The sequence below is a fragment of the Erinaceus europaeus genome, chromosome 17, assembly GCF_950295315.1.
Source record: "Erinaceus europaeus chromosome 17, mEriEur2.1, whole genome shotgun sequence".
NCBI classification, from domain to species: domain Eukaryota; kingdom Metazoa; phylum Chordata; class Mammalia; order Eulipotyphla; family Erinaceidae; genus Erinaceus; species Erinaceus europaeus.
Genome location: NC_080178.1, coordinates 13,368,680 through 13,423,935, shown reverse-complemented (window position 1 = coordinate 13,423,935; position 55,256 = coordinate 13,368,680). Strand labels below are relative to the sequence as shown.

The 55,256-nt window shown below is 37.1% G+C and overlaps 5 protein-coding genes across 5 annotated transcripts; all 5 read left to right on the top strand.

Moving 5' to 3' along the window:
• Positions 1-7,160: 7,160 nt before the first annotated feature.
• LOC103109990 (olfactory receptor 4A47-like) lies at positions 7,161-8,090 on the top strand. Its single transcript, XM_007519130.3, has one exon. The coding sequence runs from the start codon at positions 7,161-7,163 to the stop codon at positions 8,088-8,090; it is 930 nt and encodes a 309-aa protein (XP_007519192.1).
• Positions 8,091-18,397: 10,307 nt separating this feature from the next.
• LOC103109901 (olfactory receptor 4A47-like) lies at positions 18,398-19,330 on the top strand. Its single transcript, XM_007519020.1, has one exon. It carries the CDS (start codon positions 18,398-18,400, stop codon positions 19,328-19,330), a length of 933 nt encoding a protein of 310 aa, XP_007519082.1.
• Positions 19,331-27,691: 8,361 nt separating this feature from the next.
• On the top strand, positions 27,692-28,633 carry LOC103109989 (olfactory receptor 4A47-like). Its single transcript, XM_007519129.2, has one exon. It carries the CDS (start codon positions 27,692-27,694, stop codon positions 28,631-28,633), a length of 942 nt encoding a protein of 313 aa, XP_007519191.1.
• Positions 28,634-35,418: 6,785 nt separating this feature from the next.
• LOC103109988 (olfactory receptor 4A47-like) lies at positions 35,419-36,351 on the top strand. The gene has a single exon (XM_060177466.1). The coding sequence runs from the start codon at positions 35,422-35,424 to the stop codon at positions 36,349-36,351; it is 930 nt and encodes a 309-aa protein (XP_060033449.1). The 5' UTR covers positions 35,419-35,421.
• A 6,453-nt stretch (positions 36,352-42,804) lies between these two features.
• Positions 42,805-43,746, top strand: LOC103109987 (olfactory receptor 4A47-like). Its single transcript, XM_007519126.2, has one exon. The coding sequence runs from the start codon at positions 42,817-42,819 to the stop codon at positions 43,744-43,746; it is 930 nt and encodes a 309-aa protein (XP_007519188.1). The 5' UTR covers positions 42,805-42,816.
• The last annotated feature ends 11,510 nt before the right edge of the window (positions 43,747-55,256 follow it).

The following is a 55,256-nucleotide window of genomic DNA, read 5'->3' as shown; positions in this document are numbered from 1 at the left end:
ATAGCACATTATTTTAATACTGTATGACACTCATTTCTGAATGTGCTGGAGTTTATTCATTCACCTACTGAAACCAGCAGGCTTACTTTTATGTTTTGATCATTAGGAAAAAGAAAAGCTCATAGAAACATCCATGCATTTTCCTCAACTTTATTGAAATATAATTGACATAAATGTTCTTTAAGTTCAAGGTGTACAATTTGATGATGATTTGATCCATGTATATTTTGTGAAATGATTACCTATAATAAACTTAGTTAAAATATTCATCTCATATTACTTCGTTTCTCTCTTGTTGAGAACATTGAAAGTTTTTAAGCACAAGTGTAAATTTCACAGTGAGCTTTTAAAAACAAAGCTGTAATTGTACTGTATGTATTTGTTGATTAAATCTATTGTATGGCTCCCCATACTTGGTATTGAAATCTTTAAGCACTCTCTATCGTTTGTAGCACTGATAGTAAATTTGAAAATTTATTTTCCAAGTCAAAGTCCAGATACAAATAAGTTCAGTGGAGATACTGTCCAAAAGAATGCATTGAACAAGGTATAATAATATATTTAGTCAGTGTCTTATGCTTGTAAGATTTACTGACACACTGTCTTCACAGGGACATAGACCCAGTGTTTTCTCCAATTTTTATTAATGTCGGTACATAGAAGCACTTCTTTTCTCTTACTGATTAGAGAAAATTTGGGAAAGAGAAGAAACAGTCACTAGCACAAGCAGGGTGACTGCTCTGAGGTAGTTTTCACTTGGATTGAATCCCATCCTCCTCAGTGTGATTCTCTTCAAGCCTGGATCCAGGACTGCCAAAGGGGATTAGGGAGAGTAGAGCAAAAGTAGAAAAAATGATTGTTGTTTAGTTATTTGTTCAAGTATATAGGAAATTCTGCTCAATATGTGAAAGCATGATTATAGGTTTTTTTTTGTTGTTGTTGTTTATTTTGGTATTTATCTTGCGCACTTTGGGATCCAGGAGATGTATATTTTATGATTTTAATTTTGAGTGAAATTCTAAGCCATCATTACTTTAAGTATTACTACTATTTCTTTATCTTTTTAAGGATTATTTATTGGGGCCCGGCGGTGGTGCACCTGGTTAAGCACACACACTACAGTGTGTAAGGACCTGGATTCAAGCCCCTGGTCCCACCTGCAAGGGGAAATCTTCATGAGTGCTGAGGTAGGGCTGCATGTGTCTCTCTGTTGCTATCCCTTTATAGCTCCCCTCCACTCTCACTTTCGCTCTGTATATCCAATAATACAAATAAATTAAAAAATTTAAAAAAATATTTATTGTGGACTGAGAAAAAGTGAGAGTGAAGTGGGAGGAAGAAGCGGGGAGAGAGACACCTGCAGTATGTTTCACATTTCATGAAGCTTTCCCCCTTGCAGGTACGAAGCTGGGGCTTGAACCCAGGTAATTCACACTGTAACATGTGCCCCAACTAGGTGTACCACCACCCCAAGCTCCTTATCATTTCTTTTTTTTTTTAAAGTTTTTTAATTATCTTTATTTATTAGATAGAGACATTCAGAAATCAAGAGGGAGGAGGAGACAGAGAGGGAAAGAGACAGAAACACACCTGCAACCTTGCTTTACCACTGGCAAAGCTTTCCCCCTGCAGGTGTGGAACAGGGGCTCGAACCTGGGTGCTTGCACGTTGCAACATGTGCGCTCAACCAGGTGCACCACCACTCGGCCCTCCTTATCATTTCTTTATTACATTTCTCTTTAAAGGAATAATAGCCGGGAGTTGGGTGGTAGTGCAGCGGGTTAAGCGCAGGTGGTGCAAAGCGTTAATGGACTGGTGTAAGGATCCCGGTTCGAGACCCCGGCTCCCCACCTGCAGGGGAGTCGCTTCACAAGTGGTAAAGTAAGTCTGCAGGTGTCTGTCTTTCTCTCCCCATCTCTGTCTTCCCCTCCTCTCTCCATTTCTCTCGGTCCTATCCAACAACGGCGACATCAACAACAACAACAATGAAACAACAAGGGCAACAAAAGGGAATAAATAAATAAAATAAATATTTAAAAAAAGGAATAATAGCCAAAGTACATAAGAACTCCATAGACACAGCAACAAAATAAAAACAAAACAAAACAAACAAAGAAAACCCCCAAATAATCCAATAAAAAATGGGAATGAGGACATGGACAGAAACTTCAGGAAGGAAGAGATTCAGAAGACCAGTGCTCAAAGTCACCATCTATTGTAGGCATGCTAGTAACGACAGTAATGAGATACCACTTTGCATCCATGGGAATGTTAGGACAATACCTGGAGAGGATATGAGTAAAAAGGGACACATCTGTACCACTGATGCAAGTGTAAGTGGTCCAACTCTTGCGGAAAAATAGTCTGGACATTTCTCAGGACTCTAGAAATGGATCTGCCGTCGGATCTAGCAATTTCTCTAAATTTGTCAAAAGGAAAAAACAAAAATGCCTATCAGAAGATACTGATGTATACCTATATTCATAGTAGCACTATTTGTAATAGCTTGATCTTGGAAGCAACCCAGATGTCCAATGACAGATGAGCTACTAAAAAAATTGTGGTATATCTACACAATGAAATATGACTCAATTGTTAAACATGGTGAAGCCATCTCCTATGTGTCATCTTAGATGGAGATTACGAACATCATGGTAAGTGAGATAAAGCAAAAATAGAAGCACAAATATTAAATGATCTCACTTGTAAGTGGAACTTCAGTGACACAGAGAGTGAACACTGGGCATGGTATATTGCGCTAAGGCAAAGGCTTTGGGGAAGGAGGTGGAGAGAGAGGCTTACGAGAACTTGGGGGTCTTGGTGCATGAAGATATAGTGGGGGTAAGAGTGTTTTGGAGAGTTTCATGGGGAGATGAAAAATTGTACTCATGCTGTACTGCGAACCATTAACCCTCAATAAAAATGATAAAGAATATTCAGTTCTAGAAATTTCTTTTTGTTGTTGTTTTTACCAGAGCACGGATCAGCTGTGGTTTATTGCGGTGCTGGGGATTGAACTTGGAACCTTTGGTGCCTCAGGCATGAAAGTCTTTTTCTAAACCTTTATGATATTTTTCCAGCCCTAGAAGTTTCTTTTACATATTTTATTTATTTAACTGGATATAGACAGAGAGAAATAAAGAGGGAAGGGGGAGATAGAGAGGGAGAGAGAAAGAAAGACACCTGCAGCCCTGCATTATAGCTTGTGTAGCTTCCCAGGGGAAGAACTTGAATCCAAGTTCTTTTTCATGGTAATGTGTGTACTTAACTAGGTGCACCATTGCCTGGGCCCCAGTTTTAGAAATCTCTGTTATCATATTCTCAAACTTTAGATTCTTTCCTAAGCCAGATTTATTCTACTATTGATCCAATCAAAGGCAGTATTGATTTCAAATATATTGAGTAGAATTTTTGATAAGCATTGTTTATTTTTAAAATTTCTATCTCTATTTTAGATATCTAAGTTTTATTCTTAACTTAATGTTTTCCCCTATTACATCTCCCTTACCCTAGTTATGTGATTGATCTAATGAGTATATTAATATATATATTGATGCCCTTTTAAAATTCTGTGCAAATTCCCAGTGGATTTAATTAAGTACCAATAATTTTTTGGACATATTCCAGCTTTGGACTTCATGAATACTATCTTTAGAAGGTATAAAGCCTTCCTGGTCTTGTCTATATAGGATAGAAGATGCTATCCTCAAGAACTGATGCAGTTAGTGCAAGAGTAGAACTGGTCAAGTTAAAAGCATGATATAAGAAAGGTGCATAACAGGTTTTCTCCTAACTTCAAAGTACAGTGATTTGACCTTCCTAATACTGCGTGAAAGATGGCATAGATTTGTTGACGGTAGTTGTAATTCATTAAAATTGCAAAAAAAAGACATTACTAGATAAAACATGCTAAACTGACTAATAGTTACCTTCTTGAAACACATATGAACTGTTGCATATGTGATAAATTATTCAAACATGGAAGGATTTTTTTAACTTTTCTGTTTTTACCATGTAATTCTTGTGAAACATATTTCCAAGACAATTAAGTGTTTAGAAAACTTTGTGGAGAAACTGGACAGATAGATATAAAATATCTCAAGGAAAAATGCATTTTTTGTCTTTCATGGAGAAAATAGAAGGATTTCTAGGTTATATGATTGAACTTAAAATTCTTTCAAATTGTGAATCCACTTCCTAAAGGTAGGATCTCAGATCTTACTGAAAACTTGGTTTTTCAGTTGTATATTTGAGTTCATATGAATTAAAAAATATATTATTTTCCTAGCAGTAGATTTGCCTTTGAAATACATTCAATTAGAATTCAGTTTTAATTAAATTAAATTAGACTTTACTATGCTACATAAAAGTGTGTAATTTTGGAAAACTAATACTATAATATGATTAGTACTTTGCAACTATAAAAAGGGGGTAATAATTATGACTATTGCAGACATACAATGTTATATTACAACTTAATTGTGTATATTTATGTGTTAATGAACATGCATAATATACAATTATACATTTATCTTTACATGTTAGTATTGTATTTGTAAACACAGATATAACCTTAGCTGTAATCTAACAAGGAATATTTGCACAACAAATGAAAGAATAGGCTTTCATGTGGTGTTAGTGTTTCCTTTCATTGACTTTTCTACGTCAATGGCATAATCGACTGAAACTATTGTTGTGTTGTCACCCTGCTGTTTTGTATTTCAGAAGGATATAAACTTATGATCTGTGCTGATGTGCTTAAATTGAAGCTTCAGATAATTTATAAAACCGTGAAAACTGTTTTAACTGTCACCCAAGAACTGACTTGTATGTACTTTCATAAAATTCAGTTTATTGTTCACAAAAGTTGAGTAAGTACTTATGAGAATTTTATTTAAAATTATAGTGTAAATGATAACTAAGAGAATTTTATTTTAAATTATAGTGTAAAGTATAACTAAGAGTGATGACTATCACATCTTAAAATAATAAAGCTAAGTTTAGAAAGCAATATATGATTTTAAAATGATCTTTCACAGTCTGAGTTGAAATTTCACTATCTTAAAACATGAATGCAGTAGACATTTGCACAACATCAAACCATTTTAAAAAGAAACACAAATTCATTAATGAAAGGAGGGTTAGAGAGATGTAAGTAAATAAGAGTATCAGTCTTAAAAAATGTTTGCTGAAATGGAAATCTTACATTCATACTTAAAAAAAAGTATCACTAATACATGTGATGCCAGGGACAGAACTCAAGATCACATGCTTGAGAGTCCAAAGTTTCATGCATTTGTATGACTACAAATAATATACAAATATATATTATATATTTATTTATTTTTATTTTTTTATTACTTATTTTCCCTTTTGTTGCCCTTGTTTTACTGTTGTAGTTATTATTGTTGTTGTTGATGATGTCATCATTGTTGGATAGGACAGAGAGAAATGGAGAGAGGAGGAGAAGACAGAGAGGGGGAGAAAAAGAGAGACACCTGCAAACCTGCTTCACAGCTTGTGAAGCGATCCCCCGGCAGGTGGGGAGCCAAAGGCTCGAACTGAGATCCTTACGCCAGTCCTTGAGCTTTGTGCCACCTGCGCTTAACCCACGGCGCTACTGCCCAACCCCCTTACATGTTTATTATAATATATATTACATATATATATATATATATATATATGTATATATCCCATTACAATAAGGCTTCTTTTCCTTGTATAACTCATACTACACCTTTTGTGCAGAAAGAGACATAAGCATATATAATAGTTGGTAAAGTGCAGGCTTCCTTAAGGCAAGTAAATGTCACTTAGAAATAAATGAAAAGGGAGTCGGGCTGTAGCGCAGCGGGTTAAGCACAGGTGGCGCAAAGCACAAGGACCGGCATAAGGATCCCGGTTCGAACCCCGGCTCCCCACCTGCAGGGGAGTCGCTTCACAGGCGGTGAAGCAGGTCTGCAGGTGTCTATCTTTCTCTCCTCCTCTCTGTCTTCCCCTCCTCTCTCCATTTCTCTCTGTCCTATCCAACGACAACAACAATAATAACTACAACAATAAAACAACAAGGGCAACAAAAGGGAATAAATAAATAAAATAAATATTAAAAAAAGAAATAAATGAAGAAAAAGATATTCCTGGTCAAAATTTATACAGTACTTATCATGAGTAAATTCAGGCAATTTAAATGAAGGCAGAAGCATTTTATAAGCTCAAGAGGCAGACTTAGTAATATATGGGATGTGGTTGGTGACAAGGTGACACTTTGGTCACTAACAGCCTTTTTTTCTCCTGACATGTGACCCCTGACATTGACTGTGAAACTCAGCTGATGCTTGGTGAAGCTGAAAATCTACTGTAATTGAATGAAATTACACAATGAGAAATATTCTGCAAACATCTGTCAATGGAATGAGTCAATACAGTTTAAATTTACAGTGTACCCCCTAATCTTTAAAATATCAAGACATGAGTTGGTCAAGGAAATTTGATTAGATTGGAAATTTTTGACCTTCTGAGTCTTTTTTATTCTTTTACTTCATTAAGTCTCTGATAAAGTATTGATTCTTCTGGGAAGCAGTCTCAGATTCCAATTTGCTTGTTTTGGATGTTTTCCAATTTGGATGTTCCTTAGTACAATATGAAAACATTTAGAGTGTTATTTACTAAGTCAGTCTTTCATTGGTCCTATCATAGTATATCAAACTACCAACATCTAGGAACTATACTTACAGGACATGATAGTTAAAAAAATTATTTATAAAGTAAAAAATGTCACCAAGACCACAAGATAAGAGGGGTACAATTCTACACAATTCCCACTACCAGAATTCCATATCCAACCCTCTCCCTTGAAAGTTTCCCTATTCTTTCTCTCTGGTGGGAGCATGGACCCAGGATCATATTGGGGTGCAGAAGATGGAAAGTCTGGCTTCTGTAATTGCTTCTTTGCTGAACATGGGTGTTGGCAGGTCAATCAATACTCCCAACCTGAGGACATGATAATTTTAATTCCCACAAGTTGTGACAGAGAGGACCCTCCATAGACATTTCAGTTGATGAGAAAATAGTAAATTAAACTTAACAATATTTTAAACTTTTTCTTACTTTATAGGTAAACTTTTTCTAATATCTGAAAACCAACACCAATACAAGACTACATGGAACCATGGAACAATGTGACATACTTTGTCCTCTTGGGCTTCACACAGAACCCAAATGAACAGAAAGTTCTTTTTGTTCTGTTCTTACTCATCTACATTTTCACCATGGTGGGAAACATGCTCATTGTGGTGACTATAACATTCAGTAAGACCCTCGGTTCACCCATGTACTTCTTTCTTGCTAGCTTATCATTTATGGATGCAATTTATTCCTCAGTAATTTCTCCCAAATTGATTTCAGACTTGCTATTTGGTGGAAATATAATATCCTTCAAATTTTGTATGACCCAACTCTTTACAGAACACTTCTTTGGTGGATCAGAGGTTTTTCTGTTACTGGTCATGGCCTATGACCGTTATGTGGCCATCTGTAAGCCCTTGCATTATTTGGTAATCATGAGGCAGTGGGTGTGCATTGTTTTTCTTTTGGTGTCTTGGGTTGGGGGTTTCCTGCACTCAGTAATTCAACTTAGCACTATATATGGTCTCCCATTCTGCGGCCCAAATATCATTGATCACTTTCTCTGTGACATGTATCCCTTACTGAAACTTGTCTGTACCGACACCTATGCCGTTAGTCTCTTAGTGGTGGCTAATGGAGGATTGATCTGCACTACTATATTTCTGCTCTTACTCATCTCTTATGTTGTCATCTTGCGCTCCCTAAAGAACCTGAGTCAGGAAGGGAGGAGGAAAGCCCTCCAGACCTGTGGCTCCCACATCACTGTGGTTGTCTTATTCTTTGTTCCCTGTATTTTCATGTATGTGAGACCTGCAAAGACCTTCCCGATTGACAAATCATTGAGTGTGTTTTATACAGTCATAACCCCCATGTTGAACCCATTAATCTATACTCTGAGAAATTCAGAGATGACTAATGCTATGAAGAGACTCTGGAGGAGAAATATCATATCTCATGGTAAATAATTCCGGAATTAACCAGAAGGAGATATGTTTGACTTGGGCTTGATTCTTTGGAACTAAAACTATATATATACATATATACATATACATTTGGATATGATTCAGGTATTCTGCTCTACTGATATCTTCAAATGTCTCCTATTTAACATGTTTTATATTTTTATTTTATCAGTTACATATTATGTTACATTATCCAATAAATCTTTATTACCATATTTTCAGCATTATGTATTTACCTAAATATTCATCCTGTCAAATTAAATTTATAATAAAGTACACTAGCCATACCACGTTATTCTAAATGCGTTTGATTTAAGAAGACAAAATATATCTTTAGACTTGAGAATAGACATGTGTTTTTATTTGACCAATTGTTTTTATGCTGTTCAGTAGTCTTTCTTTCTTTCTTTCTTTTTTTCTTTCTTTCTTTCTTTCTTATTATTTCTTCAGGTTTATCACTGGGGCTCTGTCCAGGCACTATGATTCCACTGATCCTGACTGTTTTATTGGATAGTACAGAGAGAAATTGAGAGAGGAGGGGAGACAGAGAGGGAGAGAGGAAGACACCTTCTTCTTCTTCTAGCATTTGCCCTTCTTCTCATTTTTCTACTTTTGTTATTGCTGGGCCTTTACCACTCTGGGTTGACTTTTTCAGAAAAGAGAAGGAAAGTGGAGACTCCAGAGCACCAAAGCTTCCTCCAGTGATATGGTAGCTGGATTCGAACCTGGGTTGCATTCATGTCAAAGTAGTTACACTATCCAAATGATATATATTTTTAATTTTAAATTATCTTTATTGATTTATTGGATAGAGACAACCAGAAATCAAGAGGGAGTGGGGTGATAGAGAAGGAGAGAGACACCTGCAACACTGCTTCACCACTTGCAAAGCTTTCTCCCTGCAGGTAGGTAGCAGGGACTCGAACCCAGGTCTTTGTGAGTTGTGACATGTGTGCTCAACCAGGGGTGCCACCACCTGCCCCCTCAATTAAGATATTTGCTAGCCTCTTATTCCTTTTTTAAAAAAGTACATTCCCCATTTTCCCAGTACCACTTATTGAGAGGACTCTCCTTTCCATAATGTGTGTACTTGTCATGCCAGTGAAAAAGTTATTTGCTGATATGTATACAGTTATTTGGGGGCTCTCTGTTCTGCTCCAGTAATAAAATTCATTCTTTTTTTTTTTTTTTTTTTTTTGCTAACATCATACCTTTTGGTCTCTATAACTTTGTTTATACTTGAAATCGAGAACTGATACCTCTGGATTCATTCTTATTTCTGTTTTTTAACTAGTGATTTAATATTGATTTACAAAATTATGAGACAACAGGGGTATAATTCCACACTGTTTCCACCACCAGAATTCTGTGTCCCCATTCCTTGCATTGGGAACTGCAATATTGTAGATATGGGTTGACTATTATTTCTATAACTATCTGTCTACTATCTATCTATCTATCCATTTTTTTTCCTATGGCCCTGTCCTCCTTTCCTTTCTAAGTCACACCTACACCTATTGCTACTTCTGAATGTCCTTCCTTTTCTCCTCTTTGCTCTCTGGGTCTTGATGGAATTGGAGTTCAGAGTTCATTCTGTTCATCCTCCCATAACATTGCTCCCCCTCTGGGGGTATGGACCAAAATTTTTTTAGGGCTGCCAGAGGTGAAAGGTCTGGCATTTGTAATTGCTTCTCCACTAGTCATGGGTGTTGACAGGTCTATCCATACCCTCAGTCTGTTTCTGTCTTTCCCTAATGGAGTCGCGCCCTGGGGAGGTGAGACTTCAGGACACATTGGTGAGGTCATCTGCCCAAGGATGTCAGGATGGAATCATAGTAGTATCTGTAACTTGATGGCTTAAAGGCAGCAAGATACAAAGTAAGCAAAACAATAAAATTGTACAGAATTTAAAATTCTCTGTCAACTGTTAACCATTAATCCCTCAATAAAGACAAATAATTGAACAATAAATAGGACCCACCCCATAAAAAAGTAGGGATAGAGCATATTAGAATAGGGCTTTTAGGGTAGAGAGAAGCTAGGAAGTTTATTTTAGGTATGTTCCTAGGGGCCCATGATTTTTGTAATTATTGTTTGAGCTTGATAGCTAACATGCAGTTGGACTGAAAACTGTCTGGGATGATGTAGTCAGAGTTGAGAATAGAGCTAGAAAACTGTATTAGGGCAGAGTGTATCCCCCCCAAACTTGAAGAAAATAGATAAATACAATTAATTAAAAACATATAATTACAATTAATTAATTAATTACGCCATTGATCAAGATCCATATATTCACATTTAGCACAGGAGCCTGTTTAACCTCTGAGTCCCATTCAGTCTGAGCTGACAGTCCATGGTCACAGCTAGGAACATTCTAGGCTACACTCATTTCAGGACCAGTTTTTCTCTGGTGGCAGAGTTGGCTGAGCCAGCCTCCCTTTGGAGAGCAGAGCAGTCCCTACCATTGCTGCTCTACAGTCAGGGTAAGGTCCTGGAGAGGCCCACAAGCACGCATATGAGAATGTTCCTGATGGACTTGGCTTTCTTATCTTTTGAAAAGGCACTTGCTCTTTGGTCTTTTATGGTTTTATATGAATTTCAGAACAGTGCTTTCTATTTCTGTCATTAGTGCCATTGGAATGTGAAGAGGACTGCACTGAATCTGTATATCACTTTGGGGGGGTATGGGTACTTTAAAAGTTCTAATTTATACAAAACCTGAACATGGACTAACTTCCTATTGGTCTGTCCTGTTTAATTTCCTGCTTTGTAATTTTCTTGTATGAATCCTTAACTATTTATTTAAATGTATCCCTAGATATTTTGGTATTTTACTCATATTGTGAGATGTATTATTTCATAATTTGTAGTTCATGATTTATTGTTGATTTTCCTAATTATTTTTTAACTTTTAGATTTGTCCAATTTCTTTATGGTTTTCAGCAAGTTTTTTGGTGTCATCTTTAGGATTTTCAGTATAAGAGGTTCGCCATCCTCAGTTAGAAACAATCTTATTTCTTCCTTTCCAATTTGAGTGCAATTGAAATTCATTTCTTTTTCTGTTTCTCCAGAGTGTATGTTATTGAAAAGAACAGATTTTCTGGTATATTTTGGATAGTTTTTTTCTCTTTTCTTTTTTTGCTTCCAGTGTTATCACTGGGGCTTGGTTCTGGCACTATGAATCCATGCTCCTGGAGGCCTATTTATTTTAATCAGGATCCTTGGGTGGGTCCTTGCCCTTCATATTATGTGTGTTTAACCTTGTGTGCCACTGCCCAACCCTGATAGTGCCGGGGACCGGCCCTGGCCACAGTTATTAGGGTACTTTCTGAAGGAAAGGGGAGTCGGCAGAATGAAGAATTGAGAAACATGTCAGCTGCTTCAAGTGCAGGAGAGAGGCACCTCTGCCCTCTGTCTGTATAGGTTTATTATTTAAACACTTTTTACCTGGATACATTTGACATCATACCAAGACTATTTTTATTAACATCAAAAATAACTCCAGACATTATTGTCATTATAGGCATGTTCTCCTTGAAAATTCCCTTGGTCAGAGACAGCCTGGCCTCCCCCTAAGTTTTGACCATCTGTGTGGCCTTAGTTTGGCTAAAATAACTTCAAACATTACTCATTGTTTCGGCTGTCTGTGTTGGGTTAGAATATCTTTTCTGGAGCTCAATCTTAAGTTTTTCTTCTTAACCCATTCTTGGATGGGTCTAACCAATTAACATTTTTCTAGTATCTAATAAACTACCTAAAGAAATTTTCTGTAAAGTAAGCACACACCATGGGGATTCTCTACTGGCTAATCTTTGTATATATGAGAGTTTACTAACTTTTGCCTATATGAAAGTTTACTAACTTCTACCCATTAACCATTATGTTAGCTATTTAACTACACAACCTCTATATAGATCATAGATACCTGTAAGTGGAAGCAGGGGTCTGTGGGTGAGGGCAAGCAATAGGGCCTCTTAATAATTAGGTGGAGACCACAGTCTGTCACTCATACTATAAGCCACCCATAGTTCTGGCTTTTGGTCTGCGTCCAAATAATAGAGAAGCCGTCATGGTGACAAATAGCTTTTTCTCTGAAAGCCTCCGAATACAGCAGTTTCTGCTCCTAGGCCATTTTTAGTTTTGTCACACTCACTGTCATAATTGCTGTCACTATGTACTTCCCCTGGGGATCTCTTCAGTTTAGTCTAGGACTTCCGCTTTGCAGTTGGTCCTGGCCTGCCCTGTACTTTGTCAGCTGGCAGGCTTGATTTTACCTCTGCCATTAAACAAAAAGGATGAATAGCTTCAGTTTGGTCCAGGACTTCCCACTTTGCTGTTAGTCCAGGCCTGCTCTCTATTTTGTCAGCCAGCAGGCTTGACTTTGTCTCCGCCACTATAGTTCTTTTTCCTATTGATGACTGTCCTCTCTCTCTCTTTTTCTCTCATATTCCCTGTGAAGATATGGCAGAATATCTCAAGGTAAAACTCACAAAAATATTAGGCCCTACTTGATCCTGGGTCCATACTCCCAGAGAGATAAAAATATGAAAACTTCTAGTGAAGGGGATGGGATATGGAACTCTGGTGGTGGGAAATGTGTGGAAATTTACCCCTCTTATCCTATCGTTGCTATTTTCTGTTTTGTATTTTTTAATTTTTATTTATTTATTTCCTTTTGTTGTTCTTTTTATTGTTGTAGTTATTGATGTCATCGTTGTTGGATAGGACAGAGAGAAGTGTAGAGAGGAGAGGAAGACAGAGAGGGGGAGAGAAAGATAGACACCTGCAGACCTGCTTCACCGCTTGTGAAGTGACTCCCCTGCAGGTGGCGAGCTGGGAGCTCGAACCAGGATCCTTGAGCTGGTCCTTGTGCTTTGCTCCACATGCACTTAACCCGCTGCGCTACCGCCCGACTCCCTCTGTTTTCTATTTTATAAATAAATTAAATTAAAAAAATTAGGTCCTATAATTACTAGGTTTTCTTGGTGCATTTCATCTTATTGCCTGCACTCTTTGAGTCTCTAGTAGTTTATTGAATATATAGCTGGCACTCCTGACTCAGCACTGACACTTTGCTGTAGTTTTTGCTTCTGGGAAATTTGGATTCTCTTTATCTACTTGTGTATCTGTGCATTTACCAGTGACATGGTTTGTGTTGCTTCACAGATGTAAGATTTGCTGATCTTTTTTTAATTTTTTGCTCTTTTTCTCTGTTTATTTTCTCCTTTTTATTAAGATGGAGTTGTGACTCTAAGCTCTATAACACACTGAATCTAGAATCTTAGTATCAAGAAGCCCTCACCTATCATGAATTAAAGATATGAAAAGACGGGCAGTAAATGTAATTCAAATTCCTACAGACCTTGGAAATAGCATAATAGTTATGCAAAATACTTTCCTGCCTGAGGCTCTGAGGTCACAAGTTCAATCTAGACACCACCATTAATTAGAACTGAGTAATATTCTGAGTAGCATTGTCTTTTTAAAAAAAAAAACTATTTATTTTCCCTTTTGTTGCCCTTGTTTTATTGTTGTAGTTATTATTGTTGCTATTGATGTCCTCATTGTTAGATAGGACAGAGAGAAATGGAGAGATGAGGGGAAGATAGGGAGGGGGAGAGAAAGATAGACACCTACAGACCTGTTTCGCTGCCTGTGAAGCGGCCCCCTTGCAGGTGGGGAGCCAGGGGCTTGAACTGGGATCCTCACACTGGCTTTTGTGCTTTGCAGTCACGTGTGCTTAACCCACTGCACTTCTGCCTGACTCCCCTGAGTAATATTCTGGTTAAAAGGTAAAAAAAAAGGATAAAACAAAAGATTAATATGCCACCAGTAAATTAAATAAACAAATACCTCACCAAACCAAGATCAACAGAATTTGGTTACCACCTGCCTCTTTAGCTTTATCTTGCTCTGTGATGTTTCCTGTTGCTTTTAAAACACCATAAACTGGGTAAGTGCACACATTATCATGCACAGTAACCCAGGTTCAAGCCCCCACGCCCCACCTGCAGGGGGAAAGCTTCAGGAACAGTCAAACAGTGCAGCCGGTCTTTGTCTCTCTATTTCTCTCAATTTCTCTCTGTTCTAACTGATATTAGGTTTATTGGTAATAATTCTGTAATGTTTCTGAGACAGTATATTTCTCTGTTCTAACAAATAAAATAAAGTTTAAAAAATATAAAAAAAAACACAATGACCCCTAGGGCTGCCTTGAATTTTGCAATACCTTTGCAATATTGAAACTTACATATAACAACGTTCTGTTTTTTTTTTTTTTCTTCAGTGTTTCAAAACATACATTAGTGACTGGGGGCTGCCTGGTCCTGAAGGAGGGGTATGTTTCTGGGGTGTATGTGTCCACATGCATAATAATTGTATGCAGGTCACAAGAAAATTAGCTATGATCTGTAAATATGTATTAAATAAAAGGAAAAAATCTTGCTGTACAAATATATTTCTCTTTGTTACATCTTCCTTAGGCATGTGATTAGTTAAATTGGTGTTGTTTTACATATAAACATTCTCATATAGTTTTGTGGAAAATCCCAGCGAATGTAATTAAGCAAGCATTTAGTCTTGGACATATTCCAGTTGTAGTATTCTCGAATTAATATCATTAGAAAATGGAAAATTGTCAGTGTTTGCCTCTATCAGGTAGATGATATCCTCTGACGAACAGATACAGTTATTTGAGGAAATGCTTTCTTAGGTTTAAAGGATGAAATAAAAAGGGCACAAGTAAATTTTCTTTTAATCTCGGGTAGAACTAGTTGATTACAGCCATAGTATAAAGTGAGTCAGGCTAAATACTTAAATTTTATTTTTCTGTTTGTACCATGGAGTTCCATTAAAATTGATCTGCAAGGCAAGCAATGTTTTCTAAATTGTTTAGAAGATTCCATGGATAAAATGAATAGACACAGCCATTGGACATCAAGTCTAGCCTCAAGAAATAATAGTTTTCTCCCTGTGGGGCTAGGGAATGGGAGAGGAATCTGGTTCCTTATGAAAAGGTTAAAAATCCTCTTTCAAAGCGTAAACAAGCTTTCAATAGGTAAGATTCTAATAATCACTAATAAAAGTGCTTTGTAATTGTGTGAACCTTTTTTTTTTAAGGTAGACTGTTCTTTTATTGATGATAATTGTAAAGTTCTCCTATTGGCAAAGTGGTGATTTTGACATCAGTTAATTCAGATGTTAACCTGATTTTTGACATTTAAAAGTATGTAACTTTAGAGAACATATTCTATGACTCTTTTTTTCCCAGTAGTAATACTAGGTTCACAATATTTGTTTATATAAATACGTAGCTATTGGAAATGTTCACATGTATCTGTATTTGTTTTAAGACTTATATGCCATACATAAAGTAAAACTTTCTCTTTTTCCCCCATTTTATTCAATAAGACAGAAAACTTGAAAGGGGAGGGGAGATAGAGAGACACCTGCAGACCTGCTTCATCGCATGGGGAGCTGGGACTCCAACCCATATTCTTGCATCGGATCCTTGTGCATAGCACTATGTACGCTTAACCAGGTGCAGCACCGCTGGCCCTGTAAACAGGACTTTATGTGCACACCTAGGATGTGTTTTACTTTAAAATCTAGTACAGTAAGACTTTTTGTCATTCATGGTCTTAGTTTATAATCAGATCAGACGGTCAATTAACCAAATAGAGACCTCTCCGAGGGAATTTTAATATAAGTTAGACATAAGTATAAAGTTTTAAAAAAACAGCTGAGTGTACCTGATTATGTACACATATTATCATGCAAAAGGACACAGGTTCAAGGCCCTAGTCCCCACCTGCAAGGGTAAAGCTTCACAAATGGTGAAGAAGTGCTGCAGGTGTCTGTCTCCCTCTCTCTTCCCCTGCCTTCTCATTTTCTACCTTTCCTATTAAATTAAATAAGTAAAGTTAAAAATTTCAAAAAATTGTGATCGCCACTTCTATGATACCTTTAAAATAGATTAAAATATTCAAATAAAGCATGTAGTAATAAAACCTCAAGAGGCTTACTTAATCTGTGAAAATACTAGACAAGGCAGAGTCTCAGTCATTACCACTACCTTCCTGCCATAGACCCTGAGGCTCAATGAATTGGTGGATGCTCTCTGAGGCTGCGTGTCTGCCTTGCCTGAAGGACATGGTACAGTGTCAGTATTTTATAATATTTGCCACTTGAATAAATCAGATAAATTTAAGTGTATAATATCCCTTTTACATGATTTTTATATTATTTTAGAGGTAAAGGAATTCTGAAGTCTGAATTTAGTGTCTACAAAAAGAATTAACAGAACTAAAGATATGGAAAAACATTTGGGGATATTTCAGGGATGGTATAAAGATTAAAATAGAATATACATGAACATTTTAAGATCTAGAATTGGGGAGGTATTCTGTGTTCAAGTTATACTCCTTATGACAATATAGGGAGAATGGATTCTAGAATGTGTGACAGAAATACTTCAGGGATTTGAACAGGGGAATAACATGATCTGAGTAAACAGAAAAAGGATCCACTGGGTTACTCCAGAAAAGAAGACTGTATTGTACAGTGAAATCAAAGAGGTTGCTTCTGCCATTATTGCAATAGAACATGCACAGAAACTTGAGTTCAAGCCCCCATCTATATGTAGAAAGAAAGCTTCCTGGTCAGTGAAGCACTGCTACAGGTCTCTCTCTCTCTCTCTCTCTCTCTCTCTCTCTCTCTCTCTCTCTCCCCCTTTCTGTCTCCCCTTCCCTCTTGATATCCCTCTGGCTACATTCAATACATAAATATAAATTATTTTTAAAAAGTAAGAAAAACAAAAGCATACACTATTTTAAAATGACTTCTGGTAGAAATATGAACATTGGAAGGAAATTTGAATATAATCTCAAGAAGCAATAAGAGATACCATAGAGAATGTGTCTATCATCAGAGAATAAATATATCATCATGAACAAGTGGTGAGAAACATAAATATGAAGATGCTTTTGCTGAGGCATGAGTACCCTCTGCAAGATGGAGGAGAAAAACTTGCTTCTGTGCTGGGGATGGTGTGCAGTCACTTACCACTAGGAGGTAAGGGGTTGTACTTGTGTATCTACAGTTGTCCTGTAGACCATTATTTCCCCCCAATACAATTATTTTTTAATATCTTTAATTTTTTTTAAATTATCTTTTTTATTTATTGGTTAGAGACAGGTAGAAATTGAGAGGGAAGGGGGTGATAGGGAGGGAGAGAGACAGAGAGACACCTGCAGCCGTGCTTCACCACTTGTGAAGCTTTCCCTCTGCAGGTGGGAACCAGGGGATCGAACCTAGGTCCTTGTGCATTTTAACATGTGCGCTCAACCAGGTGTGCCACCACCTGGCCCTCAAGTATTTTAAAATATAATAATAATAATAATAATATAATATAATATAATATAATATAATATAATATAATATAATATAATATAATATAATATATATAATAATATAATAAATAATAAGTATTTTAAAATAGAAAAATATGAACAAGTTATTGGAAACTGGAGGAAGATTGTCCTCTGTCTAATTAAGTGGCACCTGTAGCAACCATTAGTGACCTTTGTCTATTGCCAAACATTTCAAATTAGTGAAGCTCATTTGAATATAAGTCATCTATAGTGAATCCTAATGATTATAGTTTTCTGACTAGTATGTCTTTTATAGAATTTGCTTCCTAATTTTCCCTTATTTTCTTCCTTCCTTTTCTCTTTTTTAATTAAATATTTTCCTTTTATAATTTTTTATGTTATCTTTATTCATTTATTTAATAGAGACAGCCAGAAATCGAGAAGGGAGGGGAAGATAGAGAGGGAGACAGAGAGACACCCGCAGCCCTGCTTCACCACTCGTGAAGCTTTCCCCCTGCAGGCGGGGGCCGGGGGCTCGAAGCAGGGCCCTTTTGCACTGAAACATGTGCGCTCAACCAGGTGCGCCTCCACCTGGCCGATTCTTTTCTCTTTCTCTTCTTCATTTTTTTCTTTCCTTTCTTTTCTTTTGGCTCCCCCCCCCACCATTAGCTATTCTTGCATGCATTCATAATGACATTTTTAAATAGTCAGATAATTGTCTTGGTCCATCATTATATATTGATTGAAAGCAGATATCACATCTTCTTAAGCTTAGTTATCTTATTAATGTATGAGAAAGAATTTTGACACATTCTAGAGGAGCTTTTTGATTATTGAAATAGTATAGATTATGACAATTTAAAAGTTCTTTTTCTTTGTTTTATAGGTAAAAAACCCCAAAAACTCTCATCTAGGAAATCAGCATCTTTTACAGTCTAGATGGATTCAAAAAACAATGTGACTTACTTTGTCCTGTTGGGCCTCACACAAAATCCAAAGGGTCAGAAAGTTCTTTTTGTTTTGTTCTTGCTCGTCTACATTTCGTGCATGGCAGGCAACATGCTCATTGTCCTGACTGTATCTGTGAGTAAGACCTTGAACTCTCCCATGTATTTCTTTCTTGCTAGCCTATCGTTGATGGATATTATTTATCCTTCTGCTGTTTCCCCCAGGCTGATTTTAAGCTTGTTATCTGGGCAAAATTCTATATCCTTCCGATTTTGCATGACCCAGCTTTTTATAGGGCATTTTTTTGGTGGAGCAGAGGTTTTTCTGCTGTTGGTGATGGCTTATGACCGCTATGTGGCCATCTGCAAGCCCCTGCATTATTTGTTTATCATGAAGCAATGGGTGTGTGTTGTATTTCTGGTCGTGTGCTTGGCTGCAGGCTTCCTCCACTCAGTAATTCAACTCAGCACTGTCTACGGTCTGCCATTCTGTGGCCCCAATGTTATTGATCACTTTGTCTGTGACATGTACCCCCTGTTGAAACTTGTCTGTACTGACACCTATGTCGTGGGTCTCCTAGTTGCCGTTAATGGAGGAGTGGTCTGTTCTTCTGTGTTTCTGCTCTTGCTTGTCTCTTACACTGTCCTCTTGCGCTCTCTGAAGAACCTGAGTCAGGCAGGGAGGAGGAAGGCCCTCCAGACCTGTAGCTCCCACATCACTGTGGTTGTTCTCTTCTTTGTTCCCTGTATTTTCACATATGCAAGACCTGCAAAGACCTTTCCCATTGACAAATCACTGAGTGTGTTTTATATAATCATCACCCCCATGCTGAACCCACTGATCTACACCCTGAGAAATTCAGAGATGACAAATGCTATGAAAAAGCTCTGGAGAAGCTTGAGGAAAATATGTTTGACAGGATGAGTGTTTCTTTGACTTCACGGCTCATTTCTGTAATTCAAGTCTTCTTGAAACTGGTTTACCCTACCGTTTTCTTTTAAGTACATTTCATATTTATCACTTGGAATTAACTGCATGATTGATTTCTTTTAGACTACCTTCATTATAATACCAGTACTATAATGTTTATATTATGCATATATTGAGGAGTCAGTAAGACAATCAAGTGAATGTGATTTCTATTCTACTTCGATAATTTTAAATTATTATGAATTTCCCTTTTGTAGGCTATTCCAAGAATAAATTTTATTTTTATTCATTTCTTTCATTTTGATAGTATATTTAGTGATTTATAATGCATTTCATCTCTTTTGGTGCATTTCAAATGAAATATTTAGCAGTAATATTTTGCTTATAAAAATAAAGTCAAATAAAATAAAAATGAAAACCATGCTACAAGGTGTAACTGAAAAAACAAAAGTCATGTTTTCCATAATGATTATTTCTCAGTGTTCTGGAGAGAGGTCTAAAGTCTATTCTTAAGATTCTTTAAATAAAGGATATTTACATATATTGTCTATGTGTGCTTATCTGTGTAATTCAATTTTACTATGCAGTGTCTTGAGAATCTTCTACACCAGTCTATATATCTACCTCATTCATAAGTTACTTATGTTTACTTTGTTGTTGCTTGGGATTCTGCTCTCATTGACTATTTCACATAAAGAAACAGAGAAAGACACCCCACCACCAAAATTTCCTCTGGTGTGGTACAGTCTGGGCCATACTATGAGTTATTCATAGGACTAAGTAGGTGTACAACCCAAGTGAGCTATCTTGCTAGGATTTCTTCCTTTTTAAAGAAGTGCATCACTGCAGTGAACCCTGGGACTCTCCAATGCTTCATATTACTGAGTGTCCCTAAGCCCATTTTCTTATCATTGTTAGTATTTATTATGTTAGAGCTGGGAAAGACAGAGTAAAGAGAGCGGAAGGAGCAAGAGACAGATGGAGAGGCCCCATCACTGATCATCATCCATGGACTTCACCATGCCATCTATCGGGTTCCCACGAGATGCTTTTGGCTTGATCCCAGGACCTTGAGCTTTGTAATTACAAGAGTGTTCTACTGAGTGAGCTAACTACCCCCCACCCCTATAGAGATCAGAGTTACATAATATTATCTTTTAACAGTACTACAACTAATGTGCTCAGTGATATTCATGTTGTTTAGAAAATATATTGTTCTGGTGACATACTTTTCTCCCTCCTTCGCTTTCTTCCTCTTCTTCCTCTTCTTTCTTTCATCTTTTGCATTGCCAGCAGGGCTATTGCTGGGGTTTGATGCGTGCACTACAAATCCACTGCCCCTGGTGGCCATTTTTTGTTCTTTCTTGATTTGATAGGACAGAGAGAAATTAAGAAGAGTGGGGAAAATTGTGAAAGAGACACTTTAGGGTCCAGGTGGTTAAGCGTTCACATTACAGTGTGCAAAGGCCCAGGTTCAAGCCCCTGCGATCCCCACCTGCAGGGGTACAGCTTCATGAGTGGTGAAGCAGGGGGACAGGTATCTCTTTGTCTTTCTCCCTCTCCCTGCTCAATTTCCCTCTGTTTCTATCCAATAATAAATAAATAAATAAATAAATAAATAAGAAGATAAAAAAGAGAGAGAGATAATAGCAGCATGACTTTACCACTCATGAGACTTCCCTAATGCAGGCGGGAACTAGGGAGTTTGAACCCGGGTCTTTATACATAGTAACGTGTGTTCAACTGGGTGTACCATTACCCATCTCTGACATGTTTTTCTATGACACATAATTCTGCCCCACTTCACACTTGTCCCTGGTTCAAGCTCCTGTATATCACACTGGAGTCACTGTGGCATGGGGAAAGCTTTGGTGCTGTGGTGTCCCTTCCTCTTCTGAATCTATGATTCTCTGTAGCCGTGTGCTTACCACTACAATTATAATGGCAGTAGTTTGTTCCATGACAACAGATGCAATATTAGTTCTTTTTTTTTTTTTTTTTTTAGTGTATGTTATGTTAGAATGCTGTTGGGGCTTGTAAAGCCCTTACATGCTGATTTAGAAATAACAAAAATCCACTTACTATCATCTAGAAACATATGATCTATTGTCTATTCACCTTGTGAGCCATAAGTGATTTATTGTCTTTCTTGGGTAAAAGTTTTGTTAACAAGTATATATTACAACATTTTTTTAAAACTCTTAATCTTCATTTGCATCATACTTTCTAAATAATCATAATAATATTTATTTATTTATTTATTATTTATTTTTTACTTCTACATGGAATTTTCCAATGGCATCACTTATGCCAACTCATTTGATTATAGCCAAAAGAGAAGTGTAGGGGCTGGGGAGATAGTTCATGACTAGAGCGTGTGTCTTGCCTTGTGCAGCCCAAGTTGGAACCCCAGCAAAACACGAGGTGAACTAGGGAAAGCTCTGATGATGTGTTGTCTCTCCTGTCTTTATGCAGAAAAAAAAAAATCTGTTGGAGTCATCACCTTGCTCTTATGTATGACCCTGAGTCTGTCAAAAAAAAAAAAAAGGAGGTGGAGGGAAAGAGAAAGAAATATATGTCAAATTCAATGCTCAATGTTCATATATGATAGATAAACACATTGAGGCCCAGGGAGTAGATCATTGCTCAGTAGCAATGTACAGTGTTGCTGTTACACTAGGCTAGGCTTTTTTTTTTTTTTTTTTTTTTACTTTTCATATTTAATGTATATCTTACTGAGGTTTTTTTAAATTTATTTATTTATTTCCTTTCTGTTGCCCTTGTTTTTATTGTTGTTGTAGTTATTATTATTGATGTCATCGTTGTTGGATAGGACAGAGAGAAATGGAGAGAGCAGGGGAAGACAGAGAGGGGGAGAGATAGATAGACACCTGAAGACCTGCTTCACCATCTGTGAAGTGACTGTCCTACAGATGGGGAGCCAGGGGCTGGAACCCAGATCCTCACGCAGGTCTTTGTGCTTTGCGCCACATGTGCTTAACCCGCTTCGGTACTGCCCGACTCCCACTGAGATTGCCTGTGTCTTAGGATACATTTTCTCTCTCTTCAGATTGTGTATTACGGCGCCCCACTGCCCCTTTGATCTTCTCCTACCTCCTGCTGATATCAGCAATTGCATCTCTGTGTCTCAGTCTCAGGCTTGGCAAACGCTAGAAGAAGTCTCAGGCTTCATTTGTGTTTGACTTCCCTTATTAGTTTTGCTTCTGTATACTCCACATACGAGTGAGCTCGCCCCCCTGCTTTTCCTTCTCCTTCTGGCTTGTTTCGCAGAGCACAACCACCTTTAGTTCTATCTGTGTTGTAGCAAGAGGCAAGAGTTATCCTGTATCATAGCTGCACCCTTGGCAATTTGTGTAAACACTGTACTTCTCTATTCACCTGTCTGTTGTTGGGCTCCAGGGTTGCTCCATTTCATTGCTGTATTTTGGATTGATGAATTATTTATGCAGATACCTAAGAAAAGCAGTATTGAGTCATGTGACAGGATAGGATTTTTGTTTTTGCTTTGAGTCTCCAAACTTGTGTCCTTAGGACTGGCTTAGTCTAGGAGCTTGTGCCCACCAGCTGTACAGGTTTCCGTTTGCACCATAGCCTCTTCACCTGCACTTGCTTGTTTCTGGACTTTTTGGTCTGGGTCATTCAACATAGGTATGAAATAGTATCTCTTTGATACACATTTTCTAGTAATTAATGATTTTTTTTTCCTTTGCCTATTGTCCTTGTGCTGTCTTCCTTGTGAAGGATCTGTTCAGATTTATTTACTTGATTTTTCTGCTGCCAAGATTTTTGTAGGGGTTTCAAACTTGCAAGTCTCCATCACTCTAGTTGGACTCCTCCTTTAGATAACTTACTGGGAGAGAGGGAACGAGGGAGGGAGGGATGGAGGGGGGGAGATGCTACAACACTGCTTAGCTATAGGTTGAACCTCAGTTTATTTATTATCTTTATTTATTTATTGGATAGAGTCAGCCATAAATTAAGAGAAAGGAGGAGACAGAAGCACTTCTTCACCACTTATGAAGTTTTCCCCCCACAGATGGGGATTGGGGGCTTGAACCCTGGTCCTTGCACATTATCACACATGTGCTCAACCAGGTGAGCCACCACCTGGCAGCCCCAGATTTAACTCCCATTTTGTTTGTGATTGTTATTACCCAGTTTTATAGGATCTTTATATATCTTGCATACTGGTCCTTTTTCAGATGAATGTTGTACATTCACAAGATTTTTTTCTCTTGATTATAATGTGTTTTATAGCTTATTTTATTGTGAAGAGTTTTTATTTATCATTTTATTGGGGGGTTAATGGTTTACAGCAGGGTTGAGGATACCTGGGCACAATTTCTCTTCTCTTCATGATAGCCGTCAGCAAAACACTCTCACCGCTAACTTGGGTCCTTTTCCCCCATCATGCACTAGGGTCCCAGAACCCTCTCCAGTCCCTCCCTTCCTTTCCTTTCCCAGAGCCCTTTGCTTTGGTTCAGTATACCACACCCAGTCTGAGGTTAAGTTTTTAAGTTGAAGGTAACTATTTTTTCCCCTTTCAGTGAGGATTTGGAGAAATCTTAGAAATTGTATCAGGAAGCATTTTGCCTATCTTCTCCTGTGAATTTTATGACTACAGCCTGATAATTAAGTCTCTGATATATTTTGTGTTAATTTTGTGCAAGTTGTGAGACAGTGGTCTAAGTGGTCTACCTTTGTTGTATTTTTTCAGGAAGCTACATACTTTTCCAAGACCATTTACTGAAGAGACTCTTCTCTCCATTTTATAACTCTTGGCTCCTTTGTCATAAACTATATGTTCGTCTGTGTAATGTTTCTTTTCTGGATCTGTAAACATATTGCACTGCTCTGTGTGTCTTCCCACTGCATGTCCTATTCCTTTATCATCACAATTATGCCTCATTGTCTTGAATTTTTCAAGTTCTTTTCACTGTTGACGCTGACATACATAACAGTGCTAAGGTAGCTATCTTTCTATTTTCAGCTTACATGCAACCTCTAAATACGTCATTTTGATCATGTTGCCTATTGCTATTTCTCATTTTTTTGAGTCTCAACACTATATTTGATATGGTGTTAAATAATTAAAGTTACAATTACAATTTAACTAAGAGATTGTAGTTTTGATATATCTAATTTTATATTCACTGGAAAAAATGTGTATTTTAGTTGGATGTGGTCTGTTGCAGGAAAGCCAAAAACTCTGGCACTTTGGGGGGGGGGCAGTATTGGGATGGCACTAGGGACCCAGAGCATGATGGCAAACACATATTTAGTTGTTGGTGGGAGTAGTGTGAAGATACCTAGTAATATGATGGTGGAATAGGTTAATACTTTACATATGAAAGTCCTTCAATAGATTTTTTTTTTGGTGGAAAATCCCAGTGAATTTAATTAGGCAATAATCAGCCTTGGACACCTTCCAATTGAAGGAGTCTATGGTAATACTGTTAGAATATATAAAATCTTCAGAGATCTTTATTGCTATTGGTAAAAGATGCTATCCTCTTAAGAGCTGATACATTTATTTCAGGAGATGCGTTCTTGGGCTTAAAGGGTAATATAAAAATCACATATAGTAAAGTTTCTTCCAATCTTAAATATTACTGTTTATTCCTAGCCACAATATTGAGTCAGTAGAGTTAAATATCTAGATGGCAGTTATTTTTTTCAAGTTACAAGGAAAGATATTTCTGAAGAAAATTCCTCTAGCATTGCTTCTCCTACAGACAAAACTTATTTGCATTTCGACAAATTAACCTAGTGTGGAATTCTTTTAAATTTTTTTTTCTCTGTGCACCATGGAATTTCTTTGAAACAGACCTACAAGGGAAGTGATGTTGTCTGAAGAGCTTAGAATGCAACATGGGTAAAATGAACTGATAAAGTCATTGGCTATCAAATCTGTCCTCAAAAAATAATGCCTTTCTGTCTTTGGGGGTAGGAATGAAGAGTGCTCTGATCCTTATGACTAAAGTTGAAAGACTTCTTTCACATCACACACAAACTTCCAATAGGTGGGACTTTTTATAAAAATGATTTGTAGTTGTGTAAATCTTTTATCATCTATAAAATTCATGTCATAATTCAGTACTGCCTGGCTCCTCATCCATGTTTTCAATGCTTTTATATAATGTATCTTTTGTGGAAGAAAAAAAAAAGTATGGTGTGAAGTGAGGGTCAACCAGTCAAATAGAGACTTCTGTGAGGGAAGTTCTAAATCATTTAGAAATAAGTACAAAAGTCTAAAAACTTCTGGGCAGGGTTTATATTACATTAGTGTAAATGAGTTAAAATGTTCTAATGAAGTGTGTAGTACCTAAGCCTCAAGAAGCACACTCACCTGTAAAATTAGGAGGCTGGTTATTAAAAAGCAATTCTTAGTCCCCAGCATGGTTTCTGTTTTCTGAAGTGTGACTCCTAACATACACCCTGATCCTCAATGAAATAATGGCTGTCCTGTGGTGCTGAGAGTCTACATTAAGTGAAATATCTTATAAGCAATCATCAAATTGATCGAATAAAGAAAGATTAAACTTATAATGTACCTTTCCACAATACTACTCATTATTTTAGAGGTTTCTTCTGATGCCTGAAATTAGAATCTAGGTTTCCATGGAACTAAGAAGATGGAAGAGCATTTTGAATATTTGAGGAATCGTGTATATACTCGCTAACAGAATGAACATGGAGAGTTGTAAGATACAGATTTGGGGAAGTAACATGTATGCAAACTAGCTAGGTTCTTTAGGACAAAGTAGAGAGAATGTTCAATAAAAAACCAGAGAAGTTGTTCATGTAATTATTGCAATAAACTAGAGAGATGGTGGGTTTAGTGGTAATGGTCAAATTCACAATATATAATAGAGAAAACATCAATAGGATAGATTAATGTATGCTGCTGCTGCTACTGCAAGGTGTGAGGGAGAAGAGTATAGAACATTGTCAAGTATTTAATTTTCACAGTAACGTGGAAGGGGATACCTTTCATTAGATTGTGAAGATCTAGGAAGAAGCAGGCTTATTATAGGAAACAGTTGGTTCTCTGGTTACTAAAATAATGTCAAGCTGCAATGATTGTTACTTAGCTGAAAATACTATAGGAAGACATAAACAGAGCAAAGACACCTAAAACGGCTTTTTCACAGTCTTGGAAAAAAAAAATCAGATTGAGACCTAGATCTTGAATTCTTTCATAAATGTCTGTCCTGGTTAAAAAAAAAATCTGGTGTTTCTAGTTTTTTATGGCATCTATGGAAATTTATTAAATATTTTATTACTGAGAAGTAGGTGATGCTATAATAAATTTAAAACTATATGGAAAGAGATTTGGAATTAGGTAATTGGCTGATATAGCAAGTGTGGATAATAGAGAAGACTAAATTGCCTTGAAGACCATTGAGAAAAACATGGACATTGCAGGCTAATTCTGATGAGAACCAGGAAGGACCAAGAGGCACTGTAGAGAAGACACATGTCACCAAAGAATGGATTTATCATCATGAACGATGTTGCAAAATATAGAATGGCTGTGGTGCTCCTGGATGAACTCCCAAATTAAATATGGTTTATATTATTGGAAACTGGAGAAAAAAGCTGATCATTATTTTAAATTGGCATTATCCCTCTCAATTAGTTTCATCACGTTTAGTGTAGGATCTTACATTCCTAATTTGCAAAAGTCATTTTTAATATATAAATTATCTTTAGTGAGTCCTCAGCATTATATTTTTTCCTGACTTGTCACCCAATATATATTTCCATGGATTTCTTTTTATCATCTTTTCCTGATCTTTCACGAAACCATTAAAATTCAGTAAAGCACTTCTTGATCTGAGGAACCTTTCCAAATTCCAGATTTATTTACACATTACTTAGTAAAGTATATATGTGTGTATGTAATTATACTTTGTCTCATTCCATCATAGTATTGACTGAAATTAGGTATAACGTCTCATTAAACTTGTTAATCTTACTATTTCTTAGAAAGTATTTTGATGTAGATGTTTCAAAGTCACTTTTTGACTAAATGAGTAGCTAAAGATTAAGGTTATACACATGAATTTGAAGAAAAGAAAACATATATATGGTCAACCCATAACTATGATCCAGGGAGGAACACTATGCTGGTTATTTTGGGAGTGGAACACAGAACATTAGTGGTGAGAGTGGTATAGAATTATACCCTTAATAGCTTATAACTTTGTAAATCACTAATACAAATTAAAATAAATAAGTAAAGATTATGGTTATACAATTGTTACGTTTTTCTTTCTGTTTTATAGGTAAACTGCTTCCATATGTGAAGTCAGCATCGTTACAGACTAGATGAATCCAAAAAACAATGTGACTTACTTTGTCCTGTTGGGCCTCACACAAAATCCAAAGGGTCAGAAAATTCTTTTTGTTTTGTTCTTGCTCTTCTACATTTCGTGCATGGCAGGCAACATGCTCATTGTCCTGACTGTATCTGTGAGTAAGACCTTGAACTCTCCCATGTATTTCTTTCTTGCTAGCCTATCATTTATGGATATCATTTATTCCTCTGTTGTTTCTCCCAAGCTGATTTTAAGCATGTTATTTGGGGAAAATACCATTTCTTTCCAATTTTGCATGACCCAGATTTTTATAGGGCATTTTATTGCTGGATCTGAGTCCTTTCTTCTGGTGGTGATGGCCTATGACCGCTATGTGGCCATCTGTAAGCCCCTGCATTATTTGCTTATCATGAGGCAATGGGTGTGTGTTGTGCTGCTGATAGTGTCCTGGATTGGAGGCTTCCTCCACTCAGTAATTCAACTTAGCGCTACTTATGGTCTCCCATTCTGTGGCCCCAATGTTATTGATCACTTTGTCTGTGACATGTACCCCCTGTTGAAACTTGTCTGTACTGACACCTATGCTACAGGTCTCCTAGTTGCAGTCAGTTCAGGAGCAATCTGTTCTATTGTGTTTCTGTTCTTAGTCATCTCTTACATCATCATCTTCAACTCTCTAAAGAACCTGAATCAGGAAGGGAAGAGGAAAGCTCTCCAGACCTGCGGTTCTCACATCACTGTGGTTGTTCTCTTCTTTGTTCCTTGTATTTTCTTGTATGCAAGGCCTTCCAAAACCTTACCCATTGACAAGTCACTGAGTGTGTTTTGTATAGTCATTAGCCCTGTGTTGAATCCACTAATCTACACTCTGAGAAATTCAGAGATGACAGATGCTATAAAGACAATCTGGAGAAGAATCATTACCGCTAGTGAAAATAGGTTGACAGGCTAAAAGGGTTTTGTTTGTTTGATTTTACTTTAAGGTTCCTCTCCTTGAACCTATGTTTTGCAGATAATTATTTACCATTCCTGTTTTTTTTTTTATTCCTCTTCTTTTAAATATATATCTGTAAGTAGGAAGTACTGGATAATGTTTCCATTGTCAAATTTATTTTTGGAAGTCAGGCGGTAGCATAGTGGGTTAAGCGGACATGTTGTGAAGTGCAAGGATTGGGGTAAGGATCCCAGTTCGAGCCCCTGGCTCCCTACATCCAGGAGGGTCACTTCAACAAGCGGTGAAGCAGGTCTGCAGGTGTCTTTCTCTCCCTCTCTCTATCTTCCCCATCTCTCTCGATTTCTCTCTATCCTATCCAACAACAACAACAGCAATAACAATAATAACAACTACAAGGGCAACAAAAATGTGAAAAATGGCCCCCAGGATCAGTGGATTCATTATGCAGGCACCAAGCCCCAGTGATAACCCTGGAGGCAAAGTAATAATAATAATATAAAATAAAATTTATTTTCAATAATGATGCTTCTATCATGCCTTTTTTTTTTAGAATTTATTTATTTATTTATTTATTTATTTATTTATTCATGAGAAAGATAGGAGGAGAGAAATAACCAGCTACCACTCTGGTACATGTGCTGCCAGGTATCGAACTCAGAACCTCATGCTTGACAGTCTAGTGCCTTAGCCACTGCGCCACCTCCTGGACCACTATCATGGCTTTTTTATACTAATTTTAACTACAGATGTGCCACTCTAATAAATCAGGAGTCAAAATGCTGTGGATAATTTTTATTATAATTTTAATATTTTATTCAATTATCTTTTTAATTTATTCCAGCACTAAATTTTATTCTTCTCATTTCACCAGTCAATATAGTGACCGATATACTGTCTTTTTATTCAACATTGATTGCAATGCATATGCTATTTAGTGTTTATAATTCTGGGCCAGTGAAATAGCTCTCATGGATAGAGTGCTGCTTTGGCATATGTACAACTTGTGTTGTAGCCAGGCCCTTACTGCATTGAAGGAGTCTCCAATGTTCTCTCTTTCACTCTCTGTGCTTCTCTGTCTATATCTAAAAATGAAGATAATAATAAACCAAAGGTTTTTTTTTTTTTGGTCATCTCTAGGGCTTCAACTGTCTCAGGCTGACTTTTTCAGATTAAAGTCAGAGACAAAAAAAAAAAAAGCTAAAAGAAAAAGCTCTAGAGATAGAAGCTAGAGAGATGGAAGCCACAGCACTGAAACTTCCTTCCCTATCCAAGTAATCTATCTTGAGAGTCCATTTGATTTAAAATAATAATAATAATAATAATAATAATAATAATAATAATAATAATAATAATGAATATAGGACTGGAAGCCATGCAAAAGTTGTAAGTGAAAAATAACTACTGTGGGAGTCGGGCTGTAGCACAGTGGGTTAAGCGCAGGTGGCGCAAAGCACAAGGACCGGCATAAGGATCCTGGTTCGAACCCCGACTCCCCACCTGCAAGGGAGTCGCTTCACAGGCGATGAAGCAGGTCTGCAGGTGTCTATCTTTCTCTCCCCCTCTCTGTCTTCCCCTCCTCTCTCCATTTCTCTCTGTCCTATCCAACAATGACAACAACAACAATAATAACTACAACAATAAAACAACAAGGGCAACAAAAGGGAATAAATAAATAAAATAAATATAAAAAAAGAAAAATAACTACTGTTTCTCAATGTTCTCTGGAGTAGTCAGCAAAAGTCTAATCTAATTTTAAATTTCTTCCAGTGTTAATATGCAAATAAAGACTGTTTACATATATGCTTATGAGTGTTTGTGTATTTCATATTAGATTGTAAACTGATATCTTAAGGATCTTCTATACCAGTGTATGTAAGCCTGACTCATTCTTATTAAATAGTTTTGCTATTGCTCGTTTTTTTGAAGACAGCACCAGAGAATGATCCCAGTGTCTCTCACATGCTGAAGGATCTCCTATTCCCATTTTTTTCAACACCATCATTATCATTACTTTTAATTTACAGAAAGGAGGATAGGTAAAGCAAACATTATGGTGAAATAAAATGACAGGGTTGATATTCTCTCCTCCTTCCCCCTTCTTTCTCCTCCCACTTCTCCTCTTTTACTCACTCTCCTCCTTCTCCCTCGTATTCTCCTCTTTCTCTTCTTTCTCCCCTTCTTCCCCTTCGCCCCTCCCCTCCTCCTTCTCTTCACTCCTTACCTCCCCTCCCCCTCCCCGTTCTCCTCCCCTCCTCATGCCTCTCCCCCTCATCCCCCTTTTCATTTTGTCTGTTGTCTTCACTGCTCCAGGTAGAATTTTCAGATGGAAAGACAGATCCAGAGTGGAAGAAGCCACATCGCCGAAGTTTTCCTCAATGCCACAGGCTCCAACCTGGGTCATGTCCATGACAAAATAGCACACTATCCAACTGAACCATCTTGCCAGCACTTGACAAACTGTTCTTGATATGCAAAATTTCTGTGATGCTGAGACTATATTTTCTTTTTGTTACATATTCCCTACTTTAGTTATGTGACTGGGTCTTTATTTTACATGTAAATATCCTCCTACATATGATTTTTGAAACCCCCAGAGAATATATTTAAGCAGCAATCAATCTTGGACACATTCCAGTTGCAGGACTCTGATTAATATCAGCAAAAGATGTAAAATCTTCAGAGGTTTTTTCCCCAGCTCAGCAGAAGATGGTGTCCTATTAGGAAGTGCTACAGTTATTGTAGGAGATGCATTCTTAGGCTTAGTGGAAGATATAAAAGGGGCACAAGCAAATACTTTCCCGTTCCCAATTACAACAACTATTTGCTCATGCCAATAATATATGCTGAGATGGACTAAATAGGTAAATAGTAGTCTTTCTTTATTAAAGTGAACAGAAGAAAAGTTACTAGAGAAAAAAAATTCCTATTAAGACAACTACTTGCTACATTCTTTTGTATATATATATATATATTAAATGTTTATATATAATTATGAAATATAAATAGTGTATGTAATAAAATAAGTGAAAGTTAAAAAAATTATTGCTGGTTGTAAAGCTTGAGGTCTATCAACTTAGAATTGTGTATTAAATTATGTAGCTTAAAAATAATCACATCTTGAACTTCAATTTTTGACACATAAAATTTGGATAACAATATTTATTACTCTAATGGTTAAATGTGTTACATTATTTGGAAATACTAACATGTATCTATATATTTTTTTAAAAGTGTGTGCTAGTCTCATATCTAGTAAAGTAACAGTTATTTATTTTAAATTTTTTAAATTACCACCAGAGTTTCTGCTGGTATTCAGTAACTACATGATAAATCCATTGCTCCAAATGACTATTCATTTTCTTTATTTTATGTGGAAAGAAATTGAGAGGAAAGCAAGGATATGGATATGGATATATATATATATATATATCCATCCATCCATATATGGAGGGAGAGAGATGGAGAGGGCCTGAAGCACAGCTCCACAGCAGTTGAAGCTGCTTCCCTACAAGAGGAAATCAAGCACTTTATTTTCAGGGTCTTTGCACACAGTGATGTCTATGCTCTGTGAGGTGCACCACTTCCCAGCTGTCCAAATTTCTTCATATGCTGATAAGATAATATGGTTTATTTAAAAATCTAATGCAATAGGACTTTTGGAATTCATGATAGATAAATTCAATTAAAATTTTAATTTAAAAATCTAATACAACAGGACTTTTGCAATTCATGATAGATAAATCCAATCTCTTCACTAGGAGAGAGAAACTTATACCTTAAGTCAGTGTCAACTAGCCAAAAGACTTCCATGAGGGAAGTATATTATCATTTGGAAATTAATGGGAAAAATAGAAAGCAGTTGGCCAGGCTTGTACAGTATTTGCTCATGTAGATTAATTTTTTTCAGAGGAGGTCAACAACTTCTAAGAACAATCAAGAGGTACTCTTATCTGTACAACTGAGAAACCGATGGAAAGGTGATTCCTCAGTCACCACCAGCATTCTGTCTTCAGATATATGCCTCCCTTTCATAGACCCTGGATGTTAGTGCATTGGTGGGTGGGTATTCTTTGATGCTGGGAGTCTGAAAGAGGTTACACAATGTAAGTATTCTGTAAACACTTGTTCGCTGAACAAGTAAGAAAAAGTTACATTATACCTTCCCACAATACTTCCAACTATTTAGAGATAATGGCTTCAGGTATCTGAAATTAGCACCTGCAAAAGAACTGGTGGAATTAAGAGATTGAAATGTGTTTGGAGCATTTTAGGGAGTGTATAAATTTGTAACAGAATAAGCAGGGAGCACTGTAAATTGTGTTACAAATACCTAGGTTCCTTAGGATTAGGTAGGGAGATTGGATTTTAATGAGTGTGTGAGAAGGGCATACTTCAGAGATAAGAGAAGAGGAGTGACACTGTCTGATTAAGAAGAGTAAAAAATCTGTTAGGTTTCTTCAGAAAAGAGACATCATCATCTCAGTATTGCAGTAGACCAGAGAGGTGATGGGTTTAGTGGTGAGATCAACTGTGTGATATTTTAGAGAGAGTCACCAAGACTTAATGTATAATTGAGCAATTGTGAAGAATAGTAGGAACAATTTCTAATATTTGGTCTGAATAATAATATTAACATGGTAGGTGGGTCCGTTAATTAGATTCTGAATACATAAGAAAGGACAGGTTTATTGTAGGAGATAATATATTAAATTTTATGGAATATAAAATCACTGAATAGAGATGTTGCTTGTGTAGTAGTGAATACCATTTGGTAGTGTTTGGAATTAGATGAGTGATAGAAACAAAGGCACATAATTTTTCAGTGAAATAACAATTTTATCATTCAAAAAACTATTCAAAAGGAAAACCTAGTTAATTTACTAAAAAGGGAATTAGTGAACTGCTAGTATAACTAATGTGATGATTTCTTTGTGACATATGCTTTATCAGATGATGAATTTATTATTCCATTCTGACCTCACCAGACTCATATATTAACATCCTAATGTTTAGTTCCTCAGAAACTTATTTCATTTAGGGATAGGTATTTACAGAGGGAAACAGGTTTACAGCCACCAAATCCTAGTATGTGTTATTATATAGCACTATCAGAATCCATTTGAATGGGACATTTGCATACAAGTACATATGCATTGAGAAACCCACATATACAAGAATACAGTCATCTATATCCCAAAGAAAGAGACCTGGAACAGCATCTCCCATGAATATATCAATGAAAAATCAACAGTGTTGACACCTAGATGTGGAATTCAGAACTGAGATATTACAGAACTATATCCTTTTTTAAAAATAATTTTTTAAATTTTACTTAATTTGATAGGACACAGAGAAACTGAGTTGGAAGGAGGATAGAGAGGGAAAGAGCGAGAAAAAAGAGAGAGATAGAAAGAGAAACAGAGAGACACCTTCGACCTGCTTCACCAATTGTGAAGCTTTTCCCCTGCAGGTGGAGACTGGGAATTTGAATCTGGGTCCTTGCACTTTGTAACATGTGTGCTCAACCAGGTACACCACTGCCCGGTCCCCAAAGTTATAGTCTCTTAAGCCACCCAGTCTATGATCATTTTTTCTGGTAGCTTTAGCAAACTAATGATTCTTTTTTATCAGGAAGTAAGAGTTGTGCTATACTAGGAAGTTGGGTTTTACTAGGAAGAGTTTTTTCACCGATTGCGAAGCAGTTCTCTCTCTCTCTCTCTCTCTTTCTCTCTCCCCTTCTCTTTCATATTCTCTCTGTCCTAACAAATTAAATAAACTTACACAATATTTATTTTAAAAAGATAACATCATTTTGTAATATCACAGTTCTGAATTCCACAATAATAAATACTGAAAAATGTGAAAGAAGTTTGAGAATTATGTAATGGGAAGATATTGGAAGAATTTGAGTGCATGACAGAAAAAAAAAATCTAGCTTGTCTTGGAGTGATTGTTGGTAGAAATATGGATATTGATAGACAATTCTAATGAGAGAAAGAAAGAAATGAGTTCTGTGGAGAAGGCATCTATCATCAGTGAATGTTGCAAAATACAGAAATGTCAAGATACCTCTGAGGTCTTAAATGGAAATGGCCATTGGAGGAAAGTTGGTCCTTGTTCTGATCTGCAGCATTTTTAGGAGATGATAACGTGGTCTCTGGGGTTAGTCAGACTTTGCTGATCTCACTTCAAATGGGTACTTTCAATGAATCCTCAGATTTCCCCTTTTCTGACTTCATACATGGTACATCTTTTGATAGAATTGATTTTTCATCCTTTCACGCTGTCTTTACCATTGAAACTCGGTAAAACACTGTCTATTCTGTAGCGTTTTCCCAGATTTTTTTTCAGCTACTTCTCAATAAAACATGTGTATGTCTTTATAAAACTGCTATTTAATTGTTGACCCTATCACTATATATGTTAATGACAGAGAGCTGGGAATTACATTTTATTTGTTTTAAGATTTTGTTTATTTATTAATGAGAAACACAGGAGGAGAGAGGAAGAACCAGACATCACTCTGGTACATGTGCTGCTGGCGATTGAACTCAGGACCTCATGCTTGAGAGTCTGATGCTTTATCCACTGCACCACCTCCCGGACCACGGGAAATATATTTTATTAAATCCTTGCTAGCCTCATATTTATGGGGTTTGATACAGATTTTTCAAAAGCATTTTTTATTAGCTGAGATTGTGATTAAAATAATCTAAATATTTATTTTCTCTTTGTCTTATAGGTAAATTACTTCTGTAGATGAATTCAGCATCTATACAGACTAGATGGATCAAAAAAACAATGTGACTTACTTTGTCCTCTTGGGCCTCACACAGAATCCAAAGGTTCAGAAAGTCCTTTTCATTTTGTTTCTGCTCTTGTACATTTTTACCATGGTGGGCAACATGCTCATCGTGGTGACAGTAACTGTCAGTAAGACCCTGGACTCACCTATGTATTTCTTTCTTGCCAGCCTCTCATTTATGGATGCAATTTATTCCACTACTATTTCTCCTAAACTAATTTCAAACTTGTTCTTTGGAGAAAATACCATATCCTTCAAATTTTGTATGGCTCAGCTCTTTACAGGGCATTTCTTTGGTGGATCGGAGGTGTTCCTTCTGCTGGTCATGGCCTATGACCGCTATGTGGCTATCTGTAAGCCCCTACATTATTTGGTTATCATGAGACAATGGGTGTGTGTTGTGTTGCTGATAGTGTCCTGGATTGGAGGCTTTCTTCATTCAGTAATTCAACTTGGCACAATTTCTGGACTTCCATTCTGTGGCTCCAATGTTATTGATCATTTTATCTGTGACATGTATCCATTGTTGGAACTCATCTGTACTGACACCTATGTGATTGGTCTCCTAGTTTTGGCTAATGGAGGACTCATCTGCACTGTTGTGTTTCTGCTTTTACTCATCTCTTATGTTGTCATCTTGCGCTCCCTAAAGAACCTGAGTCAGGAAGGGAGGAGGAAAGCCCTCCAGACCTGTGGTTCCCACATCACTGTGGTTGTCTTATTCTTTGTTCCCTGTATTTTCATGTATGTGAGACCTGCAAAAACCTTCCCGATTGACAAGTCACTGAGTGTGTTTTATACAGTCATAACCCCCATGTTGAACCCATTAATCTATACTCTGAGAAATTCAGAGATGACTAATGCTATGAAGAGACTTTGGACTAATAAAATCACATCTCATGGGAAGTAGGTTTGGTATTAATCAGGACAAATGTTGTCTTATGTTAGCGTTCCAAGGGGTTGAAAACCCAAGAAAATTTTTGAAATTGACTTATCCATTCTTTCTTTAAAAAACATTTCATAGTCATAATAAGAAATTGTTTAGATGGGGCTAGGGAGGTAGCACAGTGTTAATTCAAAATGGCTTTCATGCCTGAAGCTCTAAACTCCCAGGTCCAAGCCCCACCACCACCAGAAGCCAGAGCTATGCAGTGCTCTGGTCACTGTGTATTTTCTCTTTGTATTGTGCTTTCATTAATATAAATAATATGTTAAGGAAGAAAGACAAGGCAGGACCATAGAAAAAAGGGACACACACACACACACAGAATTGACTGTATGGTGATTTATTAATAATTTTTGTTATAATATATTTTATTAGTCTTGTATACAGTTGACTAGGGAAGTTATATATATTTTATAAATCAATAAAGTTATATAGTGAATGAATTTTTTATAGTAAAGCAATTTTTAAAATTAGAAACCCTTGGGGCTGGGTGGTGGCACTCTTGGTTGAGTGCATATGTTACAGTGCGCAAGGACTCGGGTTCAAGCCCCGGTCCCCACCTGTGGGGGGAAAGCTTCACAAGTGGTGAAGCAGGGCTTAGGTGTCTCTCTGTCTCTCTTCCTCTCTATCTCCCCTTTTTCTCTTGATTTCTCGCTGTCTCTATCCAATAAATAAAGATTAAAAATTAGAAACCCTTTACAAGTAATTTAATTGTGTGCATGTGTGAGAGACTTATAAAGAAAGAGACAGACAATGACAGACTAGACAACTGCTTGATAAGGTGTTTTGTCAGGATTTGAACTGTGTGGTATCTTCTACAGACAACATATTTGCTTCTCCTGTGGAGTCACCTCCATGACGGCTAATTACTAATTTTTAAGCCAGCTTCTGCATTTCTCTACTCTCACCCACCCCGATATTTCATGTATTCTTTTCATTTGTCCAACTAAATGTTCAATGAGATAAGTTTTTATTCAATCTATGCTGCATCACACACAAAATAATTAGTAATAACACTTCTACTTTATCTACAAAAATACAGTGTAGTGATAAATAGGAAAAAGCACCTTACAGTAAATAAAATGTTGCACCCTTTCTTTCTTTCTTTCTTTCTTTCTTTCTTTCTTTCTTTCTTTCTTTCTTTCTTTCTTCCTTCCTTTCTTTCTTTCTTTCTTTCTTTCTTTCTTTCTTTCTTTCTTTCTTTCTTATTGTTGTCTCTGAGGATCACAACTGTAGGTCAACTTTTTATGATATAAAGATACAGAGCAAGAGTAAGAGGGAGAAAAGCACCATTGTGCCAGAGCTCCCCCCAGTGCAGTGGAGGCCAAGCTCAGTTTGTCTTGTGTGCTCACTCTTCTTGGGCCTGTAAGCCATCCTGCTTTGGCAGCAATTTCAAGTAGTTCTTCTCCTTTCAACTTTGAAAAGTTTCTTTAATAAAAAGAAATTTTTTTTAAATACTACTTGCCATACTTATAAATGAAATGCAAACCCATGATATGATCTGTTGTGACCTACAGGGTTTGGCTCATATCTTCAATCCCAGTTTTATTTCTTTGCTTGTTTATTTATTTATGCCACTAGGGTCTCACAGGTGTAATTTTGCTGCTCTGGTATGACTCTTTCAGATACTTGGATACAGACAGAGAAAGAGAGGAAGAGTAATGTAGTAATCTCACGTGGCTCCTTCCTGAAGCCTCAAACTTGGGATGTATGCATATCAAGGCAGATAGCCCTACCGGGTGAACTATCTCACCAACTTCTCAATTCTATGCATTTTAAACAGGAAATGCTATGTATATGCTGATAGATGATAAATAGATAACTACATATAGAAAGACAAGTAATTGATAGATGATAGATAGATTATAGGTAGTTAGATGACAGATCTGATGGACCAGAAGAGCACTGCTGATCTCAAACCCTGACCCTTAGACATGTAAATCCTATGGGCAAACGCAATGAGCTATTTCCTTGACCCCACCTCAGTTTGCTCTGTTCATTCCCTTCCTGTTAGGTGCAGTGACCTTTGAACTTTCCAGACTCTACCATATTGGAAGATTTTTCAACAAGCAGTACAACACAGTATCAGCGACTTCATTTTTTATGTTTTCTATAATATTAATGCATATCTAAATTTCTTTAAAATTTTTATCGAAGAAATGTTGTTTTACAAGACTTGTTATCTCAGTAGCTACTTACATGCTGTTTCAATTTAAGTATCATCCTTATTTATTATTTTTATTGAGGCAACATTGGTCTATAATACTATATAAGCTTTAAAGGTACAAGTCTACCATTGTAGAATTCGCCAAGGCACCCATACTACCCACCAAAGTTCATTGGATACCCTTCTTTTTATTTCTCTCTCTTCCTCCCTTAGTAACCTCAGTTCTATATCAGAATCTCAAGGTATATTGTCTCATATATGAGTTAAATTATCTAGAATTTAAAAACATTTCCCAACTACCACCTTAACAGTGTAATCTGTAGCTTATTTTTCTTTCAGACTCTTCTATGTTTTATGTTATAATTGCTAATCACAGTTTACAATTTCCTTACTAAACTGCTTCCTTTTTTATTGCCTAAATTTATGATAAGAATACAAGGCCAAGGTAGACAGAACTATTATTTCAATTTATTTAAATTTCAATTTCAGAAGCAGAATGAAAACGATCACAGTACCAAAGCTTTCTTCAGTGCAGTGCAGGCTGGGTGCAAACCTGGGCCAGGCACATAATGGAGCAGCACATGATCCAAAAGAACTATTTCACTCATCTGAACATCCTAATTTTTCTTCTATTGCAACTTCCATAGTCCCCCTTGATCATCACATAAATAGCTATTGAATCTAAATTGTAGGTGAAATGTTTTATCATTTAACCAACCCCACACTTACAGACAAAAAAAAGTACTTAACAGTAAATAAAAGGAAAGAAAATCTTGCTATAGAAAAATGGAGAAATGATTGATAAAATAATCTTCACTGGAAAAAAAATGATAGGGTTTATATTTTTGTTCTTGGCTAGAAGTTTCATAATGTTCTGAAATTATGTTTTTTCTCTTTGTTACATCTTTCCAGCCACAGTTAAATGATTGGTTTAAGTGTCTTCATATATAAATTTCTTTAGATTTTTGGCTGGGAAGTCACAGTGACTATATACTAATGCAAAGAGAAATCAGCTTGGACGCATTCCGATGACATCACCAATCTGGTTAGAAGGTATAAATGTCCCGTGATCTGTAGTTCTACTACAGAGAAGATTTTATACTATTTAGAATTGATATAACTCAAGATTTCCAAGAGGAAGAAAGACTCTTTCAAGAAATTAGTTGTTATAGAACAATTTCCCTGGTAAAACAGCTTGTTGCTAACTTCTTATGTGGCATAAAATTTGTTTTCTTCTTTGATAAATTATCTTAACAAGGAAACTATTTCTCTGTTTGCATAATGGAATTTCATTTAACAAGATCTACTGTACAAATAGTGACTTTTCAAAATATGTATAAGATTATGAAGAAAATGGACAGATAACAGTTTATGTAAAATCAGTATAACATGAAGGAATAATACAGGTTTTTGTTCTCTATGGTCATTCTAGATGGAAGAGACATTTTTAGGTCTTTATGAGCTAGTTAAAGGTATTCCTACTGATAAACAAGCCTCCAAAAGGTAAATATGGAACAGTTTAAAATAGAATCTATACTTTTCAATGGTCTAACTTTCTTAATTAAATAGGAAATTGTAACGGTTGAAAAGTTGCAAAACTTCTGAAATCAGAAGCATTTTCTAACTCAAAGTTAGTCTATCAATTCTTATCTCTATCACTTGAAAATATACACTCTTAAGAAAATTAGTTAAATAAATGAATTATTTCTTCAACTGCGAAATGGAGGTAACATGTACTTATGACTGGGAATATTAAATGTTATAAATCAAATGTTATTGTGTTTAAGTGTGGATATGTCTGTAAAAAGTCAGTGGAAGCGTAGGTATAACATCTGGCATATGGTTTTGCTCAAGAATTAATAGATGCTTGGTTAGCAAAAGAGCTCACCAGGATACTATGCCTGCTTTGTCATGTACAGTCTAAGTTCAAGTCTGCTCTTCACAACACTGGAAGAAGCCTTGGTGCTGTGGTACTTTTCCCTCTTCCTCTCACTCAGTGGTGAAGCTCCAATAAAGACTATCCCCTCAAACAAAAAGAATTGATAGGAAAAATTGATTGGTGGTGTTCTTATAATGTGAGTATTTCCTTTTATTAAAATGCTTTACCATTCCAAAGAACCCAAAGTGTAATTTTTTTCACTTTGTTGCTTTAGATTTCAAAGGGGATATGAATTTATGATATAATTCATGAATGTGCTATTTTACCTGTATTTGTCCCAAAAGTATAATGTTATCTATATGTATTGTTTTTTTTTCACTACCTAGTTATATAAATGTAGTGACTATCTCTTATAAATTTACGAAGATGACTCAGAGTGGAGTGATTAGTACTGAATGTCTTACAACACTATTTAAAACTATAACTTACTGCTTTGGAAATGTTTTGTAATAAGATATAATTTTGCACATATACATATGGAGAGACATTTAGAAGCAGATGTAAAGGTCAGCTGGCTAAATAAAAGCATTCTTAAAGGAATTTCAGTGATTTTGAATAATAATATGATTCCCAAAATATTGGTAAGGATTTGTATGATAGTTTTCATGAATAAACAGGAAACATTAAAAAATGAAATTGGCAGTTATTTTATAGCTTTTAGGTAGCTGCTTCAATATGGAAAATGAGAAATTGATTGTGGGAAGATTATTCTTTAAGTCTCCATCATAATATCTCCTTTATGACATGGGTCCTGGAATAGACATTGAGCTTCAGAATGCTAGTACATATTCTGAGATAATTGTTAACCCCATTATATATATATTTGTTATATATATTATATATATATTTGTTACTTGAAAAGTAGTAAAATCTATGATGTAGAATGAATTTGGAAAATAGTAAGTGTTGAGTTTGGGAAGGCAGCTTAGATCCAAGTCATGTAGGATTTTAAAAGTTTTTGCAGAGAGCAATTTTATTAGTTATATTGATAGAGAGCAGGTTTTACTAGTTATATTGATGCAAGATGGTAGTTTTCAGTGACTATGAACAAGTGATACTAAGGGAACATATACTAGCAGTTTCTTTTTTTTTCTAATATTTATTTACTCCCTTTTGTTGCCCTTGTTGTTTTATTGTTATAGTTATTATTGTTGTTGTTATTGATGTTGTCATTGTAGGATAGGACAGAGAGAAATGGAGAGAGGAGGGAAAGGCAGAGAGGGGGAGAGAAAGATAGACACCTGCAAACCTGCTTCACTGCCTGTGAAGCGACTCCCCTGCAGGTGGGGAGCCAGGGGCTCTAACCAGGATCCTTACACAGGTCCTTGTGCTTTGTGCTAAGTGCACTTAACCTGCTGCGCTACCACCCAACTCTCCAAGCAGTTTCTTGAATGCATACTTGTTTGGAAATATTTTATTTGTACTTGACAAAATAGGTATTTAAATTTTAATGATGAAATTCTACTTTACTGACTTCCAGGGAGATATTCCTCTAGGTAATAAGCTAAAGTGAAAATAAATAAAATAAAAATCTTCATAAGAAAATATTCATTTTCTAATGAAATTTATTCTAAGCCTTATGTAAGTCAAGATGATTTTACTACAATTGCAGATATAGAATACTTTTTTAAAATTATCATAAATCTTAAATACTTCACCCAAGATTAATTGTTATATCATAAAGAGCTTAAAATTTCCACTCCTTGGTACTTATGTGTTTGGCAATTTAGTAATTATGATAGACTAAAAAATACATGATAGAAGATAGAGAATGATGTAAAAATGCTATGTAGGGTTTTGTAGACTTCATCTGTAGAGTTTAGCTAACATTACTTTCTCTGGGAAGCCTTTCTAGACCTCATATTGATTTAGATATCTTGGCACCATGACCTCAGAACTCACATGAACATATTTATACTAATACTCTTTAAATTGTTCTGCAATGAGGTAAGGGTAGGTAGCATAATGGTTATGCAAAGAGACTCTCATGCCTGAGGCTTCAAAGTCCCAGGTTCAATCCCCTGACCCACCCTAAGCCAGAGCTGAGCAGTGCTCTGGTAAAAGAAAAAAAAATGTTGTGCAATGATATGACCCCTCATCATCTACCAAACACCACTGAGAGCTGCAAAGTATGTCCTTCAGTTTGTCTATCCTAGTGTCCATAGCAGACTTGGCACAAATAGATTCTGCTAGCATGTTTTCTGATTGAGTAAATATAAACGATTTAAAAAATGCATATAAAGTTCTCTTCTTCTCTTTTTATAGGTAAACTCTTTCTAGTATCTGAATCCAGTACCTATAAGAAATAGATGGGACTAAGGTAATGGAGCCAAGGAACAATGTGACTCATTTTATCCTTATGGGCCTCACTCAGAATCCAAAGGAACAGAAGGTCCTTTTTGTTCTGTTCTTGATTTTATACATTTTGACCATGGTGGGCAACATGCTCATTGTGGTGACTGTAATTTTCAGCAAAACTCTGGACACACCAATGTATTTTTTTCTTGCTAGCCTATCATTTATGGATGTCATTTATTCCACATCAATTTCTCCCAATCTGATTTCAAACTTGTTCCTTGGGAAAAAAATAATATCTTTCCAGTCTTGTATGATCCAGCTCTTTACTGAACACTTTTTTGGTGGGTCAGAGGTATTTCTTCTGTTGGTCATGGCCTATGACCGCTATGTGGCCATCTGCAAGCCCCTGCATTATTTGGTTATCATGAGACAATGGGTATGTATTATGCTGTTGATAGTGTCCTGGATTGGAGGTTTTATGCACTCAGTAATTCAACTTAGCACCATTTATAGTCTTCCATTCTGTGGCCCCAATGTTATTGATCATTTTTTCTGTGACATGTACCCTTTATTGAAACTCGTCTGTACCGACACCTATGTCATTGGTCTGTTAGTAGCAGCCAACGGAGGAATGATTTGTTCTATTGTGTTTCTGCTCTTACTCATCTCTTATGTTGTCATCTTGTATTCTCTAAAGAACCTGAGTCAGGAAGGGAGGAGGAAAGCCCTCCAGACCTGTGGCTCCCACATCACTGTGGTTGTCTTATTCTTTGTTCCCTGTATTTTCATGTATGGAAGACCCGCGAGGACCTTCCCGATTGACAAATCATTGAGTGTATTTTATACAGTCATAACCCCCATGCTAAACCCACTAATCTATACCCTGAGAAATACAGAGATGACAAATGCTATGAAGAAACTCTGGATAAGCAAAGGCATATCAGGTGACAAATAAATCTGTCATTCACAAAGAAGAGAGTCACTTAGTAGGATACATTTGGGTGGGGGTGGAGAAATGTTCTTAAATTACTCCTGCCAAATTCATTTGAAAATATTTCATTTTCAAATTCCTTGAAAAATAATATTAAAGGATGAAATGCACAATGTTGTTACTAAGAACAGTTTCTTCCCGTGTGGGAATGCAGGGCACATGAGGTCTTATTTTTATTACTTAATCCATGTAGATATAATATCTAGATGGCAAGGAATCAATAATATGCAACCAGTCACTGGGTGAACTTTTTATATAGTTATGCTAAACTTTTCTTTTTCTTTCTGTCTTTCTTATTTTTTTTTCCTTTGCCTCCAGGATTATTTCTGGGGCTCAGTGCCTACAATACGAATTCACTGCTCCTGTGGCCACTTTTTCCATTTTATGGATAGGACAGAGAGAAATTGAGAGTGGAGGGGAGGATAGAGAAGGAGAGAGAAAGACACCTGTAGACCTGTTTTACCACATGTGAAGTGAACCCCCCTGCAGGTGGGGAGCTGGGGGCTTGAGTTGGGACCCTTGAGCAGGTTCTTATGCTACCCACTATGTGAGCTTAGCCTGGTACTCCACCACCTGGCCCCCGTTAAAATGTTTTAAATATTTTATTTTTTAATGGGTAGAGGTAAAGAGAAATCAAGAGGTTGGGGGAGATAAAAAAAAATGAGTTAGATAGAGATAGCTTCACAACTACTACTTCACAACTTGTGAAACTTTCCTCCTGCAGGTGGAGATACAGGTTTTGAACCCACACCAGTCTGTATCATTACAACTCTGCTTTCTTTCTTACCTGCTACTACTTTAGATACATGTATTAAAATTTATGACAACTAATTTTTCAATAAATATAGTTTTCAGTATATACAAGTCTAGTTTTAATAGTTGCATAATAATGTTTTTGCTATTGATTTGAAGTTATGATTATCATAAAATTTATATTTACAGCTATATTTATAAACATATATAGTCTCTAATGTATATATACTAATCATGATTCTAATTTGTCTCTTTAATCATATCAATTGACACATACTCTAAAGCCTTGATATATATGACAAACATTGATATGTATTAAAACTATCAGTCTCTAACCACTCTTGTTCAAAATCAAGGTTAATATTTCATATTTATATTTCAAATAAAAATTTAATTTTAATTAAAATAAATATGCTTAAATTAAAATTAAGTTTATAATTAAGTCAATATGTGAGAAAAGTATAGTTACAAATCAGTTATTTTATTTCATTATTTTAAATTTATTATGCTATAAGTTAAAGTGGAAGACAAAAATATGAGGCAGAGGAGGTTATCACCCCCACCAATCTGGTAGAATATACCCTTCTGGAAGTAAAAATAAACATCTCCCGCTCCTGTCTTTCAAAAGTCTGTTATGCTATTTTTCAGGTAAATTTTTTTTATTTATTTATTTATTCATTTTTAAAGATTTTATTTATTTATTAATGAGAAAGACAGGAGGAGAGAGAAAGAACCAGACATCACTCTGGCACATGTGCTTCCGGGGATCGAACTCAGGACCTCCTGCTTGAGGTTCCAAAGCTTTATCACTGCGCTATCTCCTGGACCACAATTTATTTTATATTTACTTATTTTCTATATAAACAGAAGCAGAGATGAGAGAGAGAGAGAGAGAGAGAGAGACCACAATACTAAGGCTTCCGTCAATGCTGTGATGAGTCTTGAACCTGTGTCATGCACATGGCAAAGCAGCACACTACCAAGTGAGTTATTTCATTGCCCCTCAGGTTAAAAAAAAGTAAACAAAGGTAGTTTTAGTTAGATGTTATCTGTCATTGGTAAACAATAAAGGTATAAAAGGACCAGAGGGTAAAGTAGGAAAACAGAGTCTTCTGGTGACTGTTTTAGCCAATGCTAGAGACATTGGGAACATAGCACATATATATGTGGAAAAAAAAAATTCTGGGTTCAGTATTTCATATATAAAATAAGGAGTGGTATTGTACTTAGTAATGAAAGTTACATATAGTGTTTTATGTAAATATTTTTCTGATACGTTCTGATTGGGGAACATAAGGTGCCAGGCTTGAATTAACTTTAAAAAAATAGTTAGATGATGTGGTGGCCTGGTAGTGACCAAAAGGGCCATCATTAAAGTGTGCTGGTCTCTTGCCCTTATCCAACTTTTGGAATCCTTACTTTTTCTGACAAGGATTGCCTTAGAGTGATTGAGGGAAGTGAAATAGGAAGGAGGTGATGAGGGTATTTAGGTCTAAGTAGAAACTATTTAATTCAGTACTTTATGGTGTCTTTTCTAGGCCTTTCTCCTTCCTTGCTGCACCGCAGATTATTGCGCACTTTTACTTTGAGGTGTATATTTTCCCCTAATTTATGGATATATATGCACATGTGCTCTATTGCCGGGCTAATGTGGGGGTACTTCTCCTACTCTCTGGGTTGGAGAGAACGTGACTGGAGCCAGCCTGGGCTGCTACTCACTCAGCAATGCGAGGGAGATGACTCAGGAACCAAACACATGGTGTGAGGCAGTGCGATTTCTATATTGATCAGAGAGCCAAGGCTTTTAAAAGGTAGACCCAGAAGTGGTGGCAAGTCGGAAACCAAAATCACTAGCAAAGGGGCGGAGAAAGGCAAAAGGGGCTGGGAAGGTAAAAAACGTCCTTAGCAACTGTTTCGAGGGATTTAACTGGTAAGATTAATACTACCCTGTAGGCAGGGAGGGTCTTGAAGGTAGAAAGAAGATAAATCAAAGGAATGGAATGGGTGGGGATCTTTCAGGCAAAACAATGATTATGTAGATAGGCCATAGTATCAAGAATGCAGGGTGAAGCAGGGGGAGCTGGCTTAATGCTTTGTGAGGCTCCTCACAATTTCCCAACACTGTATCTCACAGGTCCTAGTCTATATCTAGGTTTGGGGTCCTAGTCAGGAAATCCTGTGATTCCCATATAGATATGATGGGCCTAGACCTCTAACAGATTCCTTTCTCCTCCACTACTGGTCATTGTTGTAGAATAGCAATGGTAGAAATTGTCCTACTCTCTGTAGGGAGGCTAGGTCAACCTACTCTGACACTTGAGAAAGACTGGTCCTGAAATAAGTGCAACCTAGCATGTTCCTAGCTATGATCATGGAATTCGAGCTCAGACCTATAGGGACGTAGAGGTTATACAGGATCCTCTACTAAATATAATAGACATGGGCCCTAGCTCAGATCGATGGGGTTTACAGTTAATGGTATTTATATACTTTTCCCATATTTAGGAGCTATTTTCTGCCCTGACCCAGCTTTCTAGTTCTATTCCCAATTCTGATACCATCTTTCCAAACACTTTTAGCCTGGATGTATGTTAGCTGTTGGGCTCAGGCAAATATTACTATAGTCATGGGCCCCTTGGAATATATCTAAAATCGACTTCCTAGCTTCTTCCAACATGAAGACCCCAAAGCTTATCTGCTATATTCTTATTTTTAGGTTCCTTATTGTTAAACAGTTTGTTCTGCTTTATATATTACTGCTTTTCAGCCACCAAATTGCAGATGCTACTTTAATGCCATCCTGACTTCCTTGGGCAGACAACCTCACCAGTGTGTCTTGAAACCCCACCTCCCCAGAACCCTGCCCCAATAGGGAAAGATAGAAACAGGCTAGGGGTATGGATTGATCTGTCAACATCCATGTCCATTGGAGAGGCAATTATGGAAGCCAGATGTTCCACCTTCTGCACCCCAAAAAGACCTTTGGTCTATATTCCCAGAGTGAATAAAGAATAGGGTCTGGGATGAGATATGGAACTCTGATCATGGGAATTGTATAGAATTACATTCCTTTTATCAACAATATTGTCAATCATTATTAAATCACTAATAAAAAATGTTAGTTAAAAAATTCCTGGTTGTCTCTCTGTCTCTCTCCCTCTCTATCTCCTCCTACCTTCTCTATTTCTCTCTGTCTCTATCCAAGAATAAATAAATAAGAAAAAATCCCAGGAGTAGGACGGTAACACAGCGGGTTAAGTGCAGGTGGCGCAAAGTGCAAGGACTGGTATAAGGATCCTGGTTCGAGCCACTGGCTCCCTACCTGCAGGGGAGTCACTTCACAGGCGGTGAAGCAGGTCTGCAGGTATCCTATCTTTATCTCCCCCTCTCTGTATTCCTCTCCTCTCTCCATTTCTCTCTGTCCTACCCAATGACAATGTCATCAATTGTGGGGAGTCACATGTGCCCTCAAGGTTGCTATTGGCATGGCCATAGAGTCTGTTCACAGAAGACTTTCCTTAAAAGATAAGTTTCTGTTAGAGTTTCTGTTTTTAAAAGATAAGTTCCTGTCTCCCAACTCCACTTCCCCATGAATCACCCAGGACCTTCCCGATAAAGGCTGATCACCATGACAACATGCCACATCAATCAACTATCCCCAACTGCTAACTCCCCCCCTTGCCCTGGCCTTAAAAACAGCACCTTTGGTGCTAATAAACAGACTTGATCAGAATCCTGACTTGTCTCATTTCTCTTGCGTCTCTTGTCCTCATTCTCTCTCCCTCTTGTCCTTGTCCTCACTCCCTCTCCTAGGTTTAGCCACGTTGAAGGTCCCGTGGGACAGGGCAATCAATAACAACAACAATAATAATTATAACACTAAAACAACAAAAAGGAATAAATAAATATTAAAAAAAAGTAAAAGTCCCTGGCTAGAATGGATACTTCAAGTCATAGAGCATTCTTTAATTATCTAGTATATCCTAATTAAGTCTTTCCAAGGTGGTTCTGAAATGTTTTATGTTATTGGTTAAGACAAAGAGTGTGCATCTCCAGAACAATTTGAAGAAATTAGATCCTGTTGATAGTGTAGTAAATAACAGAATAGCACCTTAAAAAGTGTCATAGTGTAAAGGTCTCTGTAGTTTTAGTCCATACTGAATATAGCTGAAGCGCATTGAACAGGAAACATACTTGAAGTCAATGATATTTAGTATATACTTTGAGCTTTTAATCTGTAAATTATGTTTATATTCTGAGCCTACCAACAGTAGCATGCTAGTTTTTAAATTAATTTAGTTTAATTAATTTTTATTGTCACCAATATTATCATTAGGCCTTGGTGCCACCTTGAGGAATTCACCATATCAAGTGGTCATTTTTTCACCTTTATTATTGCTGATAGAGACAGAGAGAAACTGAGAGGGAAAGGATAGACATCAGCAGTACTGCTTTATGGTATATGAAGTCTCCCTCCTGCAGGTGAGGACTTACGCATGGTAATATGGTGCATGATGGTGCTGTCTACCAGGTGTGCTACTGTCTAATCTGTTCTTTTTAAGTTGTGATAAATACTTACATCATTTTATTGATTTAATAATTATCTACAAGACCATAGAATAAGAGGAATACAATCCCATACAGTTCCCACCACCAGAGTTCCATATCCCATCCCCTCCATTGGAAGCTATCCTATTCTTTATCCCTCTGGGTGTATGGATCCAGGATCATAATAGAGTGCAGAAGGTGGAAGGTCTGGCTTCTGTAATTGCTTCTCTGCTGGACATGGGTATTGGCAGGTCAATCCATACCCTCAGCCTGTTTCTATCATTCACTATTGTGGTAGGCCTCTAGAGGTGGGATTCCAGTACATAATGGTAAAGCCATCTGCCCAGGGAAGTCAGGTTGACCCTGTAGGTCTAAGCTTGCATTCCATGGTCATAACTAAGAACATTCTAGGCTGCACTCATTTCGGGACCTGTCTTACTCGAATGGCAGAGTATGCTGACACAATCTCCCTTTGGAGAGTGGCTTAGTTTCTACCATTGTTGTTACACATTTAAGGGAAGGTCCTATAGAGGACCACAAGAGGATCCACAATGCTGTTTTTGATGGATATGACCAATGGAGAGAGAGGGATCTGTTAGAGGTCTAGGCCCATCATATCTATGTGGGAATCCCAGGATTCCCTGAGTGGGGCCCCAGATGATGGGGTGGCCTGGTAGTGATCAAAAGGGCAATTAGTAAAGTGTGCTGGTTTCTTGCCCTTGTTGAGCTTTTATAGTCCTTTCTTTGACAAGGTTAGCCTTAGAGTGACTGAAGGAAGTGAAATAGGAAGTAGAAGAGGAGGGTATCTAGGTCTAAGTAAAAACTATTTGATTAATTACTTTATGGTGTCTTTTTTGAGGTCTTTCTACTTCCTTTCTGCATGTATTCAGTTACTGCAAACTATTAGACACTTTCACTTTGAGGTATATATCTTCCCCTAATTTATGGGTACATGTGCATATGCGCTCTATCTCATGGGACCTGGTCTATCTAGGCTTTGTTAGGAAGTGCATCACCTGAAATGGAATTAAGGAGTTTTATGAGCTAGGAACTGTCTCACCAGAGAAATGGAGCTGAAGGGTTGGCACCCACTGCTGGTGTCTCTGCCCACAATCTAAAGTGAAACATGTCGAGGTGGTACTGGTCACATTGATTTGGTTGAAATCAGCAGATGCAGCATCAAATGACATGCATCTAGAGAAGCATGAAAAAATGACCCATGCCCCAGAGGTCCCAGGACTGAGAGAAATACGGGTTTTATAGAGAATGGGGAAGATTCCTGATATATTAAAATTTAAGAAGGCACAGATAATTATTGTTATATTTGGGAATTTGATTGACTTTGAAAATCCCATGGTTAGGATTTAGTGTACCATACAAGAACTTACCATGATTTATGTCATTTAATGCTATTTACAAATAACTGTATCTTATATATTGACAAGATCAGTTGCTTCTGGTTTCCCTGGTCTAAGATTATAGGTGATTTAATATTTCAAAGATAAAGTCATTATTAGAAATGTATTAACAATTTAAGCCTACTGTTAAAATACAGTCAGGTTACCAATCTGAAAACTTAAGTATTTATACTGAAGGAATATATACTCGGAACTGGGTCTATACATCGAAAAGTTTGAGATATTCAATCTATTTTTCTCCTCTCATATTGATTAAATAGTGATTTATAAGACTATAAGTTAATAGGAATGTATATTAACACCATTCCTGCCACCAAAGGTCTGTGTTTCTACCCCCACCCCTATAGTGAAGCTGAAAATCTACCATCAACTTCCACCCAGAGTTTTTTACTTTGGTGCAATACTCCAAACTCTGTCAAATTCGGTTTTTCATTTCCCTTTCTGTTCTTCTTTCTCAGCTTTTGTTTATGAGTGGAATCATCCCATACTGGCCTTGGTCTTTCTGACTTATCTCACTTAACATAATTCTTTCTAGTTCCATCCAAGGTGAGTCAGAGAAGGTGTGTTCATTATTCTTAATAATTGAGTAGTATTACATTGTGTATATATACCACAACTTTCTTAGCCATTTATCTGTTGTTAGGCACTTGAGTTGTTTCTAGGTTTTGACTATTACAAATTGTGCTGCTGTGAACATAGATGTACACGTATTTTTTTACATGGGTGTGCTTGACTCCTTAGGATATATCCCTAGGAAAGCAATTATTAGGCCAGAGGGAAGGTTCATTTCTACTCTTGTGAGTGTTCTCCAGACTGCTCTCCACAGGGGTTGGAGTAGTTTACATTCCTACCATCTGTGCAGGAGGGTTCCTTTGCCCACACAATCTCTCCAGCATTTGTTGCTGCTGTCCTTTCTGATGTATGATATTCTCACAGGGGTGAGGTAGTATCTCATTATTGTCTTTATTTGCATTTCATTGACAATCAGTGACTGGGAGAAATTTTTCATATGTCTGTTGGCCTTTTGTATCTCTTCTTTAGTTCTTCTTCTTCTAGCGTTTGCCCTTCTTCCGTAGCCAGTCAACAGCGTCAGGTTGAGCCTGATGTAAAGTTTCGAGACCTCCTTTGAATCTGGAGAGGTGGCAGTCGTTGACTATGTGGGTCATAGTCTGTCTGGAGCCGCAGGGGCAGTTCGGGTAGTCTCTGGCTCCCCAGCGATGGAACACAGCGGCGCACCGGCCATGGCCTGTTCCATAGCGATTGAGGAGGGCCCAATCATAACATGCTAGGTCAAAGCCGGGTTGACGCTTGCAGGGGTCTGTGATGAGGTGTTTGTTCTTTACCTCAGCTGACTGCCAGCTCTGTTTCCAAGAGACTGAAACAGAGAAGTTCAGTGTAGGCGTAGGGGACCAGATTGGGTGACGAGACGTCAAGCGTTGGACAGGGTGGGCGAAGATATCCGCGTATATTGGCAGGTCCGGTCGAGCGTAGACGTGGGAAATGAACTTAGATGATGCCGCATCCCTATGAAGATCTGGCGGGGCGATGTTGCTAAGAACTGGCAGCCATGGAACCGGGGTGGAATGGATGGTTCCAGAAATTATCCTCATGGAGGAATATAATTTGGAATCGACCAAGTGGATATGGGGACTACGGAACCATACTGGGGCACAGTATTCTGCAGTGGAATAGCATAATGCCAGAGATGACATTTAGTGACTATTATGTTCATATTCTCTTCCCACTTTTGAATTTGGTCATTTACTTTTATGTTTCTAAGTTTGGTGAACTCTATATATTTTGGTTATTAAATTTATTCTTGTCTGATGTATGGCATGTAAAGATCTCCCATTCTGTTAGGAGTCTCTGATTGGGTGATGGTGTTATTGATTTGAATGCTTTAAGCAAGGTAAATCACTTAGAAATCTGACCCAGACAGAATGCAGGTCCTCTAGTTCATGAAACAACATTACTGTATAAGTACCCCATGCTAACTGATTGCACCACTGGAGCTCCAAAGCAATTTTCCTAATACAATTAATCTTGTCTGCCTTAGTGACTTGTTTGTGAATTTATTGGCATTCAGTAAGACTCTAATCATTAAGGTGCAGGCATGGGGTTGATAGCTTAATGGTTATGCAAATTGACTCTTATGCTTGAGGCTCCAAGGTCCTAGCTTCAATACCCAACCCTACTAAGTCAGAGCTGATCAGTGTTTTGGTAAAATACTACTACTACTACTTGTTAGCGAGCATAAATCAAACCACCATCCACTGCAAGGAAGCAAAGATGCTTATTGACGAATTGCAATCTGGGCCGAGATGGTGACTGCTGTTAGTCTACCAAGCTCAACCCCGAACAGGGCTCAAGCCACACAATTTATAGGAATTCAGACTACACTCAGGGAGGGAGAGCACATCACCTTATCAACCTACATCCAATAACAGGCTATAGCAAACACAAAATCCAATCATTTCAAACTTAGCAAAAAGCGGGGTCCATACAAAGCAAGGTGCGGGCTAATTTCAAACCTTGCAAAACCAGACAACCAATAAGACTTGACCAGGTATTAGGTCCTCACATCCCCCTACCGTCATACCAGGCCATCTGGTGACCAGTATACTGCTGGGGCTGTGCAGAGGTCCTGATAAGGCTAGCCCTCACACAGAACTTCTGCAAAACACCCAATAGCCTTCACAGATTAGTCCTGTTCTTCAAAGGGAAAAGGGCAAGGAATTTTCCACCTCATACTACAAGCAACTCATACTAAAAGCACTTAACAAACAACTGCATAAAAAGGGAATTTCAAGGCTACTGCCTTTTACACTACTACTACTACTACTACTACTAATAATAATAATAACTAATCATCAAGATGCTTTGATTTTTTGTTATGTGACTATAATAGGAATATTATTTTAGTGATGCTTGATATTTTTGATAATTTTCATTGACCTGTTAATTGTGGGTCTACTTTCATAAAACACTCCTTAGCCTTAATTAAAGGGGAGCACACATTACAGTACACAAGGACCTGGGTTCAAGTCCCTGGTTTCCATCTGCAGAGGGGAAACTTTATGAACATTGAAGTGGTTTACAGCTCTCTCTCCCTCTCTCTAATTTGAATGACAGTCTAGCAGGATACAGTAGTCTTGGTTGAAAACTTTTGTCATTGAGCACTCAATAGATATCTTGCCATTCTCTTCTTGCCTGTAGTGTTTGTGTGGAGAAGTCTGCTGCTAATCTTATGGGTTTTCCTCTGTAGTTGACTCTGTTTTTTTTCTCTTGAAGCCTTCAGGATCCTTTCTCTATCCTTATTCCTTTCCATTTTAAATAAGATGTGTCTTGGTGTCTTTAAGTCTGGGTTAATCTGTTTAGGATCCAATCAGAGGATTTTTAAGAGGATCATTTTTGATGCTAAAGAAAAACAGGTAGTTGAGCATCAGAATAAAAGTGTAGAGACTTGTAAAGAAGCTATTGACCTGATCCAGAAAGAGAATGTTAGCAGAAAAATAATCAAGTTCATCAAAGGTCTTTAAAGTGAAAATTGTGGGAACTGTTGGAGGTACTTTTGTAAATAATGTCAGAGGAATAAAAGAATTAAGGGTATAATGGCATTCATTGTCTGAGCAATTATATGTAAAGTAGTACAATTTTATGATGTGAGGACCAGATAGTTTATTGTGAAAAACTGAAAGAAAAAAAAAGCTTTTTAAATACTAATTTGATAGCCAACTGGAGATAATTCAGAATCAGAGATGTTTCATATCCAGTTGAAACAGAGAGACAAGATGTGGAATGAAGTGCTTCAGCATTTATTAGTCACCAAAATAAGGCATATGTAATCAAAGAGCCTAAGATAGAAGTTTTTTTGTTTTTGTTTTTTTGCTTCCAGGATTATCGCTGGGACATGGTGCCTGCACTAAAAATCCACTGCTCCTGGAGGCTATTTTTTTGCCTTTTGTTGCCCTTGTTGTTTATCATTGTTGTTGTTATTGCTGTTGTTGTTGTGGAATAGGGCAGAGAGAAATGGAGAGAGGAGTGGAAGACAGAGAGGGGGAGAGAAAGATACCTACAAACTGCTTCACCACCTGTGAAGTGATTCCCCTTGCAGGTGGGAAGCCGGGTGCTTGAACCTGGATCCTTAAAGCTGATCCTTGCACTTCACGCCATGTGCACTTAACCCACTGTGCCACTGCCCAGTCCCCAGTTAGAGGTTTTAAAATAAGAAACAGGGTGTGGCTTTGGCTCACCCCATAGAGCGGACATGTTAACATGCACAAGAAACAGGGTTTAAATTCTTGGTCTCTGCTTGCAGGTGTGAAGCAGGTCTGAAAGTATCTCTTCCTCTCTAGCTTTCCCTCCTCTCTTGATTTCTCTCTGTCTCTATCCAATAACTAACTAAATAAAAAAAAATTAAAAAAGATAATGACACATAGGAACAGAGCGTGATGTACTCTACAGAGCAGGCAACCTACAATGTACAAGCACCCAAGTACCAGCCCTTGGTCCCCTACCAGTACGGGGAAACTTCATGAAGCAGTATAGCAACCCCTCATAGGTAGATATATCCTCTTTCACTCCCCCTCCTCCTCAATTTCTCTCTATTTTCATCCAGTAAACAAATTTAAAAAGATGTGACACAGCTCCCCAAAGTGACCTTCCATTCCATTCATAATTTTATGTACTTGTTTTGAATATGTAAATTAATTTAAATGGGTCTCAAGTCTTAACATTTCTGTGCCTTTGTGAATG

Bases quoted from the DNA above. Each gene is read 5' to 3' on its own strand.
- LOC103109990 (XM_007519130.3), top strand. From the start codon at position 7,161: ATGGAACCATGGAACAATGTGACATACTTTGTCCTCTTGGGCTTCACA.
- LOC103109901 (XM_007519020.1), top strand. From the start codon at position 18,398: ATGGATTCAAAAAACAATGTGACTTACTTTGTCCTGTTGGGCCTCACA.
- LOC103109989 (XM_007519129.2), top strand. From the start codon at position 27,692: ATGAATCCAAAAAACAATGTGACTTACTTTGTCCTGTTGGGCCTCACA.
- LOC103109988 (XM_060177466.1), top strand. From the start codon at position 35,422: ATGGATCAAAAAAACAATGTGACTTACTTTGTCCTCTTGGGCCTCACA.
- LOC103109987 (XM_007519126.2), top strand. From the start codon at position 42,817: ATGGAGCCAAGGAACAATGTGACTCATTTTATCCTTATGGGCCTCACT.